The sequence below is a fragment of the Protopterus annectens genome, chromosome 1.part1, assembly GCF_019279795.1.
Source record: "Protopterus annectens isolate FY-2018-M chromosome 1.part1, PAN1.0, whole genome shotgun sequence".
Lineage (NCBI taxonomy): Eukaryota > Metazoa > Chordata > Ceratodontiformes > Protopteridae > Protopterus > Protopterus annectens.
The window spans coordinates 1,404,307,517-1,404,379,605 of NC_056726.1; the positions used below are offsets into that span (position 1 = coordinate 1,404,307,517).

Sequence of the window (72,089 nt, forward strand, 5' to 3'; positions counted from 1 at the left end):
ACTGTGAGGTCTATGTGTTGCAGGTGTTGTGTTCTGAGGTGGTGGTTGTTTGGGTGTCTGCTTTGGTGGCCTCTGCTGTTTTGGTAGATTTTTGATCAGAGCCTCCGAGTATGTCTTTGTGTGTTTATGTGTATGATTTGAGGTTGTAATGGTAATATGTGAGACTGGGTCTATAGTGTGTGTGGTAACCTTCTCCTCCTGACTGGTCTTGCCAGTCCTATGTTGAGAGAGCTCAGCCTCCAGTTTGACCGTATAGTTGCATCTCTCGCATGTATTTGTGTTTTGTGGGAGGAGGAGAGGGTTGTCTGTGTACATGAGGCAATTGAAAATATACCCCTTAAAATAACATCTAGGGAACCAAAATTAGTTCAATATATTTGGCATCTGTGGTTAGGCTTGTAAAGGCCCTTGTGCTTGTTAGTCTAGTATACAGCTATGAACCTATAAAACTAAGATGCACTTTTGCTGCTTATAGTGACTTTTTTCTGATTCCAAGAACAACTAATACAAACTGCAAAAGAACAACTCACCAGGCAGTGGAAACTTGTAAGACGTTATTTTAGTAGGCCACAAAATAAAAGATAACCTGTTTCATTCAAACGATATAGACTTCATCAGATAAATTTATTCAACTGTCATGTAATTTTATATAAACTTCCTACTAGATCACCTGATTGGCAATTTTAAAATTTTAAAGAGACAGTCCATCATGTTGTTTCTATAATATAAAGTATGTAAGTATTTAAAATAGCACAGCAAGTACAAAACAAAAGAATATGAAAACATATGTAAAAATAATAAATAAAGAGTAATTTTCCTTTCTGATCTGAATATATGAAACATCAGTTTCTGTGGATTTCTTTGCAGTGTTTCCTTTATTTTGTGTTGATTTTGGAATCAGTAATATAACTAAACTAAACAATGTGATTTTCATTGTTCTGCTCATTACCAACTAAGGTAGTGAGATGCTGACCTTAGGATTTAAAGAAATGCTCACTGATCATGTCACTTGACCAGTGCGGGTTGGCCAATTAATGTGACAGCAAGAAAATCTGATTCAGAAACAGGTATGGCTGCAATGAGAAATACATCACTGCAAGACTGATTACCATGTCTCTGAAAGAAACATTGCTAGACCTGACTGTGCATCAACAAACAAGTTCCCCATCGCTCAATCACACTTCAATGAAGCATTCAGGCATGCATTCACACACAATAATCCAATACACACATGCACACACACACACACACACACACACACACACACACACACACACACACACACACATCCAGACTTTCAGTGCCGTACCCAACCCCGGTAGTGTTACCTGCCAGGCACACACACACACACACACACACACACACACACACACACACACACACACACACACACACACACACACACACACACAGACTTTCAGTGCCGTACCCAACCCCGGTAGTGTTACCTGCCAGGCACACACACACACACATACACACACATCCAGACTTTCAGTGCCGTACCCAACCCCAGTAGTGCAACCTGCCAGACACACACACACACACACACACACACACACACACACACACACACACACACACACACACAAACACATATTCGTACACCTTCATTCATTGTCTGACAGACACACTTCCACCTACAATACACACAGAAACACACACATCAACCCCCACATCTTCCTTGAACATTCCTGCACTACAACTACTCCAATTGGAGTGAATGTATGACCACCGTGATTTTATGTTGATCACTTTTCCCCCTAAAGTAAAATTTACTCATTAAATTATCTGCATTTACATTTAAAAAAATAAACACACTACTGATCAAAAATTGATTTATGTAATGTAATAAACTGTGTGCATGTAATATTATAGTATATGCATAGCCAGCCTTAGGCATAGGCCAACTAGGTGGCTGCCTAGGGTGCCGCTCTAGCAGGGGAACTTTTCCAGTAATCTGGATGGTGTAAATAGACTGGGATGGAGGAACCAGGTGGTGTAGGGGGTCACTGTGGAGCCCTTTTGCCTAGGGCACCACTTGACTTAAGGCCGACCCTGAGTATATATAAATATTCATCCAGAGTTATCTCTTTTTTGAAAACAATTTCGCTTTAACTATGAATGTGTCCACTGCCTCAGCAGAACATGATCTCAGGATGTAAAATTGTGGTGCACTGTCAGCTAAGAACTAGCTTTTCTACCATTACATTCTGCTTTACTCTTCTTCTTCTGGCTTATCCTGGTTAGGGGTCACCACAGCATATCACCTGTCTGCTCATGATTGACAGTGAAGTTTTACAGTGTTGAGTTGCCATCCTGGTGCCCAACCTTCCACAGAAGGTACACACATGCACGCACTCACACCTAGGGCCAATTTAGAGTGTCCAATCCACCTACAGCATGTCTTTGGGATGTGGGAGGAAACCGGAGCACCTGGAGGAAACCCACATGACCACAGGAAGGACATGCAGACTCCACATAGAAGGAACCCCAGCCGAGGATTGAACTGGAGAACCTCTTGCTGTGAGGCGACAATGCTAACTGCTGCACCACCGCGGCCGCCCATTACATTCTACTTTACTCTAATAACACTAATATGTCTTCATGCTTCCTCTGTTTTTTCGAGTTACTGTTCACTACATTTTTCTTCCTTATTATAAAATGTATTTAACATCTGATTTGTTATTGTTATTGTAATCTTTTTGTGTATTCTTATTGAAAAGTTCATAGTCTTCTTTTGAAAATTGCTTTTATTGTTTTTTTCTGAGCTGAGCATGAAACATGAAATAGGTCCATTGGATAAGTGCCCCAGTTAACTAATCTAAGTTAAGTCATTTAAGTAAATAATAAATAAATAAAATATACAGTGAGTACTATGTCTAGCCTAGATCACACAGGTGGAGATAAATACTTTCCTGAAGCAATGTAAGATCTGAAGAGTTAAAAAGTAGTAGGACCTTCATTTTTTTTTCTCTTTGTTTTTCTTGTCTGCATGCCTGATGAACATCAAGTTTCCTGCAGTCTGACATTCACATTCATTCTGCTACCTGAGAGCATCACTCAGGCTAAAGGGCAGAGGGGGGCTATCACCCAAGCAACCAGGCGTGTACTTTGTGCCTTCACTTACTCCTGTTTTCTTCCAGCATTGTGATTGAGGCAGATGTCCATCACCACAGCTGGATATATCTGGCTTAATCCCCAGACTAAGGACATATAGAAGGCTGATCCTTCTACCCTATCCAGCAGATGGGAGAGTCTGGTTTATCCCCCAGACTGGTTTCCCAAATGGAGACACATCATTCTAACCCCAGCTGGCAGGTAATTCCTTCATTCAGCAGATTACATCATTCTGGTACAGACTGTGGAGGTATTTTCTCCTTCCCTAACCCACCCTAACCACACCCTTTGGTAATGATATAGGCCAATCAATATTAAAATCACCTGGAAATACAGTTTCATCAGAAATGTTTTTGTTACTCAGTGTAATATGTGCTCAGCATTTCTCTTTAATGATATAAATAAGGTATAGATTGAGCCAACAATGATATGTCTGCAGAGCCAGATCATGATCAAATGGGGCCGTAGGCAGGGTAATGGACTGCACACACACCCCTACCAATATCCCATTACTGTCTATCCTCAGTTACCATAAAAAACTGTTCAAACATATTATTTTTGTTTTTATGTTTTTTTTTTTTACTTCTACAATGATGCCAGAGATTCAGATTTAATTAAAACTATTTCAAAATTTACAGCAAAAACACTGTCAGCCATTTGCTAAGCAAAACAAAACAGCCTCATACTGAAAACAGCATGAACAATAGTAAACAACTCTTCGCTAGTAACTCACATTTATTGAAAATGCACCTAGCAATCCATTAAACTTCAAGATGTGTTGGGACTCAAACAACATATAGTGAAGCACTAATTAGTGTCTATGTGAGGGATGCAAGAGTTCCAAAGGCAAATGTGCAGTTCATTTGCTAACAGTATGGGACAGCTTGGGACAGCTCACTGGATGCAAGCATCCCTTTTCAGTATCAGCCTAGGAGCACTGCGGTGAAGTGATTTGTTCAGAGTCACATAGTAGACAAATGAAAGCTGAGGGAGTCAAACATTTCACTTCAAAAGCAGCTCATAGGCTTTCTCATTAAGGAACCCAGACAGCTGTAGCCCAACATAAGTTCATAGGTTCATAGGTTGATACTAGGCTATTGGCCCTAGGGCCTATACAAGCCTAGCCATAACAATTCCTTGGTGATTTATTCCCACAATATTTACTTCCCTGGACCCCTATATAGCAGGGCAACTGACGTAATCTCTGGTGTAAATTTCCTATCTCCCATCCAGTCGTCAAGGTTCCTTTTGAAGAGGGCCAAGGAGGCACTCTGCTTGGCATATATGGGCAGTCTATTCCAGAGTATGGGGAGTCTCTGGGTCAGGAAACTATCCCTCCAGCATGTTTTGTTCATTGTGATGACAAGGTTTAGGTCCCTGGAGCTTGTGGCTCTGATGGATTGGGATTTCTTTAAGTGTAGCATGTCCAACAGCTCTGGATTTGACATGGCCTTGTATGTTAAGCAGAGATTCCCTCTGAGTAGACGATATGCAACAGAGCATAGCTGGAGTTTTTTTAGTCGGTCAGCATAGGGCATCTGCTTTAGGCCTGTGATTCTTTCAGTGAGGTGTTTCTGTGGCCTTTCCAGTTGTTGCAGATGTCTTGAGAGTTACATACCAAATGGGGTATTGTTCTCTATGATGGGTCTAATGAGAGATGAGTAAGTGGGACAATGACCTCCTTTTTTTATGGATGAAAAGCCCTTAGTGATGAGGTGTACCACATAGAAGGATTTCCTGACTGTTGTGGCAATGTGGTTATCGAAGGTGAGACCACTGTCCACCTGTGTTCCTAAGTCTCTTATCACACTTTCGGTATTTAGTGTACTGCAATCTATGTGATAATTCATGGGTACATGTTTTTTTCCCAAAGGGGATAACTATACACTTCTTGGCACTTAGCTTGAGCCCATGGCTCTGGCACCAAGCAACTGTGGAAGGCCCTTTTGTAGAATGTCCACATCATTTGGGAATTCAATAATGGCTCCCAGTTTGCAGTTATCTGCAAAATTTGTTAGAGAAGTAGATGCCAAACAAGAGCGGTCCCGGATTGAACCCTGAGGTACTCCACTTGTCACTTGTCTGGAGCTGGATTTGGAGTCGGCTACTTTTACAGTGTGGGTTCTGTCAGTAAGCCAGTTGGCAACCCATTGAGTGATGTAGGGATTTATGCCCAGCTTAGTAAGTTTATCTATGATTCCAGAGTGAGGGATGCTGTTGAAGGCCTTGGAGAGGTCCAGATAGGCTGTGTGGACCGCCTTACCCTCATCCACAGCTCTGGAGACTGATTCGAAGAAGTCAATCAGGTTCAGGAGACACAATCAGCCCTTCATAAACCCAAACTGGGTGGGGGTCTAGTGTTTGAAGGTTGCCAATGTCTTTGTTTATAAGTTCCATGATAATACGTTCCATGGCCTTGCAGATCAGGCTCGTCAGACTGATGGGACAGTAGCTCCAGGATCCAAGGTGGATCTCCCCTTGTGTAGTGGGATAACTGTAGCTGTGCACCACTCAGTGAGCATGAAGCCTGAGGTGAGGCTATGATTAAACATGACACTTAGGTGAGGTGCCAATTCATTTTGTAGTTCATGTAATACACAGCCCGGGATGTCGACTGGTCCCATGGATGCTGTATTCTTAGCTTTGGAGGGTGCGGTTTTTACCTGTGTGGCCATGATTACTGGAATTTGGCAATCTTTTGGTATTGATATGTGCCCTTTAGGGGGTGAGAGGGGGGTGAAGTTGGCACTGAATCAATCTGCCAGGATATTGGCAATGTCCTTGGGATCAGTATATTTAATGCCATTCTGTTGTAACTCAGAGCAGATCTGAGCATTGCCATTTAGATTTTTGACATAGCTATAGAATGCCTTGTAGTTCAACATAGTGCATTTCACACTGTGTATCTGCAAAAAAGGTAATTAAAATGTATTCACAGTTAAAATACTAACATTAAACTTGTTGAATTCTTGCTCTCTGGTTTATTCACACCCAAATAATAAACTCACTCAAAAGTCAACACAACAAGCTAACCAAGGATTGTACCCAAAGAACATGGCTCCTATTATGATGTTCCTGCTTATTACAATCAGTTCCTTTCTTTACCCCATATGTACTGTAGGTTGCAGAAACTAAGCATTTATTACAGACACACACACCAATATCAATTACAGCCACTTGCATGCATGTACACCTCAGATATCTGCTTGAGAACAAGTAAGTGAATACATTCATAAATAATGGGCCATAAATGTATCTCAGTTCACTGTTGTCAAAACCATGCAGTGGAGCCCACTTCTATCCTCTCAGCTTCATAGCTCAAATCAAAGACCCAAAAACCAGGAAAGGATTCTAAATGTTTCTTATGTATAGTTAGAAAGTTGTTTGAATTTAACAATTTTTCTGAAGGATGCAAAGTCCGAAATTCATAACTGTCTTCATTTAATGACTGCAGTCCACAACAACTTGACAGAAAGACATAAATTTTACAAGGAATACAAAAAATAACTTTCAACCTCTTTGTTCAAGAATTGTGGACAAAGTTAAAAATAACGAAGGGACAAAGGCAGACATTTTAAGTACCATTTTCTTTTATCAGTTTTGTAACCAGGTAAACTCAATGTACATATAAAGGGCCCTTTTTCATGGAGCACCTAAGAGCACTATCTGAGTGACTTGCTAAAAGGACACAGTAGGCAAATGAAGGTAGAAGGTCTCAAACCCTGTACTTTTGAGCAGTTTGTTAATAGTTTAGAGCAGTGCTTCCCAACCTATGTGCCGCGGCACACAACTGTGCCACAGCTACAGTAGAAGTGTGCTGTGGCAAAAAAGTCAAAAAATTGTAAAATTATAACGGTGTTGCATTAAAATTAATTATAAGTTAAAATACTATAACCTTATATTCCTAATGAAATAAAACATGGAATGACGGAGAAATATCATTAGTTTCTAAACAAAAAGATCCCACTTCATCAGTTCTGCATGGCGGCGGCGCTCCATGACAATTTCAATAATTGAGTGGAGCTACATTTCTTCTGTGGCTGTGAGGCTTTACCTTCTGTGGAGTGACGTCACTCAATTTGTGGATGTAGTAGTCCACATGTACTGCTAAAACGTGACTTTATTGTTGTTTAAGCATAGTTTTCATAGAATTTAAAGTTAATCTGAATTGTATTTTTTATTCTTTGTAACTATAAATGGCAAACGCAAACGAAAGTCATAAAAGAAAAAGCACGGTTGCTAACAGTGAAATATGCCTAGATGAAGATACGCATAACAGAGGCACTGTTGGTAAAAGCAAAGTCACTCGACGTTACCAAGACAGTTACTTAACTTATGGATTTACATGTGTTGAGAAGCAGGGCATTCTACAACCATTATGTGTAATATGCAGTGACATTCTTGCAAATGAAGCGATGGTACCAAGCAAGATGCAACGCCATCTAAACACAAAGCACAAGCCTTACATAGGGAAAAATTAGACATATTTTAAACGTTTATTAGATGGGCAGCAGAAGCAAGCGCATTTTTTTACTAAGCATCTTTCGGTTACAGACAAAGTGCAGCTAGCTAGCTTTCAGGTTGCAGAGCTAGTTGCCCAAAGAATGAAACCACACAACATTGTGGAGTCTTTGATTATGCCTGCATGCAGAGTTATGGTGAAAACAATGCTTGGAGAAGATGCAGAAAAAGTTATATGTAAGATGCCATCATCAAATAACACGGTTGCCAGGTGGATCGAAATGATGTCAGAGGATATCAGCAGCAGTGTGTGCAATTTGCTTCAGATGTGCAAACGATTTGCTCTACAGATTGATGAATCTACTGATGTAAGCGGAAAAGCGCAGTTAATGGCCTTCGTGAGGTTTTCAAATGGAACAAAAATGTTAGAGCAATTCTTGTTTTGTAGAGCACTGATAGAAACAAAAGGAGAGGATATTTTCAAATGTGTGTCACAGTTCTTTGTCCAGAATAGTTTGCTGTGGGAATGGTGCATGGCTGTGTGCACGGATGGAGCTCCATCAATGACAGGAAATGTGCGTGGTTTCGCAAGTATGGCAAAACGCAAAAATCCAAACATTGTCACAACTCATTGCTTCATTCACAGGGAGGCACTTGTAAGTAAGACAATGGGTACCGACCTTCAGTCAATCTTAGATGATGTGATTAAAATGGTTAACTTCATCAAAGTTCGACCAGTCAAGTTCAGAGTTTTTGAGATGTTATGCACAGACATGGGAGCAGACCATTATACACTTTTGATGCACACAGATGTAAGATGGCCATCCAAAGGAAAAGATCTGTCGAGGGTGTACGAGCTGAGAGATGAACTACGCGTGTTCTTCCTAAATCAACAAGTCAAACAGGACTTTGTTCAATTGTTGAGTGATTCCACCTGGTGCAGCAAATTAGCATACCTAGTTGACATTTTTGATGTGTTAAATGCACTGAATTTGAGTATGCAGGGCAACGAATCAAATATACTATCTGTTACTGACAAACTGTGCGCTTTTCGTCAGAAACTTCGAATGTGGTTACATGAAATAGAATCAACTAATTCAGTAGCTATGTTTTGTCATGCTGTTGAAGTTGATCCTGGTGCAATTGTGTTACATGACATAGTTATTGAACATTTATCACAGTTGGATGACAAGTTGCAATACTACTTTCCAAGTCTAAATCTTTCTGACAAAGATTGGATAAGAAACCCATTTCATATCCAAGTTGATATGTCTGGCTTACAATTACAAGAAAAGGAACAGCTTATTGATGTTGCAGCTGACAGTACAGTGCGATTGAAGTTCCTGGAAATGAATTTAGTAGAGTTCTGGATTATGGTTGAAACGGAATACACGTTGATAGGTAGTAAGGCTGTCGGAATACTGCTTCCCTTCAGCACTACTTACCTGTGTGAGAAGGCATTCTCAGCAATGACACATATCAAAATAAAACACAGAGGGTGTTTACAGGCACTTGAAAACAACTTACGAGTATGTTTGTCAACTACCGTTCTCGCTCGAATTGAAACACTTTCACAGTCCTTGCAAAGTCAGCCATCAAATTAATACAGTATTGGTCACATGACTAGTAACTATTAACTGAATTAGTAAAATAGATCATAGCTTCGTTCCTCTTTATTGACTGTTTAGTTTTTGTAACTTTAATTTCATTTAGAGATGATTTTAATCACTTTCTTTAAGTTATGGATTTACAGTTTTACATGAACAACAGGCACTTCTTGCACATCAATAGTGGTGTCAAAATAAAGAATTTCTTTATCATAAGATTCAGTGCTACTGTAGTCCTGTATACATGTAGTTAACTTGTATTAACAGAGAACAGTACTATAGACGGGTGAATGATTAGATTTGTTATTAATGTTACAGGCTGCCATGAAAACCTGTATCTTTGTAGAACTGTAGTAGTGTAGTTAGTACAGTACTAGTTGAGCACAATACATCATTTTAAAAAGAAATGGGAGCATTTCAGCTCCAGTGTGCCATTTACTCTTTGGTATTTGGCTAATGTGCCTTGGCCAGAAAAAGATTGGGAAGCACTGGTTTAGAGACTGAATTGCCAAGCAACTCCAATTAACTTGAAATGCATTTTCTGAACAGTAATTATGAAACTGAAAAGGCTAGCATTATTGACTGATTGTTAGCCTCAGTAATTTATGAGAAAATATAGTTAAGGAAAGTCCGTCAGTGCAGTGGATCAAGGCTCTAAGCTCTTAATACGCTAATTCCTGTAGTCAAGAGTAAAGGGTTGCTTTCAAAACCACAAAACATCCCCATGAACTCCTGCTTGTAAATACGCTGATGCTTTTTGCTTGGAAGGAGGCTGAATAGGGCTAAAAAAATCGAAAGTGTAAGTCAAGGAGTGCTAACATAATTCAGATCTCCAACTAACACTTGAAAAAATCATCCCACCTACATATGTTGCTTCTAGGTCTGACGTTAGGTGGAAGACTTGTGCAGCAGATAATTGGAAGACTGAAGCTTGTATTCTTTGGAAGGAGTGTTTTTTTTATTTATTTATTTATTTATTTTTTATGGCCAGGCTGAGTCCCCCAAACAAGCAAACTAGGCAGCTGTTTAAGTCACCTGGTGCTGGATGTGGAACTGTACATCTGACATTATTTAAACTGACAATTGAGTCAGATGGGTTTATGTAGACCTAAATTTTGGTGGCTGTCCCCTGAGAGTAGCAGGAGTTGATCAAGAGTAATATATTTTGTGGTATTTGTGTTATACTCGCTAATGGATGTTTGGCCCAGGTATTCATTAGTAGTCCCAGCATGGGTCTTACGGCCCACACTAAAAATATCCTGCTTACATGATGTCGTATTTTGTGATTCATTCCCTGCTGGATGGTATTCCTCCTGCCACTAGATCCCTGCACTCTTATAATGCATTTAAGGCATGAGAGTTAAGAGTAATCCTTGGTGGCTATTGGGTACTTTTCCGTTATCGGGCAACACTTCTAATGCACTACCATACGCACGCAGTGATGCGTCCTATGTATACAGAACAAAATTATGGCTTAGTGGCAAATCAAGTGAGTGTTGAAGTAAGAAAATATTGACAGACATTCTGGTTTTCTACCTTTCTAACAGCAATATTTACAATCTGACCCTAGGAAATCTGGACAGCCTGCTTAAGAGAGTGAATGAGAAACATTTACTAAATCATGTATTTGTAAGTTTGTACCAGAAATATTTCAAATGTGTCCCTAACTGAGATGTTTGTCCCCCACCCTCGCTCTTTTGGGCTTTGTCCACCTCTACCTTTGAGATGTCTGTCATTTGGCAGAATTGCAGAAACTGTCCATTTTTGCATCTTTTTTTTCCCGGTTATAGTAAAATGTATGAAATTGTACTGAACCAGTGAGGATCCTGAGCAGCAGCTGTCAAACCAGTGCAAGTGGGTCCTAAGCGGCCATGGAGAGAGTTCTACCCGTGAGATGTCTGTCATTTGGCAAAATTGCAGAAATTGTCCGTTTTTGCATCTGTTTTTTTCCGGTTATAGTAAAATGTATGAAATTGTACTGACCCAGCGAGGATCATCAGCATTAGCTGTCAAATCACTGCAGCGGGTGCTAAGCGTCCATTACAAGTGTTGCCCTGATAACAGAAAGTACTGGCTATTGTTTAACTCCACCCACTTTTGTAGACTCTGCTTGTTAGAGGGGGCATGGAGGTATGACAGCAAACCCAACCCACACATACTTACACACACACACACACACACACACACACACACACACACACACACACACACACACACACACACACACATGCACGCACGCATGCACGCACACACACACAGCCCTCTACCCACCAGAACATAATCACAAACTCATCCATTAACATACATACACAGACACAGACACAGACCCCCACCCTAACTCCTCTATCTCTACCTCCCAGGCAGACACATACTCACACGTACTTTCACACATGCAGCTCCCTCACATAGACACATATATACATCTCCTAACCCTACAATATCACTAAACTCCCCAGTAATTACCTCTAGTGAGATGGCTGAACCTGCTCTTTTGGCTGAGTTTACTACTGCAACATGGTAGGAGCCACCATGCTATTCTATATGGCCGAGTAATTCTATGAATTGCTTAGTGTGTAGATACTTTCCTGGAAGTGGTTCAACGGGAAAGAGATAGACAGCACATGGCTAATTAGTATATGCCTCTCCACTGAACTGTCTTATTACCATATAGCATGGCCGTGGAGACAGCCCACAAACTGCCTCATTACCATATAGCATGGCTGTGGAGACAGCCCACAAACTGCCTCATTACCATATAGCATGTCTGTGGAGACAGCCCACAAACTGCCCTCATTACCATATAGCATGGCTGTGGACACAGCCCAAAGTGGTGTTGCTCATCTTTGTGCAAAAGCACAGCATTAGAGCCGTCTTTGAATTTGAAAAGGTTACCTTAAGGTGTTCACATTACGTATACCTCGTGGTAATCTTTATGACTTTAGCCATGATTATTGGAAGAATATCCATTTTATACATGGCAAGGAGATAATGTGTGTTTGGTGTGGTTTTAGTGTGATTGTTTTGCAGAGGATGTGTAATTTGGGTGTTGAATAAAAGCAAGGATTTATGTGAGTTTTGTAGACAAATATTCTATATTTATTATTTGTTGAAAATGAGTAAATAAAACTGGGTCTATGTAGAGCTATTAGGATTTTATATATTTGAGTTCATAGGCAAAATATCAGGCAATCAGGCAACAGACCATTATAAGCCTAACAAATAAATTATATTCAAAACTTTCCTCCAGCCTCAAGAAGGAAAAATTAAGATAGATGAAAGAAGAATTTGAGGCTGCCGATCTAATTATTCAGGCTACATTGAAAGTGGCAAGGGTGCTTTCTATTTGATATATAATGGAAGCAGGTCTACTTCATAACATCACATTACCATAACAGTAAATGTTAGAACATCAAGACCACAATCAGGAATCCCCGTTGTTGAAAGTGCAGAAGGTCGAGTGTAGAATGTTGAAATGTACTTAACTTTTCATAGGGTGAGTGATTTAGTGGTGCAGTGTTACTTTAAGGGTTTTTAGTACATATGTTAAAAATATGGAGGAGTTTGCATCACTTGATTCTGTTGTCTTTGGAGTAGTTTGGGTATGTGTGAGTTTTAAAACAAAAGAAATTGTTTAATTGTAGCTGTATTTGTTAATTAAGATAAGTGGCTCCCTTCTTCTCTCAGTGTTTTCCCCTCTTGTGGGTGCTTCACCAACAGCCAACAAGCCTGAAAATATGCAAAACCCATGAGCCAACTAGGTTTTAAGAGAGGAAGATGAAGGAGTTTTGGAAATGAACCCTACTGGTCAATAAAACTACAGTTTCAGGTCAGTAACCACTCCCACAAGGGCCAGGAGCTGCTCAATGTTTTCACTGCCACTGATCAACAGAGAGACATTCCTAGCCCAAGCAAAAATGGCCTCACAGAAACTAACAAACAGTTCAGGAACAGCAAGCCTGTAACTGAACTTTTTTAAATCTCAGAAAAGTGGGAAAAAAGCAAGATTTTTTTTTTGTTTTTTTTTCAGAAAAAGCAGAGGTTCACAAGTAATATCAAGTTATAACAGTGCAGTAAATGACCCCACACAAGAGTGCTAGGTCAAAGACAGAAAATATACAAGTTTTGAGAAAAAACGATTTTAAAATTAAGTGCAAACAGGAAATTCAGTAAACAGCTTTTGGTTGTGCTCTACATACAGCTACTAATGCAGAAATCAAGTTTAACAAGCCAGAAAATGCTCAAACTAGGCAATTATGCAGAAAAACTTAGCAAATAAACAGAGAAAAAATACTTAAAATCTGAAAGTGGCTCCCTTTTCTCTCAGCATTTTCTCCTCTTGGTGGGTGCTTCACCAACAGCCAACAAGCCTGAAAAGATGCCAAACCCATGAGGCAACTAGGTTTTAAGAGAGGAAGATGAAGGAGTTTTGGAAATGACCCCTACTGGTCAATAAAACTAAAGTTTCAAGTCAGTAACCACTCCCACGGGGGGCAGGGGAGCTGCTCAATGTTTTTCACTGCCACTGATCAACAGAGAGACTTTCCTTTAGCCCAAGCAAAAATGGCCCCACAGAAACTTACAAACAGTTCAGGAACAGCAAGCCTGTAACTGAACTTTTTTAAATCTCAGAAAAGTGGGAAAAAAGCAAGATTTTTTTTTTGTTTTTCAGAGATAGCAGAGGTTCACAAGTAAAATCAAGTTATAACAGTGCAGTAAATGACCCCACACAAGAGTGTTAGGTCAAAGACAGAAAATATGCAAGTTTTGAGAAAAAAAAAATTTAAAATTAAGTGCAAACAGGTAATTCAGTAAACAGCTTTTGGTTGTGCTCTAAATACAGCTACTAATGCAGAAATCAAGTTTAACAAGCCAGAAAATGCTCAAACTAGGCAACTATGCAGAAAAACTTAGCAAATAAACAGAGAAAAAATACTTAAAATCTCAAAAGTGGCAGAGAATGTGTAATTTGGTGTTGAATAAAAGCAAGGATTTATGTGAGTTTTGTAGACAAATATTCCCATATTTATTATTTGTTGAAAAATGAGTAAATAAAACTGGGTCTGTGTAGAGCTATTAGGATTTTATATATTTGAGTTCATAGGCAAGTATTAGGCAATCAGGCAACAGACCATTATAAGCCTAACAAATAAATTATATTCAAAACTTTCCTCCAGCCTCAAGAAGGAAAAAATTAAGATAGATGAAAGAAGAATTTGAGGCTGCCGATCTAATTATTCAGGCTTACATTGAAAGTGGCAAGGGTGCTTTCTATTTGATATATAATAGAAGCAGGTCTACTTCATAACATCACATTACCATAACAGTAAATGTTAGAACATCAAGACCACAATCAGGAATCCCCGTTGTTGAAAGTGCAGAAGGTAAGTAGTGTAGAATGTTGAAATGTATTTAACTTTTCAGAGGGTGAGTGATTTAGTGGTGCAGTGTTACTTTAAGGGTTTTTAGTACATACGTTAAAAAATTTGGAGGAGTTTGCATCACTTGATTCTGTTGTCTTTGGAGTAGTTTGGGTATGTGTGAGTTTTAAAACAAAAAGAAATTGTTTAATTGTAGCTGTATTTGTTAATTTAGTTTGGAGCTTTACAGGTAAGGTATTCCAGTTTTGAAATTAGCATGATTGTTGCTGTTTTGGTTGTTGTTTATCATGTTGTAGATTGACTATGAAGTGGTGATTAATCCTGTTTATGGTAATTTGGATATGTAGGTCAAACATATTGTCCCAAGGAATCAGCTGTGATTCTATAATATCCTCGACAAATTTCCATTTGGCCTAATGGACACTGAACCTATGAAGACAGAGTGTACTTTCCATACTTTGAAACCATGTTTGTGTAATTAGACATATGTGAAAGTGTTAAAGTTGCAGGAGAGCTTCAGATTTGGTCTTTTTTGTTAAGACGTCTGGCACTAAGTTAAAACATTTTAATATATTAAAGATTAGACTTCACTGGGATGGAATGAGCAGCAGACGGACTCTGTCAGAAAGGTATTGTAGCTGCAGCAAAGGCTTTATCCAGAATGCAAAACTGTCCCTGGCAAAGCAGGAAGACTTGAAGGCCATTTCATTCCTAGCTGACACACGCTGGATCCTTCTTGAATGAAGGCCTCTACATAGCTGCCTATTAAAGTAAATTATCTTTTCTCTGAATCTGGGTATCAAAATACCACTCAAGAACAGAGTCTTGCTCACGTTAAACAAATGGATAAGCAAGCTCAATGATATCCCTGTATGTCCTTCTGGTTATAACAATTAAAGTCATTCATACTCTTGTGGACTAATACTTGGTCATAATTGTATTTACCAGGCTGGAGGGATCTCAGAGTTCTTGCTACATCCCTGATCCTGGTTCCACAAAGATATCTATTACGCTGTTCTAATCCAGCCTGATGAGGCTGATGACAGAGTCATAAATACTGAAATATTACAATGGATGGATGCACTCTTGGTGAGCCTTTAGGACTTGGAGTCTGCACCTTTGTGACTCTTAGATATATGTGTGCTGGCTATGTGTGTATGTGGTAAAGGTAGGTGTATTGCCCTGTGAACTTATGGCTGTGCTTTTTAGTCCTTAGTCTGGGAGGTTTAGGCACTGCTCTGTTAACACTCAGTCTAGGAGGCACCCTTCTCTTAACAACCTCAGTATAAGCTGGTATAGTGAAGGTAGTCTGTGTTCTAATGGTGTGTATTTTCTGGTTACTAAATGTGTTTTGAGATGATAAAGTAGCCCCTTAGTTCAATAAATATGCCTCTCATGTAATGAATCATTCTGAGGCAGCCTTAAACAGGTTTTCATAAGCAAGAATCAGTTTTTACTCTGCCTAAAAATACATAGTGCTATCAGGCTTGCTAGAGAAGAGAAAAAGAGCTCACAGGTTCATACTAGGCTAACTGCCCTTCTGGACCATTTTAAGCTTGACCTATTACCACATGGAAGAATCAAACCCTTCATCTTATAACTGTAAGGTAAACACCTTAACCATTATGCCACCTTCACATCTAAGCTGATTAAGAGGCCATAATGGCAAGTGTAGATGAATGGGATATATCACATAAAACAGCCTAATGACCTATTGTATAAGCAAAAGTGGATAATGGAAATGTAGGAAATGGTGATGATATAGAATGTGGCTAAAGGATACAGGAATATGAAATATGACTACTGTAATATTGAGATGTGCAAAAAATATATAAAAATTGATGGCAGTTCATAAGAACAGCAAGCCAATGCACAACAACTGACAAATATAAATCATATTGTCTTATCCAATAGTTTCAAATGCAGTAACCAAGAGCAGTAACTTTGAAAAATCAGTATCAGCAATGATCAAAAATGAGATCAAGTACAATCAATAACTGGAATTATAGGCCAATCTGAAATGTACCTAATTAGTATAGTTCTAAAATTATTGCCCAAGGGCCATGGCTATATATACAGACCATTGTTTCCATTTTACCATCTTGGAGAAAGTGGAGCGTAATCCAAGGGGTGGCCCTTGGGCAATAAGTTTAGAGCAAATACAACTGTAGTGGCAATTTTTTCTCAGTGCTATGGCCCTACCAGGTTTAATCAATATCATTAGCATCACTAGCTTACTCAAAATGAAAGCTTATGCCAAATGAATAATGACCCCCTTTTTATGTCATATAATATCTTCTCAAAATGCAAGTTCATAGGTTCATAGGTTCATACTAGGCTATCTGCCCGAGGGCATTTACAAGCCTAGCCCATCGTTTTGTGGCTTACGCCACCCCTTTAGTATGGGGAACTATACCCATTATTTTGCTGTGCCTCTGTCGAGCAGTGACACTGAGGTAATCCCTGGGGTATATCTGCGATCTCCCATCCATTGGTCAAGATTTCTCTTGAACAAGGCCAGCAGGTGCTCTGCCTCACATGTACCGGGATTTTGTTCCACAGCATAGGGAGTCTTTGGGTGATGAATCTATCCCTCCAGCACGTCCTATTAATAGCCGTGTCAAGGTTTAAGTCTCCGCCCTTGTGGCTCTGATGGATCTAGATTTTTGAGGTGAAGCATATTCATCAAATCTGGGTTTGACATGGCCTTGTATGTTAGGCAAAGGTCACCTCTGAGCAAGCGGTGGCGACTGAATAGAGCTGGAGTTCTTTCAGTCGGGCAGCATAGGACAGATTTTGAGACCCTTTATCCTTTTGGTGAGGAACTTTGTGGCCTCTCCAGCTGCTGCAAGTGTCGGGTCAGATACATTCCGAATGGGGCATTGTACTCAATCATTGGTCTGATGAGTGATGAGTAAAGGGAGACTATGACCTCCCTTGATCTAGATGAGAATCCCTTCATGATAAGGTGGGCAATGTAGAAGGTCTTCCTAACTACTTTAGCTACATGGGTGTCGAATGACAGACTACTATCAACCTGGGTCCCCAGGTCCCTGATAACTTCTTCTGTGCTCAGTGGATTGCCACCTATTTGGTAGCTAGGGTAACCTTGTTTTTCGAAGGGTATGACTATGCATTTTGGCATTTAACTTTAGGCCGTGGCTCTGGCACCAGTTATCCGTTTCTGTGAGACCCTTCTGAAGGATATCTGTGTCAGATGTGTTTTCTACTATGGCGCCCAGTTTGCAGTCATCTGCAAACTTTGTCAGCCATAACCCTCCTGTGTTTGCTTGTACTTCGGAAAAGTAGATGCCAAACAAGAGTGGGCCCAGGACTGAGCCCTGTGGGACACCACTTGTGACAGGCTTTGAGTCTGACATGGCGCCAGCAGCTCTGACCCTGTGGGTTCTGTCACTCAGCCAGTTTGCAACCCATCTTGTGATGTATGGGTTGACATTTAAGCTGATGAGTTTTTCAATGATACCCGAATGGGGTATTGTATCGAAGGCCTTAGCCAGATCGAGGTAGGCTGTATGGACTGCCTTTCCCTCATCAATGGCTTTGGTGACTGTTTGAAAAAGTCAACCAAGTTTAAAAGGCATGATCTGCCTTTGACAAAGCCAAACTGGGTTGGATCCAAAGTCTGCAAATTCCTATGTCTTTATTTATGAGGTCCATTATGATCCTCTCCATGGCTTTGCAGATAAGGCTTGTCAAGCTAATGGGCTGGTAATTTCCAGGGTCAGTGGAGGCACCGCCTTTGTGAAGTGGTACCACAGTTCCAGTGCGCCACTCCATGGGTACGTATCCAGAGGTAAGACTTTGATTAAACAGCTGTCCTAGCTGTGGGTTTAATTCCTCATTGAGTTCATGGAGCACACAGCCGGGGACACCATCAGGTCCCATGGATGCTGTGTTTTTTGCTTTGGAGAGAGCAGTTCTCACTTGGGCGCTGGAGATGTTTGGGGGGCTGCAATCGTTTGGTATAGATATCTCTCCATTTGGGGAGGGGAGAAGTTTGCACTGAACCTGTCAGCCAGTATGTTGGCAATGTCTGTAGGATCAGTAATCTTCACATCATTTTGAACTAGCTCTGAGCATATCTGGGAGTTTCCTCCCAGGTTTCTAACATAGCTAAAGAAGGCCTTATGATTGTCTTTTGAGTCTTTAGCTATTTTTCTCTCGAAATTTGCTTTGGATGATTTTATGAGAGCTCTAAGTTTTTTACTTATAGTGATCAAGGGTGTCTTACCTTTTAAGGATTTTGCTCTATCTTGTAGTAGCTTCCTCCTTTTGTTGTAGAGTTTGTTTATGGCTGGGGTCCACCAGACTGGACGCTTGCCTTTGGTACAAAGAGTCTTTGTTTTGCTTGGGATTGCCTTATCCATGCAGTCCTGCAGGTGCTGGTAGAAGGCATTTGTAAGTGATTCAGCGGCTTGAGTACTGTTTTCCTATGGCTCGGGGCCTTAAAGGAGACCACACTAGTCTTTAGAAGTGTGAAGTCGGCTTTGAGAAGTTCTTTACTGTGGTCTTTTTATTTCAGGTGGGGTGGGATGAGGACCTCCAGCGAGATTAGTTTGTGGTCTGATCTCACCAGTGAGGGGTACACCTCCGGTGTTGAACATTGTGCTCCCATGTTCGTGATGATGAGATCAAGTATGTTATCTCCTCTTGTGGGATGGTGACTAGTTGTTCCATGGCATTTGAGTTTATGAATTCCAGGAACTTTTGGGCTAGGGTGTTTGGGCTTGAGTAGTGTTCCCAGTCTATATTAGGGTAATTGAAGTCACCTAGTATGATGGTGTTTGGTGATACATTTATCCCTCTAGTGTTTTCAGGAAGGCCATGTGAGGTTCCTGAGTTTGTGAGGGTGGCCTGTAACATGCTACAATTTGCAGAGCAGTCTTGCCTATGGTTAATTGCACCTGGATGGTCTCCGATGCATCGTGCGTTGCCACCAGTCTTGAGGTGTGGGTGTCCTTGATGAATATGGATACCCCCTCCTTTCTTGGTATTGTCCAGATTTTGGGGCGGAACGCATGATATGAGGTAAAACCTGATAGCGCTGGGGTGCTCTCAGGAGCCTTGAACCAGGTTTCTGTCACAGCACAGACATCGATGTTCTCCATACTGAGAAGGGCCTAGTGCGTGCATTTTGAGATTTAGACTTCTGGCATTGAGCAGCATTACCCTTAGTTTTTTTCCTTTTTTGTGTTCTAGGGTGGTAGGTTTAGAATTTGAGCCTTGCCTAAAAGGCACTATGGGGTGGCAAGAGCCTTTGCCAATATCCGGAATCCCAGGGGTGACAGGTGCAAGCCGTCCCTTGCGAAGCAGCGTGGCTTGTCCAGCATGTCATCCCAGGCAGACAGACACTGGATCCCCTTTGAATGACACCAGTGTTTAAGCCAATTGTTAAAGCTGATCATCTTATCTCTGTATTGTGGCATCATTCTTGGTGAAGGTAGGATACTGCTCAAGGTCAGGGTCATACCTGTCTGGGCTACATAATCAGAGAGCTCCTCAATGTCTCTTTTCATGTAGTCCAAGGAGGTACGTCTCAGGTCGTTTACACCAGCGTGGACAATGACTGAATCATATTTGTACCTGCTGTTGAGAGACCTGAGTGCTTGCTATGTGGCGGATTCTAGCGCCCGACAGGCAGCTTACTGTGACCTTCTCCTTACTCAGTCTGGTGAGCGGACGCCAGTGTGTCTGACTATGGAGTCACCAATGACTAGTGTGTCTGGCATTGTGTTTGGCCTTAAGGGCTGTGACTGTTTGACACTCTGACTGTGAGGTCTATGTGTTGCAGGTGTTGTGTTCTGAGGTGGTGGTTGTTTGGGTGTCTGCTTTGGTGGCCTCTGCTGTTTTGGTAGATTTTTGATCAGAGCCTCGAGTATGTCTTTGTGTGTTTATGTGTATGATTTGAGGTTGTAATGGTAATATGTGAGACTGGGTCTATAGTGTGTGTGGTAACCTTCTCCTCCTGACTGGTCTTGCCAGTCCTATGTTGAGAGAGCTCAGCCTCCAGTTTGACCGTATAGTTGCATCTCTCGCATGTATTTGTGTTTTGTGGGAGGAGGAGAGGGTTGTCTGTGTACATGAGGCAATTGAAAATATACCCCTTAAAATAACATCTAGGGAACCAAAATTAGTTCAATATATTTGGCATCTGTGGTTAGGCTTGTAAAGGCCCTTGTGCTTGTTAGTCTAGTATACAGCTATGAACCTATAAAACTAAGATGCACTTTTGCTGCTTATAGTGACTTTTTTCTGATTCCAAGAACAACTAATACAAACTGCAAAAGAACAACTCACCAGGCAGTGGAAACTTGTAAGACGTTATTTTAGTAGGCCACAAAATAAAAGATAACCTGTTTCATTCAAACGATATAGACTTCATCAGATAAATTTATTCAACTGTCATGTAATTTTATATAAACTTCCTACTAGATCACCTGATTGGCAATTTTAAAATTTTAAAGAGACAGTCCATCATGTTGTTTCTATAATATAAAGTATGTAAGTATTTAAAATAGCACAGCAAGTACAAAACAAAAGAATATGAAAACATATGTAAAAATAATAAATAAAGAGTAATTTTCCTTTCTGATCTGAATATATGAAACATCAGTTTCTGTGGATTTCTTTGCAGTGTTTCCTTTATTTTGTGTTGATTTTTGGAATCAGTAATATAACTAAACTAAACAATGTGATTTTCATTGTTCTGCTCATTACCAACTAAGGTAGTGAGATGCTGACCTTAGGATTTAAAGAAATGCTCACTGATCATGTCACTTGACCAGTGCGGGTTGGCCAATTAATGTGACAGCAAGAAAATCTGATTCAGAAACAGGTATGGCTGCAATGAGAAATACATCACTGCAAGACTGATTACCATGTCTCTGAAAGAAACATTGCTAGACCTGACTGTGCATCAACAAACAAGTTCCCCATCGCTCAATCACACTTCAATGAAGCATTCAGGCATGCATTCACACACAATAATCCAATACACACATGCACACACACACACACACACACACACACACACACACACACACACACACACATCCAGACTTTCAGTGCACTCCAACCCGGTAGTGTTACCTGCCAAGCACACACACACACACACACACACACACACACACACACACACACACACACACACACACACACACACACACACACACACCCAGACTTTCAGTGCCGTACCCAACCCCGGTAGTGTGACCTGCCAGGCACACACACACACACATACACACACATCCAGACTTTCAGTGCCGTACCCAACCCCAGTAGTGCAACCTGCCAGACACACACACACACACACACACACACACACACACACACACACACACACACACACAAACACATATTCGTACACCTTCATTCATTGTCTGACAGACACACTTCCACCTACAATACACACAGAAACACACACATCAACCCCCACATCTTCCTTGAACATTCCTGCACTACAACTACTCCAATTGGAGTGAATGTATGACCACCGTGATTTTATGTTGATCACTTTTCCCCCTAAAGTAAAATTTACTCATTAAATTATCTGCATTTACATTTAAAAAATAAACACACTACTGATCAAAAATTGATTTATGTAATGTAATAAACTGTGTGCATGTAATATTATAGTATATGCATAGCCAGCCTTAGGCATAGGCCAACTAGGTGGCTGCCTAGGGTGCCGCTCTAGCAGGGGAACTTTTCCAGTAATCTGGATGGTGTAAATAGACTGGGATGGAGGAACCAGGTGGTGTAGGGGGTCACTGTGGAGCCCTTTTGCCTAGGGCACCACTTGACTTAAGGCCGACCCTGAGTATATATAAATATTCATCCAGAGTTATCTCTTTTTTGAAAACAATTTCGCTTTAACTATGAATGTGTCCACTGCCTCAGCAGAACATGATCTCAGGATGTAAAATTGTGGTGCACTGTCAGCTAAGAACTAGCTTTTCTACCATTACATTCTGCTTTACTCTTCTTCTTCTGGCTTATCCTGGTTAGGGGTCACCACAGCATATCACCTGTCTGCTCATGATTGACAGTGAAGTTTTACAGTGTTGAGTTGCCATCCTGGTGCCCAACCTTCCACAGAAGGTACACACATGCACGCACTCACACCTAGGGCCAATTTAGAGTGTCCAATCCACCTACAGCATGTCTTTGGGATGTGGGAGGAAACCGGAGCACCTGGAGGAAACCCACATGACCACAGGAAGGACATGCAGACTCCACATAGAAGGAACCCCAGCCGAGGATTGAACTGGAGAACCTCTTGCTGTGAGGCGACAATGCTAACTGCTGCACCACCGCTGCCATTACATTCTACTTTACTCTAATAACACTAATATGTCTTCATGCTTCCTCTGTTTTTTCGAGTTACTGTTCACTACATTTTTCTTCCTTATTATAAAATGTATTTAACATCTGATTTGTTATTGTTATTGTAATCTTTTTGTGTATTCTTATTGAAAAGTTCATAGTCTTCTTTTGAAAATTGCTTTTATTGTTTTTTTCTGAGCTGAGCATGAAACATGAAATAGGTCCATTGGATAAGTGCCCCAGTTAACTAATCTAAGTTAAGTCATTTAAGTAAATAATAAATAAATAAAATATACAGTGAGTACTATGTCTAGCCTAGATCACACAGGTGGAGATAAATACTTTCCTGAAGCAATGTAAGATCTGAAGAGTTAAAAAGTAGTAGGACCTTCATTTTTTTTTCTCTTTGTTTTTCTTGTCTGCATGCCTGATGAACATCAAGTTTCCTGCAGTCTGACATTCACATTCATTCTGCTACCTGAGAGCATCACTCAGGCTAAAGGGCAGAGGGGGGCTATCACCCAAGCAACCAGGCGTGTACTTTGTGCCTTCACTTACTCCTGTTTTCTTCCAGCATTGTGATTGAGGCAGATGTCCATCACCACAGCTGGATATATCTGGCTTAATCCCCAGACTAAGGACATATAGAAGGCTGATCCTTCTACCCTATCCAGCAGATGGGAGAGTCTGGTTTATCCCCCAGACTGGTTTCCCAAATGGAGACACATCATTCTAACCCCAGCTGGCAGGTAATTCCTTCATTCAGCAGATTACATCATTCTGGTACAGACTGTGGAGGTATTTTCTCCTTCCCTAACCCACCCTAACCACACCCTTTGGTAATGATATAGGCCAATCAATATTAAAATCACCTGGAAATACAGTTTCATCAGAAATGTTTTTGTTACTCAGTGTAATATGTGCTCAGCATTTCTCTTTAATGATATAAATAAGGTATAGATTGAGCCAACAATGATATGTCTGCAGAGCCAGATCATGATCAAATGGGGCCGTAGGCAGGGTAATGGACTGCACACACACCCCTACCAATATCCCATTACTGTCTATCCTCAGTTACCATAAAAAACTGTTCAAACATATTATTTTTGTTTTTATGTTTTTTTTTTTTACTTCTACAATGATGCCAGAGATTCAGATTTAATTAAAACTATTTCAAAATTTACAGCAAAAACACTGTCAGCCATTTGCTAAGCAAAACAAAACAGCCTCATACTGAAAACAGCATGAACAATAGTAAACAACTCTTCCCTAGTAACTCACATTTATTGAAAATGCACCTAGCAATCCATTAAACTTCAAGATGTGTTGGGACTCAAACAACATATAGTGAAGCACTAATTAGTGTCTATGTGAGGGATGCAAGAGTTCCAAAGGCAAATGTGCAGTTCATTTGCTAACAGTATGGGACAGCTTGGGACAGCTCACTGGATGCAAGCATCCCTTTTCAGTATCAGCCTAGGAGCACTGCGGTGAAGTGATTTGTTCAGAGTCACATAGTAGACAAATGAAAGCTGAGGGAGTCAAACATTTCACTTCAAAAGCAGCTCATAGGCTTTCTCATTAAGGAACCCAGACAGCTGTAGCCCAACATAAGTTCATAGGTTCATAGGTTGATACTAGGCTATTGGCCCTAGGGCCTATACAAGCCTAGCCATAACAATTCCTTGGTGATTTATTCCCACAATATTTACTTCCCTGGACCCCTATATAGCAGGGCAACTGACGTAATCTCTGGTGTAAATTTCCTATCTCCCATCCAGTCGTCAAGGTTCCTTTTGAAGAGGGCCAAGGAGGCACTCTGCTTGGCATATATGGGCAGTCTATTCCAGAGTATGGGGAGTCTCTGGGTCAGGAAACTATCCCTCCAGCATGTTTTGTTCATTGTGATGACAAGGTTTAGGTCCCTGGAGCTTGTGGCTCTGATGGATTGGGATTTCTTTAAGTGTAGCATGTCCAACAGCTCTGGATTTGACATGGCCTTGTATGTTAAGCAGAGATTCCCTCTGAGTAGACGATATGCAACAGAGCATAGCTGGAGTTTTTAGTCGGTCAGCATAGGGCATCTGCTTTAGGCCTGTGATTCTTTCAGTGAGGTGTTTCTGTGGCCTTTCCAGTTGTTGCAGATGTCTTGAGAGTTACATACCAAATGGGGTATTGTTCTCTATGATGGGTCTAATGAGAGATGAGTAAGTGGGACAATGACCTCCTTTTTTTATGGATGAAAAGCCCTTAGTGATGAGGTGTACCACATAGAAGGATTTCCTGACTGTTGTGGCAATGTGGTTATCGAAGGTGAGACCACTGTCCACCTGTGTTCCTAAGTCTCTTATCACACTTTCGGTATTTAGTGTACTGCAATCTATGTGATAATTCATGGGTACATGTTTTTTTCCCAAAGGGGATAACTATACACTTCTTGGCACTTAGCTTGAGCCCATGGCTCTGGCACCAAGCAACTGTGGAAGGCCCTTTTGTAGAATGTCCACATCATTTGGGAATTCAATAATGGCTCCCAGTTTGCAGTTATCTGCAAAATTTGTTAGAGAAGTAGATGCCAAACAAGAGCGGTCCCGGGATTGAACCCTGAGGTACTCCACTTGTCACTTGTCTGGAGCTGGATTTGGAGTCGGCTACTTTTACAGTGTGGGTTCTGTCAGTAAGCCAGTTGGCAACCCATTGAGTGATGTAGGGATTTATGCCCAGCTTAGTAAGTTTATCTATGATTCCAGAGTGAGGGATGCTGTTGAAGGCCTTGGAGAGGTCCAGATAGGCTGTGTGGACCGCCTTACCCTCATCCACAGCTCTGGAGACTGATTCGAAGAAGTCAATCAGGTTCAGGAGACACAATCAGCCCTTCATAAACCCAAACTGGGTGGGGGTCTAGTGTTTGAAGGTTGCCAATGTCTTTGTTTATAAGTTCCATGATAATACGTTCCATGGCCTTGCAGATCAGGCTCGTCAGACTGATGGGACAGTAGCTCCAGGATCCAAGGTGGATCTCCCCTTGTGTAGTGGGATAACTGTAGCTGTGCACCACTCAGTGAGCATGAAGCCTGAGGTGAGGCTATGATTAAACATGACACTTAGGTGAGGTGCCAATTCATTTTGTAGTTCATGTAATACACAGCCCGGGATGTCGACTGGTCCCATGGATGCTGTATTCTTAGCTTTGGAGGGTGCGGTTTTTACCTGTGTGGCCATGATTACTGGAATTTGGCAATCTTTTGGTATTGATATGTGCCCTTTAGGGGGTGAGAGGGGTGAAGTTGGCACTGAATCAATCTGCCAGGATATTGGCAATGTCCTTGGGATCAGTATATTTAATGCCATTCTGTTGTAACTCAGAGCAGATCTGAGCATTGCCATTTAGATTTTGACATAGCTATAGAATGCCTTGTAGTTCAACATAGTGCATTTCACACTGTGTATCTGCAAAAAAGGTAATTAAAATGTATTCACAGTTAAAATACTAACATTAAACTTGTTGAATTCTTGCTCTCTGGTTTATTCACACCCAAATAATAAACTCACTCAAAAGTCAACACAACAAGCTAACCAAGGATTGTACCCAAAGAACATGGCTCCTATTATGATGTTCCTGCTTATTACAATCAGTTCCTTTCTTTACCCCATATGTACTGTAGGTTGCAGAAACTAAGCATTTATTACAGACACACACACCAATATCAATTACAGCCACTTGCATGCATGTACACCTCAGATATCTGCTTGAGAACAAGTAAGTGAATACATTCATAAATAATGGGCCATAAATGTATCTCAGTTCACTGTTGTCAAAACCATGCAGTGGAGCCCACTTCTATCCTCTCAGCTTCATAGCTCAAATCAAAGACCCAAAACCAGGAAAGGATTCTAAATGTTTCTTATGTATAGTTAGAAAGTTGTTTGAATTTAACAATTTTTCTGAAGGATGCAAAGTCCGAAATTCATAACTGTCTTCATTTAATGACTGCAGTCCACAACAACTTGACAGAAAGACATAAATTTTACAAGGAATACAAAAAATAACTTTCAACCTCTTTGTTCAAGAATTGTGGACAAAGTTAAAAATAACGAAGGGACAAAAGCAGACATTTTAAGTACCATTTTCTTTTATCAGTTTTGTAACCAGGTAAACTCAATGTACATATAAAGGGCCCTTTTTCATGGAGCACCTAAGAGCACTATCTGAGTGACTTGCTAAAAGGACACAGTAGGCAAATGAAGGTAGAAGGTCTCAAACCCTGTACTTTTGAGCAGTTTGTTAATAGTTTAGAGCAGTGCTTCCCAACCTATGTGCCGCGGCACACAACTGTGCCACAGCTACAGTAGAAGTGTGCCGTGGCAAAAAGTAAAAAAATTGTAAAATTATAACGGTTTTGCATTAAAATTAATTATAAGTTAAAATACTATAACCTTATATTCCTAATGAAATAAAACATGGAATGACGGAGAAATATCATTAGTTTCTAAACAAAAAGATCCCACTTCATCAGTTCTGCATGGCGGCGGCGCTCCATGACAATTTCAATAATTGAGTGGAGCTACATTTCTTCTGTGGCTGTGAGGCTTTACCTTCTGTGGAGTGACGTCACTCAATTTGTGGATGTAGTAGTCCACATGTACTGCTAAAACGTGACTTTATTGTTGTTTAAGCATAGTTTTCATAGAATTTAAAGTTAATCTGAATTGTATTTTTATTCTTTGTAACTATAAATGGCAAGCATAACGAAAGTCATAAAAGAAAAAGCACGGTTGCTAACAGTGAAATATGCCTAGATGAAGATCGCATAACAGAGGCACTGTTGGTAAAAGCAAAGTCACTCGGCGTTACCAAGACAGTTACTTAACTTATGGATTTACATGTGTTGAGAAGCAGGGCATTCTACAACCATTATGTGTAATATGCAGTGACATTCTTGCAAATGAAGCGATGGTACCAAGCAAGATGCAACGCCATCTAAACACAAAGCACAAGCCTTACATAGGGAAAAATTAGACATATTTTAAACGTTTATTAGATGGGCAGCAGAAGCAAGCGCATTTTTTTACTAAGCATCTTTCGGTTACAGACAAAGTGCAGCTAGCTAGCTTTCAGGTTGCAGAGCTAGTTGCCCAAAGAATGAAACCACACAACATTGTGGAGTCTTTGATTATGCCTGCATGCAGAGTTATGGTGAAAACAATGCTTGGAGAAGATGCAGAAAAAGTTATATGTAAGATGCCATCATCAAATAACACGGTTGCCAGGTGGATCGAAATGATGTCAGAGGATATCAGCAGCAGTGTGTGCAATTTGCTTCAGATGTGCAAACGATTTGCTCTACAGATTGATGAATCTACTGATGTAAGCGGAAAAGCGCAGTTAATGGCCTTCGTGAGGTTTTCAAATGGAACAAAAATGTTAGAGCAATTCTTGTTTTGTAGAGCACTGATAGAAACAAAAGGAGAGGATATTTTCAAATGTGTGTCACAGTTCTTTGTCCAGAATAGTTTGCTGTGGGAATGGTGCATGGCTGTGTGCACGGATGGAGCTCCATCAATGACAGGAAATGTGCGTGGTTTCGCAAGTATGGCAAAACGCAAAAAATCCAAACATTGTCACAACTCATTGCTTCATTCACAGGAGGCACTTGTAAGTAAGACAATGGGTACCGACCTTCAGTCAATCTTAGATGATGTGATTAAAATGGTTAACTTCATCAAAGTTCGACCAGTCAAGTTCAGAGTTTTTGAGATGTTATGCACAGACATGGGAGCAGACCATTATACACTTTTGATGCACACAGATGTAAGATGGCCATCCAAAGGAAAAGATCTGTCGAGGGTGTACGAGCTGAGAGATGAACTACGCGTGTTCTTCCTAAATCAACAAGTCAAACAGGACTTTGTTCAATTGTTGAGTGATTCCACCTGGTGCAGCAAATTAGCATACCTAGTTGACATTTTTGACGTGTTAAATGCACTGAATTTGAGTATGCAGGGCAACAAATCAAATATACTATCTGTTACTGACAAACTGTGCGCTTTTTGCCAGAAACTTCGAATGTGGTCCCATGAAATAGAATCAGCTAATTCAGTAGCTATGTTCCGTCATGCTGTTGAAGTTGATCCTGGTGCAATTGTGTTACATGACATAGTTATTGAACATTTATCACAGTTGGATGACAAGTTGCAATACTACTTTCCAAGTCTAAATCTTTCTGACAAAGATTGGATAAGAAACCCATTTCATATCCAAGTTGATATGTCTGGCTTACAATTACAAGAAAAGGAACAGCTTATTGATGTTGCAGCTGACAGTACAGTGCGATTGAAGTTCCTGGAAATGAATTTAGTAGAGTTCTGGATTATGGTTGAAAAGGAATACACATTGATAGATAGTAAGGCTGTCGGAATACTGCTTCCCTTCAGCACTACTTACCTGTGTGAGAAGGCATTCTCAGCAATGACACATATCAAAATAAAACACAGAGGGTGTTTACAGGCACTTGAAAACAACTTACGAGTATGTTTGTCAACTACCGTTCTCGCTCGAATTGAAACACTTTCACAGTCCTTGCAAAGTCAGCCATCAAATTAATACAGTATTGGTCACATGACTAGTAACTATTAACTGAATTAGTAAAATAGATCATAGCTTCCGTTCCTCTTTATTGACTGTTTAGTTTTTGTAACTTTAATTTCATTTAGAGATGATTTTAATCACTTTCTTTAAGTTATGGATTTACAGTTTTACATGAACAACAGGCACTTCTTGCACATCAATAGTGGTGTCAAAATAAAGAATTTCTTTATCATAAGATTCAGTGCTACTGTAGTCCTGTATACATGTAGTTAACTTGTATTAACAGAGAACAGTACTATAGACGGGTGAATGATTAGATTTGTTATTAATGTTACAGGCTGCCATGAAAACCTGTATCTTTGTAGAACTGTAGTAGTGTAGTTAGTACAGTACTAGTTGAGCACAATACATCATTTTAAAAAGAAATGGGAGCATTTCAGCTCCAGTGTGCCATTTACTCTTTGGTATTTGGCTAATGTGCCTTGGCCAGAAAAAGATTGGGAAGCACTGGTTTAGAGACTGAATTGCCAAGCAACTCCAATTAACTTGAAATGCATTTTCTGAACAGTAAGTATGAAACTGAAAAGGCTAGCATTATTGACTGATTGTTAGCCTCAGTAATTTATGAGAAAATATAGTTAAGGAAAGTCCGTCAGTGCAGTGGATCAAGGCTCTAAGCTCTTAATACGCTAATTCCTGTAGTCAAGAGTAAAGGGTTGCTTTCAAAACCACAAAACATCCCCATGAACTCCTGCTTGTAAATACGCTGATGCTTTTTGCTTGGAAGGAGGCTGAATAGGGCTAAAAAAATCAAAAGTGTAAGTCAAGGAGTGCTAACATAATTCAGATCTCCAACTAACACTTGAAAAAATCATCCCACCTACATATGTTGCTTCTAGGTCTGACGTTAGGTGGAAGACTTGTGCAGCAGATAATTGGAAGACTGAAGCTTGTATTCTTTGGAAGGAGTGTTTTTTTTATTTATTTATTTATTTATTTTTTATGGCCAGGCTGAGTCCCCCAAACAAGCAAACTAGGCAGCTGTTTAAGTCACCTGGTGCTGGATGTGGAACTGTACATCTGACATTATTTAAACTGACAATTGAGTCAGATGGGTTTATGTAGACCTAAATTTTGGTGGCTGTCCCCTGAGAGTAGCAGGAGTTGATCAAGAGTAATATATTTTGTGGTATTTGTGTTATACTCGCTAATGGATGTTTGGCCCAGGTATTCATTAGTAGTCCCAGCATGGGTCTTACGGCCCACACTAAAAATATCCTGCTTACATGATGTCGTATTTTGTGATTCATTCCCTGCTGGATGGTATTCCTCCTGCCACTAGATCCCTGCACTCTTATAATGCATTTAAGGCATGAGAGTTAAGAGTAATCCTTGGTGGCTATTGGGTACTTTTCCGTTATCGGGGCAACACTTCTAATGCACTACCATACGCACGCAGTGATCGTCCTATGTATACAGAACAAAATTATGGCTTAGTGGCAAATCAAGTGAGTGTTGAAGTAAGAAAATATTGACAGACATTCTGGTTTTCTACCTTTCTAACAGCAATATTTACAATCTGACCCTAGGAAATCTGGACAGCCTGCTTAAGAGAGTGAATGAGAAACATTTACTAAATCATGTATTTGTAAGTTTGTACCAGAAATATTTCAAATGTGTCCCTAACTGAGATGTTTGTCCCCCACCCCTCGTTCTTTTGGGCTTTGTCCACCTCTACCTTTGAGATGTCTGTCATTTGGCAGAATTGCAGAAACTGTCCATTTTTGCATCTTTTTTTTCCCGGTTATAGTAAAATGTATGAAATTGTACTGAACCAGTGAGGATCGTCAGCAGCAGCTGTCAAATCATTGCAAGTGGGTGCTAAGCGTCCATGGAGACAGGTCTACCTGTGAGATGTCTGTCATTTGGCAAAATTGCAGAAATTGTCCGTTTTTGCATCTGTTTTTTTCCGGTTATAGTAAAATGTATGAAATTGTACTGACCCAGCGAGGATCATCAGCATTAGCTGTCAAATCACTGCGAGCGGGTGCTAAGCGTCCATTACAAGTGTTGCCCTGATAACAGAAAAGTACTGGCTATTGTTTAACTCCACCCACTTTTGTAGACTCTGCTTGTTAGAGGGGGGCATGGAGGTATGACAGCAAACCCAACCCACACATACTTACACACACACACACACACACACACACACACACACACACACACACACACACACACACACACACACACACACATGCACGCACGCATGCACGCACACACACACAGCCCTCTACCCACCAGAACATAATCACAAACTCATCCATTAACATACATACACAGACACAGACACAGACCCCCTCCCTAACTCCCCTATCTCTACCTCCCAGGCAGACACATACTCACACGTACTTTCACACATGCAGCTCCCTCACATAGACACATATATACATCTCCTAACCCTACAATATCACTAAACTCCCCAGTAATTACCTCTAGTGAGATGGCTGAACCTGCTCTTTTGGCTGAGTTTACTACTGCAACATGGTAGGAGCCACCATGCTATTCTATATGGCCGAGTAATTCTATGAATTGCTTAGTGTGTAGATACTTTCCTGGAAGTGGTTCAACGGGAAAGAGATAGACAGCACATGGCTAATTAGTATATGCCTCTCCACTGAACTGTCTTATTACCATATAGCATGGCCGTGGAGACAGCCCACAAACTGCCTCATTACCATATAGCATGGCTGTGGAGACAGCCCACAAACTGCCTCATTACCATATAGCATGGCTGTGGAGACAGCCCACAAACTGCCTCATTACCATATAGCATGGCTGTGGACACAGCCCAAAGTGGTGTTGCTCATCTTTGTGCAAAAGCACAGCATTAGAGCCGTCTTTGAATTTGAAAAGGTTACCTTAAGGTGTTCACATTACGTATACCTCGTGGTAATCTTTATGACTTTAGCCATGATTATTGGAAGAATATCCATTTTATACATGGCAAGGAGATAATGTGTGTTTGGTGTGGTTTTAGTGTGATTGTTTTGCAGAGGATGTGTAATTTGGGTGTTGAATAAAAGCAAGGATTTATGTGAGTTTTGTAGACAAATATTCCCATATTTATTATTTGTTGAAAAATGAGTAAATAAAACTGGGTCTATGTAGAGCTATTAGGATTTTATATATTTGAGTTCATAGGCAAAATATCAGGCAATCAGGCAACAGACCATTATAAGCCTAACAAATAAATTATATTCAAAACTTTCCTCCAGCCTCAAGAAGGAAAAAATTAAGATAGATGAAAGAAGAATTTGAGGCTGCCGATCTAATTATTCAGGCTTACATTGAAAGTGGCAAGGGTGCTTTCTATTTGATATATAATGGAAGCAGGTCTACTTCATAACATCACATTACCATAACAGTAAATGTTAGAACATCAAGACCACAATCAGGAATCCCCGTTGTTGAAAGTGCAGAAGGTCGTAGTGTAGAATGTTGAAATGTACTTAACTTTTCATAGGGTGAGTGATTTAGTGGTGCAGTGTTACTTTAAGGGTTTTTAGTACATATGTTAAAAAATATGGAGGAGTTTGCATCACTTGATTCTGTTGTCTTTGGAGTAGTTTGGGTATGTGTGAGTTTTAAAACAAAAAGAAATTGTTTAATTGTAGCTGTATTTGTTAATTTAGTTTGGAGCTTTACAGGTAAGGTATTCCAGTTTTGAAATTAGTATGATTGTTGCTGTTTTGGTTGTTGTTTATCATGTTGTAGATTGACTATGAAGTGGTGATTAATCCTGTTTATGGTAATTTGGATATGTAGGTCAAACATATTGTCCCAAGGAATCAGCTGTGATTCTATAATATCCTCGACAAATTTCCATTTGGCCTAATGGGCACTGAACCTATGAAGACAGAGTGTACTTTCCGTGCTTTGAAACCATGTTTGTGTAACTAGACATATGTGAAAGTGTTAAAGTTGCAGGAGAGCTTCAGATTTGGTCTTTTTTTTTGTTAAGACGTCTGGCACTAAGTTAAAACATTTTAATATATTAAAGATTAGACTTCACTGGGATGGAATGAGCAGCAGATGGACTCTGTCAGAAAAAGGTATTGTAGCTGCAGCAAAGGCTTTATCCAGAATGCAAAAACTGTCCCTGGCAAAGCAGGAAGACTTGAAGGCCATTTCATTCCTAGCTGACACACGCTGGATCCTTCTTGAATGAAGGCCTCTACATAGCTGCCTATTAAAGTAAATTATCTTTTCTCTGAATCTGGGTATCAAAATACCACTCAAGAACAGAGTCTTGCTCACGTTAAACAAATGGATAAGCAAGCTCAATGATATCCCCTGTATGTCCCTCTGGTTATAACAATTAAAGTCATTCATACTCTTGTGGACTAATACTTGGTCATAATTGTATTTACCAGGCTGGAGGGATCTCAGAGTTCTTGCTGCATCCCTAATCCTGGTTCCACAAAGATATCCATCACGCTGTTCTAATCCAGCCTGATGAGGCTGATGATAGAGTCATAAATACTGAAATATTACAATGGATGGATGCACTCTTGGTGAGCCTTTAGGACATGGAGTCTGCACCTTTGTGACTCTTAGATATATGTGTGCTGGCTATGTGTGTGTGTGGTAAAGGTAGGTGTATTGCCCTGTGAACTTATGGCTGTTATTTTTTCGTCCTTAGTCTGGGAGGTTTAGGCACTGCTCTGTTAACACTCGGTCTAAGAGGCACCCTTCTCTTAACAACCTCAGTATAAGCTGATATAGTGAAGGTAGTCTGTGTTCTAATGGTGTGTATTTTCTGGTTACTAAATGTGTTTTGAGATGATAAAGTAGCCCCTTAGTTCAATAAATACGTCTCTCATGTAATTAATCATTCTGAGGCAGCCTTAAACAGGTTTTCATAAGCAAGAATCCGTTTTTACTCTGCCTAAAAATACATAGTGCTATCAGGCTTGCTAGAGAAGAGAAAAAGAGCTCACAGGTTCATACTAGGCTAACTGCCCTTCTGGGCCATTTTAAGCTTCACCTATTATCACATGGAAGAATCAAACCCTTCATCTTATAACTGTAAGGTAAACACCTTAACCATTATGCCATCCTCACATCTAAGCTGATTAAGAGGCCATAATGGCAAGTGTAGATGAATGGGATATAATACGCAAAACAGCCTAATGACCTATTGTATAAGCAAAAGTGGATAATGGAAATGTAGGAAGTGGTGATGATATAGAATGTGGCTAAAGGATACAGGAATATGAAATATGACTACTGTAATATTGAGATGTGCAAAAAATATATAAAAATTGATGGCAGTACATAAGAACAGCAAGCCAATGCATAGCAACTGACAAATATAAATCATATTGTCTTATCCAATAGTTTCAAATGCAGTAACCAAGAGCAGTAACTTTGAAAAATCAGTATCAGCAATGATCAAAAATGAGATCAAGTACAATCAATAACTGGAATTATAGGCCAATCTGAACTGTACCTAATTAGTATAGCTCTAAAATTATTGCCCAAGGGCCATGACTATACATACAGACCATTGTTTCCATTTTACCATATTGGAGAAAGTGGAGCGTAATCCAAGGGGTGGCCCTTGGGCAATAAGTTTAGAGCAAATACAACTGTAGTGGCAATTTTTTCTCAATGCTATGGCCCTACCAGGTTTAATCAATATCATTAGCATCACTAGCTTACTCAAAATGAAAGCTTATGCCAAGTGAATAATGACCCCCCTTTTTATGTCATATAATATCTTCTCAAAATGCAAGTTACTCTTTATTTATTATTTTTACATATGTTTTCATATTCTTTTGTTTTGTACTTGCTGTGCTATTTTAAATACTTACATACTTTATATTATAGAAACAACATGATGGACTGTCTCTTTAAAATTTTAAAATTGCCAATCAGGTGATCTAGTAGGAAGTTTATATAAAATTACATGACAGTTGAATAAATTTATCTGATGAAGTCTATATCGTTTGAATGAAACAGGTTATCTTTTATTTTGTGGCCTACTAAAATAACGTCTTACAAGTTTCCACTGCCTGGTGAGTTGTTCTTTTGCAGTTTGTATTAGTTGTTCTTGGAATCAGAAAAAAGTCACCATAAGCAGCAAAAGTGCATCTTAGTTTTATAGGTTCATAGTTGTATACTAGACTAACAAGCACAAGGGCCTTTACAAGCCTAACCACAGATGCCAAATATATTGAACTAATTTTGGTTCCCTAGATGTTATTTTAAGGGGTATATGTAAGCTAAGCCAAGGGTTGTCATGCAATTACAGGCTGCCTCTGTACATTATAGATATAGGCGTCAGACTAGTGGTGAATTTCTGATTTTCCATCCACTGGTCAAAGTTATGCTTGAATAGGGTCAGGAAAAAAACTTTACTTCACACGGATGGGAAACCTGTTCCAGAGAAGGGCTATTTTCTGAAAGATATACCTGTCCCTCCAACATGTCCTATTTATGTCGCAAGCAAGGTAGCTCTGATGCTATTTGTTTTGTGGATATGCAAGTGGTCCACCAGAGTGGATCGAGGGATGTCTTGTGTGCCAGACATAGATCACCCCTCAACAGTCTGTAGGAGACAGAGTATAGGTATAGGGCTTTGAGGCAGTCCACATAGGACATGTTGTTAACATCCTAAACTCTATTTGTGAGGAACCTCTGTGAACATTCCAGTTGTTGCATGTTCCTGGTCAGATACGTACAAAGGGTGCATTGCACTCAATGATGGGCCAAATGAGGGATGAATACAGTAGAATAATGACTTCCTTGAGCAACATAGAATGCTTTCTTTACTGCCTTAGACACATGTTGGTTGAAAGCCAATTTACTGTCTGCATACCTCCTCAAATCCTTGCCTCCTGTGTCTATTCTTAGGGATATGTTATCAAAGAGAGTTTTCTGGGGTAAATGACTTCCAAAAGGACACTGTTATGCATTTCCTGGTACTGAGTTTTAAACCATGGCTCTGGCACCAGTCATTTGTCTATGTTAGCCCTTCTTGGAGGATATTAGTGTCTTGTGGTGTGTCAATGACAGCTCATAGTTTGCAGTCATCTGCAAACTTGGTCAGTGGCCTTGACTTCCAAGAAGTAGATGTCAGAAAAGGAGTGGACCCAGCACAGATCCCTGTGGGACTCCACTTGTGACTGGCCTCTTTGAAGAGAAGGATTCCCCTATCCTAACTTAAGGAGTCTTATCAGTAAGCCAGCTGGCTATCCAGTGGGTAATATAGAGGCTTATACCTAATTTAGTGAGTTTGTCTACAATGCCCGAGTGAGGTATTGTGTCAAATACCTTGGCCAGGTCACGATAGACAATATGCACCTTTTGCCCTCATGCATTACTTTGGTAACCCTTTCAAAGAAGACCAACAGGTTGAGTGGGCAAGACCTGCCCTTGATGAAACCAAACTGAGTTGGATCCAGTGAATGAAGGTTTCCTTTGTAGGCATTTATCAAATCCATGATTATTCTTTCCATTTTTCATACGAGACTAGTAAGGCTTATGGGCTGATAGTTATCCTGGCCCATTGATGGCCCACCCTTGTACAGAGGAACAACAACTCAGCATGAAGCCTTTTTACTATGGTTAAACAGTGATTCTGATGGGCCTGATAGGTCATGCTTCATGCTATTAAGGAGGCATCCTGGGATATCATTAGGTCCCAACAATGCATTTTTTTGGCATTGGAGAGTGCTTTAAAGACATGTTGTCTAGTGAAAATTGGGGGAGTAATGGTTGGGGGGGTATTTCTTGAGTGGTGTCTAGGGGGGGGTGAGAGTTGGGAAAACTGGAGGTGAATTTATTTGCCAGTAGATTTGCTATATCATCTGGCTCAGTATAAGTTGCTCCATTTACAGTTAGTTCATCACATTATTGTGTATTGTCTTTGAGGTTGTGGACATAGCTGAAGAATGCCTTATGATTGTCCTTAGCCTGGGAGGCTAGTTTTACTTCAAACTTAGCTTTTGTCAACTTAAGTAGTCCCAAGAGCTGCTTATTTATTTTGATGGGGGTGTTTTACCTTGTTAGGTATTGCACTTCCTATTTTTGGACATGATTTGCTGCCTTCTGTTGTACAATCTACTAATGCTAGGATTCCACCAGAGTGGCATGTTTATTGAGTTTGTCCTGCGCTTACTTCAGGTAGGTACTGCTGCCTCTATAGAGATGTATACATGATTCTAAAAGTTTTTTGTGAACAATTCTTCACAGGCAGCAGTGTTCCCTGGGTTGGGGGTGTTAGATTTTCCCAGGGTGTCACTTAAAAGTATGAAGTTTGCCTTGGAATAATTCCTAAAAATTCCAGGGTTAGCTGGTGTCACAGGCTTTATTTTTATTTTAAAGGAGACAGCTTTATGGTCCGATCTTAACAGTGAGGACATTATTATATTATTATATGGGGGAGGGGTGTAACATTCCCCCATATTGCTGAGGACTAGGTTAAGTATGTTTGCACCCCTAGTGGGTATTTAGACTAGCATTCATGTTGACAAAATGCATGAACCTTTGAACCTGCATGTTTGAGGTTTTCTATGATTCCCAGTTTATAGTGGGGTAGTTGAAGTCGGTTTTAATAGGGAGTGCCTCCAGTTCATTTAAGTAAGTGATGTGGGTTTTCTAGGTCATAGAAGGGAACCTATAGCATGCAAAGATATTGTACGATATGGCAAGTTTTACTTGGGGAAGATAAAGTGCGTCATATTGCTTGACCATCCTTGAGGTGTATTTATTTTTGATGTAAATTGACACCCCCCCCACCTTTTTTCACTTTCTGAGCAGTAGCTTATCTAAAAGTGTGAAAGACATTATAGCCCTGCACTACCTTGCTGCCCCCTATGGTTTTAAACCACATCTCAGTAACTGCTCAGACATCTGTGTTCATCAGGGTGAGGAGAGCTTGCCGGGAGTGGAGGTTTTTTTGTTTTGTTGTTGTTTATCTCCTGGCATTGAGCAGTATCACCTTTAGATTATCTTGGGTTGGTTTAGTTATACTGGATCGCTTATCAAGTTGGCAGTTCTAAAAAAGCACTGTCAGGGTAGACAAGATTTTAGCCATCATTCAAAAGCCTAAAGGGGACAGGTGCAGACCATTCCTGGTGAAGCAGCATGGGCTGCCAATCAAATCCTCACAGGCTGACAAATATAGCACCCCCCCCCCCATTTGAATAACACCAAAAGCTAAGCTAATTATTAAAGTCAATTATCTTTTGCTCATATTATGACATTATCCTTGAAGAAGGTAGAATGCCGCTCAATGCTAGACAGATACCAGCTTGGGAAACTTACTCTGAAAACTCTCTCATGTCTGAAAGGTTATTTGAATACTCTCTGGTGCAGTACTATGGAGCAGTAGCTTTAAATACTACAACAGCAAAAAGCAGTAAGCTGAAATGTAACAACAGTGATAAAAAAATAGTTTCCATCTAGCTTGTATCATTAACTGACAACATTGCAAAATTACCTGGCATAGTATGAGCAAAACTGCAGTATTATAGGTTCATAGGTTCATACTAGGCTATCTGCCCTTGGGCATTTATAAGCCTAGCCAGAGTGTGTTTGGCTATCGCCACCCATTTTAAATGAATTGGGTTGGGTTAGTTATACTGGATCACTTATCAAGTTGGCAGTTCTAAAAAAGCACTGTCGGGTTGGGGGATATTATGATATTGCAAGTAGTGAACACCAATACAATTTGGTTCCATTGTGTAATGGTTAGCACTCTGGGTTTGGAATCCACTGGCCGGAGTTCAAATCTCAGTGAAACCTTTTACATTTTTGTTTGTCTGGCAGTTTGTGCAGCAATTACAGTTGCAAGCTGGAGTTCCTGTAGTACAGGGTTTGATGCCCTCAGCACTCATTTGCCTAGCAAATCATTTAATCAAGCATTATTCCCAGATTGCCCTGAAAAGGGATTTTGTGGCCAGTGGCAGAGCCAGATCATGGTCGAGTTAGGACCTAAGCGGAGTAATGGATCCGGCATCCTCTCCTGCCATTCCACTATCCCATTCCTTAGCTATTTCTCCTCAGTTACCATAAAAACTGTTCAAACCTGTCAGTGTGCCTACTGTTTTCTTTTTACTTTTACAATGATTAGAGATATTTAAATCTTTTATTTCAAATTTTATAGCACAAACACTGATAGCCATTTGCTAAACAAAACAAGATGATCTCACAGTGAGAGCAGACTAACATGAACAGTAAGCTTCTCTCCCCCCTTGAAACTCATATTCATTGAATTAGCATTTAAACCCACATTCAAAGAAAATGCATCTGGCCACCGGTGGATTAAGTTTACCTTTGGCCTGTTTTAAACCATAGGCTCCTTGCACACATTTTTGGACCATGCATTCATATGCACATGTTCTTTGATGCATCATCCTAATTGGATTAAATTATATTCCTTGCATAATACAGCACCACTTGTTAGAGTTCATAGGGTCATAGGTGATTACTAGGCTAATGGCACAACAGCCTTTACAGGCCTAGCCAATGATGCCCAAAATAAGACAATATTGTATCATAATTCCCCATATATGAGATGGGGTAGTTCCAGGGCTGTGAATCTTTAGGTAATGGTGCCCTAAGTCATTTTTCAGACTGCCTCTGTCCATGAGGGACATGGGCAGTACCCCATGGGTGAATTTACAGGTCCCCATTCAATTCTTTTTGAAGAGGATGAGGGATGGGCTATATTTTACGAAGATGGGAAGTTTATTTCATAGATGAGGCAGCCTTTGGTATACAAATCTGTCTGTCCAGATTGTTCTGTTAGAATCAAAAATAAGATTCAGGTCCATGGAACATGTAACCCTTGTATGATTTTTTCTTGTGAATATGTAACATTTTCATCAGGGCTGGATCAAAGAATGCCTTGTAGGTCAAACATAAGTCCCCTCTCAAACGATATGAGATGGAGTAAAGAGATAGGGACTTTAGTCAGTATGCATAAGGCATGTGTCTTAGACTTGGTATTTTTTAATGAGAAACCTCTAGGGCTGCTCCAATTAGTATAAGTGCCTGGTTAGGTACAAGGAGAAGGGAGCATTGTACTCGATTATGGGCCTGATGAAGGCCAAGTACAATGGTACTATGACTTCCTTTGATCTTGATGCCATGGGCCTTTACTTATAAGTTGAGCCACACAGAAGGATTTCATCACTACCATAGCTACATGATTGCCAAAGTTTAGGTTACTCTCTCTATCTGTGTTCCTAGGTCTCTCACCACTGGGTTTACTTTTAGGGGTGTGCTATCAAAATTAAAATTTGCAGGAATATGTGATTTACTGAAGAGTTTGATGATGCATATTTTTAGCATTTGGTCTCAGACCATGGTTTTGGCACCAGTTATTTGTAAATTTTAGTTCTGTTTGTAGGATGTTGACATCATTTGGAGATTCAGTGATTGCTCCCAGCTTACAGTCATCAGTGAACTTGGTGAGCCAGAGGCCCCCATTGGCTTCATTTCAGACAAGTATATACCAAGCAGGAGGGATCCCAACACTGAGCCCTGTGGGACATCGCTAGTAACAGGTTTCTTATCAGAAGTGGATTCACTTATCCAGACAACATGTGTCTTGTCAGTGGCCAGTTGGCTATCTATCTAACAATGTAGGGGTTTATGCCTAACTTAGTAAGTTTATCCATGATCCTCAAGTGGGGTATTGTGTCAAAGGCTTTGGCCAGGTCTAAATAAGTGGTGTACCGTCTACCCTAATCCATGGCCCTGGTGACTTTCTTGAAGAAGTCCACCAGATTCAGCAGGCAAGACCTCCATTTGACAAAGCTAGATTGGGTCTGCTCCAGTGTTTGGTGAGTTCCTATGTCATTATTGATCAGATCCATGATAATTCTCTCCATGGCCTTGCAGATAAGACTGATCAAGCTTATGGGTCTGTAGTTCCCTGAGTGAGCTGATCTCCCCCCTTGGGTAGAGGGATAATTGTTGCAGTCCTACATTCCTCTGGGACAAAGCCCATCTGGAAGCTGTGATTAAAAAGGGTTTCTGTTTTAAGTTATCTAAGAAGCCTCATGGAATGTTGTCAGGACCCATGGAGGCTGTTTTTTTGGCTAGCGAGCACAGTAAGGACCTGTTCCCTTGTAATGACTGGTAGGGGGAAGGTTGCTGGTATTTCTTTGGGTGTGGTAGAAGGTTATGGGGGGAATTTGAACTAAACTTGTCAGCCATCAGGTTTGCTATAGTTTCAGGCTAGGTGTAAGTGTTGCCTTTCATGATTAATTGAACACATTGCTGACCATTTCCCCTGAGGTTATGAACATAATTAAAAAAAAGCCTTACAGTTATCTTTCACCTGGGAGGTTATCTTTGTCTCTGAACATTTTTCTAGTGAGTAATGAAACAAAACATATGAACCAATAAGGGCAAAACTACCCATTACAGAACATTTCAACCACAAAAGGCCACACAGACTTCTGTCATTACATTCCCCCAATATCAGTCAACATACACAATCTTTGAAGATGTAAAAGTTATCTGAATAATTCCACATTAAAAGATCTATAAATAATGAAGATGTTGCTGCTGGCACACAACTTTACATTTTGGTGTTTCATGTACAAATTCAGCGTCTGCTGCCCTTAAAGAATAAACTGTCCATATTACATTTAAAAAAAAATGGTAAGCTGGTAACATTGCAGTAGGAATACCTGCCAGACCAGCAGCAGGTTCATAGTTACTAGGCATCTCATCCAAAGGAGGACACACTCATGAGTACAGCACCCCCTTCCCCCCTTAAACAAGTTACTGCAATTTCAGCACTCCATATACATGGTGTGGAAATAGAATCCACAGCCATCTGCACCAAAGGAAAGTATGCTACCTGTTGTGCTACTAACTGCTTTTAAAATTTATTGCACAAAACTAAACAAAACAGTTACACGTTGAAAACAAACAAACAGCAACTGTAAGTTTCTCTTGTCTTGAAACTCAACATTCCTTGAAAATGCATGGAAACTCATCATTCCTTGAAAATGCACAGAAGCTCAACATTCCTTGAAAATGCACAGAAGCCCAACAGTCTTTGAAAATGCACAGAAGCTGAACATTGTTTTTAAATGAACAGAAACTCAACATTCTTTAAAAACCCACTGAAACTCAACAGTCCTTACTGATGACAGTTTGGCAGTTGGTGTAGATTATTCAGGCGCTAGTATCCTATATTGAAGGTACAGGGTTTGAGCTTGAATGGGCTAATCAACTTGCCATTCCTACCTGGGGATTACACACACACACACACACACACACACACACACACACACACACACACACACACACACACACACACACACACACTCTTGTTTCAGGAACGATCTATTTGGAACACACACTGCTCTCTACTAACGTATTTCAGGATCAGGTCATTCTCCATATTAATCCAAAACAATATCCACGCTTGTTTCTTGAATTGCACTCTCCATTTCAGTTTGAATGTGTGTGTGTTATACCACAGATGCTACTAAGGACGCACTCTGCAAGCATCATTAAAAAAGTGTAACACACACACACACACACACACACACACACACACACACACACACACTGCATTCTTAAAGAAACAAAAGTTTTGTGGCAGCCCCAGCCAGTGGACACCCCCTTCCCCAGCTGGTGGACCTCCCCAAGTCAGTGGGCCCTAAGTCACTACCTTCGTCACCTAGTGCTGGATCTGGCTTTGTCCAGAGAGCCTATCTGATAAACAAATTGGTATTATTATTATTATTATTATTATTATTATTATTATTATTATTATTATTATCATTATTACAACAGCAATAAAGTACAACACTGAAATATTACTTAATTGCAATAGTAAAACAGTTAGAAGAACCACAGTACTAAATTCAGGTCTATATTATAGGTTCATAGGTTGGTACTAGGTGATTGGCCCTAGGGCCTATACAAGCCTAGCCATAACAATTCCCTGGATATTTCTTCCCACAATATTTACTTCTCTGGACCCCTGTCTAGCAATGCGACTGACATGATCCCGGGGTGAATTTCCTATCTCCCATCCAATCATCAAGGTTCCTTTTGAAGAGGGCCAATGAGGCACTCTGCTTGACATGTATGGGCAGTCTATTCCGGAGTATGGGGAGTCTCTGGGTCAGGAACCTATCCCTCCAGCATGTTTTGTTCATTGTGATGACAAGGTTCAGATCCCTGGAGCATGTGGCTCTGAGGGATTGGGATTTCTTTAAGTGGAGCATGCCCAACAGCTCAGGGTTTGACATAGCCTTGTATGTTAAGCAGAGATCACCTCTGAGTAGACGATATGCCACAGAGTATAGCTGGAGTTTTTTTAGACGGTCAGCATATGGCATCTGCTTTAGGCCTGTGATTTTTTTAGTGAGGTATTTCCCTGGCCTTTCCAGCTGTTGCAGATGTCTTGTGAGGTACATACCAAATGGGGCATTATACTCTATAATGGGTCTAATGAGAGATGAGTACAGTGGGACAATGACCTCCTTTTTTCTGGATGAAAAGCCCTTAGTGATGAGGTGTGCCACATAGAAGGATTTCCAGACTGTTGTGGTGATGTGGTTATTGAAAGTGAGACCACTGTCCACTGTTATATTCTCGAAAGCCAACAATGTTGAATCTGACATTGTCGACACAAAAATATTGAATGCTCAGAATCTCGAGCGTGTTAACAGAAATTTCCGTAAGGGGAGATTTCCATTTACTGCAATGTAGTGCTGTCTTGGAGTTGGTATATTTAAGTAGCGAGGGTGTGGGGGGTGCAGAGGGGCAAGACCCCCTGCTTCAACCTGTTAGGGTAGTTTTTTTTTTTTTTGTCTTTTTATAAGGTCAGTGTTTGAAGACATCGACCATATGGTGTCGACCATATATTGTTCGATGTTTTCAAACGTCGATCTTATAATCTAGACCCCTAAATTCAATGATTCAACCAAAATGCGGTTGGCAAGATAATAAGTTAAAAAAGAGACAATGATTTCACTATATGTAATAAACCAGCAGTAAAACTGATCACAATCATGCAGCTAAGCTAAAGCATAAGGCAGTCAAATTTATCTGATCTATCCATAGATGAAAAGGTTGCCTTACCTATTTTAGACTAGGCTCTTGCATTGGTTATCCAACAGTATTAAAACTGCTGCACTGAACAAGCCCCCCATAGAAACCGGTCATTCAAAAATAGACACACCAAAAGGTTTTTGGGTAGCTCCTTAGCATGTGGTCCAGGAGACCACTGAAGAGCCTGGTCCCATTTTTCCAGACCACTGTCTGGATAAGTTATTGTTCAGATTTGCATAGCTGGCAAATATAATCAAACTCTAGACTACAGAAAACAGTTTTCTGACAGTTCATAGCTTTAATTCTCTGTACCAACTGCTAATATTTCACTAGAACCCTACCTCAGGCCCTAGAACCCTACTTCAGGCATCTGTTATGTAGAAGCTTCAACTCTCACCAGAAACTGGAACACTGCAGAACCAGTCCTAGGAAGCAGGTGAAGTCCTTGCAATATATTGAATAAAGTAGGAACCCAAATGAAAAAAGGGCTTTGTAGTTTTTTGTAGTCTTTGTTATTTTTGGAGCAGCCTAGCAGTGAACATCCTTATGCTAATTTGTTTGGTTGTTGATGACTGTACACATCACTACTTTTAGGCATCAGAAAACCCTGCAGTCAACAGGGTTTGGTCCCTAAGACCAATTAAAGGTTGCTCATCGTATTCTGATACTTTCTGAGACTATCTGCAAATATACAGAGCTGAGTATATATTTTTTGGTTATAAAGTTTGTTAATTGTTGCTTAGATCTTAGTTGAAACTGTTGTCTCACTGTTCTGAGAGACTGATCAGCAAATATACAGAGCTGAGTATATTTTTTTTGGTTTTAAAGTTTGTACTGTTAGTTGTTGCTTAGATCTCTGTTGAAACTGTTTTGTCCCACCCACCCACTCCAGAGAGCACCCCTGCACTACCAGGCTATAACTCATACCACACTTTTCGGCCATGTAACCTGGACCGAAACACCAAAGGCGGAGATGTGTCCATATTCATTAAGGATATCCACACCTCCAGGCTAGCTGCTCAGCATAATATATCTGAGGTTATCCAAGTGCAGCTAACTCTGGGCAAAACTGCAATCCAGATTGCTACAGATCCCCCACCATGCCCCAGGATTCCCAGTCCTCTTTTCTTGATGTACTGGAAAATATTAGGGTTCAACCAAACACCCTAATAATGGGCAACTTCAACTACCCCACCATTAACTGGGAAAACTACTCATGTACCAACTACTTAGCGCAACGCTTTCTGGAATTCATAAACTAAAATTCCCTAGATCAACTTATCCGCACCCCCACCAGGGGCAACAATATCCTAGACCTAGTCATTACCAACATGAGTGACCGGTGTTCCACACCTGAAGTCAACTCCTCATTGGTCCGATCCGACCATAAGCTTATCACCCTTGATATCCACATCCCTCCCCCACCACCCCATTAAGGAAACCGCAGTAAAAAAATTCTCTAAAGCCAACTTCATGCTTCTTAAGACAGAAGTGGTGAACTTCATGACACCCATGCAGATGGACAATACAGTTACAACTGCTGATTCCTACACAAATGCACTCTATAAGCACTTACACGAGTGCATGGATCGTGCTATCCCAAACAGAACCAAGACGCTATCTTCCAAAAAAAGGAAGCCAATCTGGTGGTCCCCTGCCATAAACAAACTGAACAACAGAAGGAAGAAACTGTTGCAAATGAGAGTAAAATCCCATGAGTGGAGGAGCTCCCTAGTCAGCTTCAGTAAGAAGCTGAGATCCCTTATAAGATCCTCCAAAGCTAGCTACGAAAACAAAATCACCACCAAATCCAAGAACAAACACAAAGCATTCTATAGCTATGTCAAGAATCTAGATGGCAACACTCAGATCTGCTCTGAGTTACAGCACAAAGACACGAAAATTACAGAACCAACTGATATTGCCAACATCCTGGCAGATAGGTTCAGTGCTAACTTTACCCCCCTCTCACCCCCTAAAGGGCCCATATTTATACAGGAAGAATGCAGAGTCCCTGTAATCACAACTACACAGGTAAAAGCTGCACTCTCTGAAGCCAAGAGATTTATTTGACTTTTAAACAGAGAAAATAATGCTTGTTCTTGTGTTTCTTCATCCCATTAGTGATACTGACTAAGTAGCCATTCAGGGATTTCAAATAATCAACGTCCATTCTTTATAGGTTCATAGGTTCATAAGTAGGTACTAGGCTACCAGCCCAAGGGCCTATGTAAGCCTAGCCAGCAAGGTTCCATAGCTTACGTCACTTGTTGTACTACAAAACAAATTCAGACTGTCAATGGACAGGACAACATTAAGTGGGTATCTGTCAAGAAGCCAGCTTCATGATTTCAGTAGATTTGCTGTGAGCTCCCTAACTCTGTTAAACTCAGTGTGACCACCTGAGTGAGTTAGTCCTGTTGGCAAGATATTGTTTCCAATAAAAAACAGATGATATATTCCTGAATCGTTTTATGTTGATGGGAAACCCCATTGATTTTCTAAAATCCTGCAAGGACTTTCTGATTTTGTTTCTCTTAATGGACCATTTGATTTTGTTAATGCTTCAAGGGCCTTCTGTCTTCTTTTTTCCTGCTTTGTGTCCCCTGCATCAGTTATTTGGGAAGTCGACCTTATTAATGTGGTTGGGTCCCATAATTTTAATTCAATGTACTAAAGATCTGACTTTAGTAATCCTGCTCTGGACTTGTCCTCTTTATTGTGTTGAGCCTTTTGGACTACCTGCCTCTGTTATTTTTGTTGCAATATCCTTAATCAACCAGGAACAACAAACAAGAGGCAAACGTTAATACAGCCTGGATTCCACAAGAACACAGTCAGGCAATAAGTATGTAATGTAGATTTAATCCGCAAAAACTAAAAACACTAAAAACAATAACAATTCATAAATGTATATAATGTGCTACAAGTTAAGCGCTTTCATCCACTTCCACTGTGGACTTCATCAGAACATGTAGCACTACATTATAACTGTTTAAATACAACATTTTTTGTGCCAATAGGTTTATTCAAAAAATTAAAGCTATATGCTTCCAAAATACTTTTGCGTACTGCTGCATAACTAAACTCGTACATTAATTCTGACAAATCATCACAAAGATTTCAAATATACTCACACATAATAATATACATCAATCAACAGAATAAAAAGTGGATATTAAACTGAGGTGCACCCTATGACTAAATTACTAAATCCAGATTCTCGTGCCCTAGCTACTAATATGGGCTTGACTGGAATATTGTGATTTAATCCTGGGGGCGGTCATAGCATCAGGCAGCAGTTGCCACTTTACTTCCTTCTGTCCCAATATAGTCTTTATATCACCACCTCTGGGATTCTCCTTAACTTGTTCTAAAATACCAAATTTAAAATTATGGTTATTCCCCCACTTCTCAATATGCCTATATAAGGCATTATTTTTGTACTGTTTCCTGATCCTATATAAATGATCATAGATCCCATTCTTGAGGCACCAGTCAGTTTTTCCCACATAATATCCAGAACATACTGTACATTTAGCTAAATATATTACGTGTTTGGTGTTACAATTCCCTATTTTAAATGTAACCATAGTATTGTTAACGTTTCCCAAAACTATCTTGTCATCTTCTAATATAGCATGGCATTGTCCACATGCCCCACACTTCCTAGTATGACTGTTCCTATTGTTCATCCTGGTTATCTCCCCTCATTGTTCCAGTCTACTCTTTATATTCTGTCCAGTCTTATAAACAAAAAAACTGGTGTCTCCCCCCACAAGTTGTGTGATATTCTCATCGGCCATAAGAATGTTCCAGTTGTGTGTAATAACTTTTTTAACCTGATTTACATAAGGGCCATACTCTAATATACAAGCACAATTAAAATGTACTTCACTGTCAACAGATGTTGTACTAAGGGGCGGGTTCTGTAATGTTCCCGTGCCTAATAAAGGTTTATATTTACCTCCCCATTCACTTATAACATATCTAGTGATGTCATATATTAATCCTTTAGGGTATCCCCTTTCACTGAACATACTTCTTATAAAATTAATTTCTTGCACCATATCCTCATATTGAGACGTCATTCTGGCAGCTCTAATACACTGCCCTTTTAATATGTTCTTCACTAAGCCTCTTGGATGGTTACTTGAATATTCCAAGTAGGTATTACTAAATGTATCCTTCTTATGGATACGATACTTAAAACCAGTAGGTGTGTGGCTAACAAGAGTATCCAGATAAGCTATACTATCAGTGTTGTAATTGTAGGTGAATTTTAAATATGTACTGGTATTATTTAAATATTCAATAAATTGCTTAAATCTATCCAGGGAATCATCCCATGGGATGAAAATATCATCCAAAAAGTGAGTGTAGTATCTAATACTACCAAAAAACTCACTCATGAATACATGTTTATCCTCCCAGTCAAGCATAGCCAGGTTGGCAAAGATGGGAGCACAAGCGGCTCCCATCGCTACCCCTCTGGTCTGCCTATAATGTTCTCCTTCATAGAAGATGTAATTATGGTCCAGTACAATAGACATACATTCTACAATGAGGCTGACACTGTCCCATTCCATACCACCATATTTTCTAATACTATTACAATTCATTAATTCAATGTACTAAAGATCTGATGTTAGTAATCCTTCTCTGGACTTCTTGAGCCTTTTGGACTACCTACCTCTGTTATTTTTGTCACAATATCCTTAGTCAGTTAAATGTATTTGGTCCAATTATGCTCCAAGACCATAGGGAGCCCCACAGTACATCTGCCTTGCTAGTGTCCAGTTTGTTCTCCATTTTGTCTGCCTACAGTATGGTCCAGTTGTTGATCTACTTATTTATTTTATCATTGCCTGCTGGACAAATTAACCACAAATCTGTACTCTTTGTCTTTTATCTCCCCCTACTGACACTGTGGCTGAGAGTCTCTGATCCTGATCAGCTCTGTTCATTCACAGTCTCACAAAGATGTTTTTGTTCTATTTTAGACAATCTGGTCCTATCATTTACCACTGTTTCTCAAAGGTTTAGTTTACTGCTTCTCTCCAGACTAACTATGTTTTACATTCAGCAGCGAATGCAGATGAACTGCAGCCTGGGGACAGAGTACTATGTGTGATCAGTGAGTATTTAGGTAGGCAAATTATATAATAATACTAATATAAAACACAAACAAGCTGTTTGACCCTTGTGAAATTGTTTTTCAGATGTGTTAATGTCCATTATACCATGACTCCCCATTAATATTCCAAAACGTGCACGCTGATTGGCCAGCGCATTGTAAATCGACTTATACTAATGGAAAAAGGTCCGGTCGCCCGAACTTTTTCCATTAGTATAAGTCTTTTTTAAAACACTGTCTCGCTATGTTAAAAGAGTTTAACATAGCGACACAGGTTTAAAAAAAGCAACGGAGATCTCAGTTGCTTTTTTTAAAGCTGTCTCGCTATGTTAAACTCCTTTAACATAGCAACACAGTGTGTAAAAAGCAACGGAGATTTTGCTTTCTCCGTTGCTTTTTTTTTAAACCTGTCTCGCTATGTTAAATGGGTTTAACATAGCCAGATAGCTTTAAAATAAGCAACGGAGATCTCCGTTGCTTATTTTAAAGCTGTCTCGCTATGTTAAACCCATTTAACATAGTGAGACAGGTTTAAAAAAAAAAAAGCAACGGAGAAAGCAAGATCTCCATTGCTTTTTACTGTTTCGCTATGTTAAACGGGTTTAACATGGCGAGACAGCTTTAAAATAAGCAACGGACCCGTTACTTATTTTAAAGCTGTCTCGCTATGTTAAACCCATTTAACATAGCGAAACAGCAAAAAGCAATGGAGATCTTGCTTTTTCCGTTGCTTTTGGCCACAGCTCTGATGTACTGCGTAGGCATGCGCAGTACATCAGAACTGCCGCGGATACCAGACAGCTGCGGAAGGGCAGCAAAGAGGCATTATACAATGCCATTATTTAAGAAAAGTAATTATTTCTTTTCTTAAATAATGTCATAGTATAATAGCAATAACTCACTTCTGGGTGTAATGCGATTTACCCACGGTTGTCTTTGTTTGGTCCCTTCGGGCTTCGCCCTCAGGACCAAACCATGCCAACAGTGGGTAAATCCCGCATTACCCACACCCAGGCGTGGGTTATTGCTATATTCCTGACTGATAAGACAGATGAAAGTAATTAAGTTAATGAGATACATGGCATTAAGTAATGCTGCTTTTTAAATGTAACCTCTTTGCATGATTTTGGTTATTAGTACATTTAGTATCTCTAATACATTAATATTCATGCATTGTGTCACTTTAGAGTTCAGTGAGTGTTTGACCAAACATTCCTGACTATTTGGACTGATCACTGTTTAAATGACTAGACACAAAGTCATACTTACTTTCCTCATTAATGTACTCAGTCCAACTCTTAACCAATAAATTTTTATCACTATAACATATACTTATTTTTTGACAATGTGCTTTCACGTTTGTTAAAAATCTAAATACATTTTTAGCACCATTCTTCCAAACGTCTGCAGTCTTGTTTGAAGGGACAAAGAAGCAGCAAATCTTGTAGCAGTAAAAATGCAATTTTCATTGTTCCCTTGTTTATGTATGTATGTATGTATGTATGTATGTATGTATGTATGTATTTATTTATTTATTTATTTATTTATTTAGCTTTTAATGAATTGTTTATTTGATTTGTTTACCAGAAAAGACTGACTGGCAATACCCCTTTTCAGCAGGCATCTGGGGAGAAAAATTCCACATTAAACTTATTTGAAGAAGCATTCAACTGGAGTTAATGGTATATATATGTATGTGTATATATATATATATATATATATATATATATATATATATATATATATATATATATATCTTCAATGAATACATACAGTTTACTGCTAAATGCATACATACCATACGTATATACATAAATTAAAAACATTTAGCAATTAGAATGCCTGTAGAGTGTACCACTTCCTGAGTTCTGCAACCGGAACAAAACTAATATACTTCACCTTATATGGATTTGTTCACACAAATCTGCTCTGTAATCTCTTTAAAAAAAGAAGCTTTTCCCATAAAAAATCTACATTTAGAATCAACCTAAAAAACAGAGAGTACCATTGCATCTCACATTGCATCACCCTGAAGTATCTACTCTGGCAAAAATAAATAATTAAAAAATTACAAATTTAAATTAATCTAGCATGCGTTTGCCCATAAAACTACTGCATTATCCATCATGAGATCAATTCCAGGAAGAGGCATAAAATCCAAAGACATAAACATGCTGGAAATAGCAGAAGTTAACAACAACTACAGGTGGAGAGTCATCTCCCACCATTTCTTTATACAGTGTAACAAATTACATTATAATAAAAATTCTCAGAATATTTTCAAAATGAAACTCAAACTGCACATAACCACTTAGAGAGCCTGTGGATGCAGTCCCACTTATCTAAATTCATACCGACTCCAAAAACAACTGTAATGTCCAGATGCTGTTATGTGCTTATGGACACAGACTGTACCTATACAGTATGTTATGATATTGCCCTTATTGGTGTTGCCCAATGCTCTTGCACAGCTACTGATACAAAAATCACTGTCAATATATTGAAACGGGAATGTCCTAATACTGTGGTAATACCCTACTACACATACTTACAGCAGGAGCATTTTTATCTCTCTGTATTTTCAGAAATTACTGTTGCATACCACTGTGGTAACCTGGTGAAATGATAAAGCAATGCTGCCATAATTTGTATTTAAAGATGACAGTTGGAGTAATGTTTATTCTGTGTTGTTACACTATGGATGCAAACATAGAAAATATTTTTCATACTTTTTCTAGTCTTATCATAAATCAGTTTTATTGAATACTGTATATGTACACACACACACACACACACACACACACACACACACACACACACACACACACACACACTGGCACCTACCGCATAGTATAATGCTGCCATAACATGAATGCAAACCTAAAATGCATATTCCTTTTTCTTAATGCCTAGTGGTTTGTATATATAATTATTGCATTACATCTTTTCTCCCAGAGGGTATACTGAAAATGGACATTGTCTAGTGTCCGGTGGATAAGTAAATAAAACATAAGTAAATAATAAATTCCATAGCACACCAAGTTTTTTATTCATTTATTGGTGTCACTAAAATAGATAAATCAGCATTTCATTTCATACGCTGAATGTTCCAATGCAAAATGTTCATATGCAAAAGCATATGAGTGCTGTCAGACAAGTTTTATGTTTGATAAGTAAATATTTGCATGTCACAAAAGTCAGTTCTGTACTCACAATTCCTGCTTGATGACATTTAGAGAATTGTGTTTCTGAATGCAAGAATGTTTGTGAATACACAAAATGTAGGAAATGGGATTTAGAATAGCCAGAGTGCACAGTAACATTGTTATGGCCAGGGTTGAGTCACTGTGTTTTGGTAGCTACACTGAAAGTATGTGCAAAGAAGGAAAAGGGCCATCATGGTGCACAATATATGAGAATATATAAAAGCAAACTTCATATGTATAGGGAACAAAAAGTTGACACGAAAACTATAGCTCAGCACAAAAACCAAGAACAGCATCACTTTGTACAGTGCTGGTATTTACAGATCTTCAGCAGAGGAGGAAAAGAAATTTAGCAAAGCACTGTTGAAAGCATTTGGTAAGATGATAGAAAAACTTCATGTTTTCTAATTGGGGGACTGCTGTGTGCTAAATGTAGCCTGCAGTCTCCCATCTGTGGTGCCATTTAGGGGCAGGAATCTTCAGTACTCTGCCCTGGTGTACTTCTGGCAGCACTCGCTAACAAGGTTAGTATTGCAGATATTAATGGAGAGGCTTAACAAATGTGAAACTGGTATCCTGCGTTGTTCAGTGGAAAGATGGATTTAGATTCTATCTCTAGCAGTGCAAGTACCTTACACACCAAGAAGGCAATGAATACATGACTTAAATTAAATTAGATGAATGAGCAGTGGGTGGAGCTAAGACTTACCATAATGCAAAGGATCGTTGCCTGAAAGAAAGAGCAGACCACTGCAATTCTTAAAAGAGATCAGTCATAAAACTAAAAGACACTACAGCACTCCAAAGTTATAGGGCAAAGCTTTTTGTCAAATCTCTGTTTATTACATTTTTCAGTGTGCATAACAAAAGCAAGCCAAAAAACAAGCAACCATTTGCTGAGCTTTTTAAAATATAGAAAAACGAAGCATTCCACAGAAAACACAATATAACAATACAACAATGCAAATGTGTAGACTGAGAAGATAAACAGTGGAGATTACAATAAAAGAAGAACATATACTTAGGATGGAATGGAATGAAGAAAACAATCATGGGAACTGGTGAGATAAACAATCATAGGAACTGTTAGACAAACAAAGTAAGACCGGGACTATATAGATTAGTTAGAAATATGCAGGCATCATGAATCAGCTGTTCTCTGGAAACAATGGGAGGTGAATGACAGTCAAAATTAAAATCAGAGGAAGCTTTGAGATGGTGTGTTACATTCATATATTCATCTATTTTCCATACATGTTTTATCCAGGTCATGCCTGCAAGGAGCCAGAGCCTTTCCAGGAAGTAACATGTACAAAAGAGGGACCAATCCCTGGACTGGATATAGGTCCATCAGAAGGCACATGCACTGCCACACATCCACACTTACAGACTTAGAGGTAATTTAATGTTGCCAGGGCATAAAGTAGCATTTATTTATTTATTTACTTACTAATTTTTCTTATACAGGTTAGTTCCATTAGTCACATACCTATTGATAAGGAAGGCCTGATGTGGCATTTATACAGATGGGAAAAATTTGGCTGTAACACTGGGGAAATTCTCCTACTTTGTCAGTAAGTGGTGATGAAGAGCACTTCCTGATGGAGATGGAACAGGCTGTACCCAACATGATGGAGGCTGCTGTGTCTGAAAAAGTTTCTGCTGCTTTGGTTTGTGGTGTTTCTTAAAACTGTTGCTTCTTTTAGATTATCTGACGAACAGCTGGTGCAAATGTTTGATGAAGAAGAACCTGCCACTACAGTCGCAACTGACTGGGGCAGTATTGTAGAGCAAAAATATCAATTTTCTGCTATTGATTCTTTTACTTTAGGGAGTTTTTCTAAGGAGAATATGAACGAATAAGGAAATGCTGACATGAATCATAAATCTGCTAAAAAAAATTTGCGATTTTGCCTCCACTTCTAACTTCAGAAGGATGAGCAAAAAAGAAAAAACTCTTACATATGCTTATGTGACTGTTCAAATGGTTTCTCCAGCACCAGTGTTCTGTAGAGGACCCATATGGCCTATGGTTCATTTATCTATACTTCTGGACATTAAACTGGACATTTATGTTTTATGGAATGATATAAAGCTGTTAAGCTTTCAAGTTGCTGATATTCATTCTAGTATTAATTTAAGGACAGAGACACTGCTAACTACTTTTTAGAGTCATGCCTTAGCCTGTATGTTTGTGGATTTATTTAATGCAGCTAAAATGCCCTGCCATGAAAAAATCAAATATTATGTCTGAAATATATTTCCAAGTTAAGAAAGAAAATCCATTGCACTTTAGAATTGATGACGTTTGCAAACAAGAACTTGAAACATATTTAAGTTGATATTGTGTTTCTTTACTAATGCTGTTAAATGCTAGCTGCAAGGACCATTTGGACTGGAGGGCAGGAAACAGTTATTTTACCCTACAAAAATACAAAAATATATTCTTGCCCAGTGTTTGCTATAAGGGGGCTATAAAGGTATCCTTGAATATGGTGACAGCCTAATTTTTTTGTGGGGTCATCTGGGCAAGTTAATTAGTACCTGTCCACTGAAACATTATACTCAGTGTAGTGAGAAAGAGCTCAGTATACTGGAGCACGTATTGATATTTTTGATCTAAATGTAATATGAGGGCCACATTTGGTTTGATTTTATTTCTTTGCCATCTTCCTTTCCTGCACAGTCAAATAATCCTCCTGCAGATTCAGGTTCTCCTGTTATATCTCTGGTTCTACAGCTTTTATAACTACATTTTTACAGTATCTGAGGAACGTATAAACATGCAGAATTTAGACAACATTCAGTGCCTGGCAACTTAGCTGATAGGGAGAAACCTGGTAGAGTGCTGCTTGTTGCAGAACAAGTTTCCACTAACGACATATACGATACGATAAGGATAGTGAGGCAAGGCGATAACAGTTTAGAGTCATGTGAAGTGGATACAGTAAAAATGGAGGTCACCATTATTTAAAGTGCACATAATGTAACAAGGCTGAATAATGCAAAATCAACCCAAAACAAGGACCCGAGTTAAAATGTAAAAAACACCTTGCCACCAGCTATGACAGACTTCAGAAGGAGAAATAAAGGCAATGTATCAATCATTAAAATTTAACGCTTTCATTCCACTTTATTAAACAGCAAAGCAACTTCTTCAGAAATAATACAGAGCATAATGAGTAGATTTAAATATCCCTCCATAACTGCTAATAACCAATCATTAAACACCATGAACAAATTTCCTGTGATGTCACTGGTTAAAAACCAGGAAATATACATCCTTTAAAAGGAAATAAGAAATGCTGTGATTTAAAAAAAATAGTATAAAAGTATTATAAGAAACATATTGTAATCACCTTTTACAACTTAATAAAAACAAAGAGCACTGTTATTGTATTGTTCAATCCTTTGCTGGATTTTTAACACTCTTGATGTTAATGTGTTCATTAAGCCCTGGAAACTTATCTGACCTTAGTGAAATCTGCTGTTTCATTTCCCTGGTCTCCAATACCTTGTTGCAGCCATTCATAGAGTTTAATTTATTAATTCCCTCAAGCGCCGAAAAATGAAATTTCCTAAACCCATTGCAAACTAAACTGTTTGCTTAATGCATTTGTGTTATCTTTATCTTTTATGGCTTTCACGTGTTCCCTTATTCTAACCTTCAGCTTACAACACTCTTACCAATATGAAACTGTCTACATGTGCTACATTCAGCAACATATACTATATTATTGCTGTTACAATTAAAAAAAAACTTTTGCTTCAAAAAACCTATTAAGATGAGTAAATGTATTATTTTGGTGTATCTAATAAACCTACACTGCCTACATAATCTGCACACAAAGGTACCATTCTTTTTAAACTCTAATACATTGTTGTACTGAGGATAAACCTTTACGAGTATCTTAACTCATTACATCCAAGTGATGCCTCCAGGTCCATCTGCAGTTAACTCCTACTGACGCCTCTAGGTGTCAAATATTACCTGTTCATATTTGCATCAATACTTCCAAAAACATGCTATGTACAAGGTTTTAAAAGATTTTATCTTAAAGCTTACACAATAGCAAATTCAATTGCATTAATATTTCACCTCTGCCTAGTGCAGGTAAAGAGACATTCATTGTTATTTTTATGATATTAATTTATATAGATATAATTTTCACATTTTTCTAAATATCTCAACAACCAAGTAACAAAGACATAACTCCTTACCCTCATATGAAAACTCTCAGTTAGATGAATAAAATGCTGCAAACAGTATGTATGTAACTTGAGTGGTTGCTGAGATATTGTGTGTTGTTTACAAAATATTACAAATGTAAAAGTTACTGTGTTTATTGTGACTTATTTTATTTTATTTATTTTATTTTACATTTGTTAACCAGGAAAGTCCGACTGGACACATACCCATTTTCAGCGGAGGCCCGGGGAGAAAAGCTCCAATAGCATGTCATAAAGAAATTACACAAGAATATCATACAGAGATATAGGTGCCATAGAAACATACGTTATGTATAGATTAACAATTCCTTTAGTAAAGTCAGCATACAGCATTCTAGTAGTAGGGTTTATATAGAATATAAAATATAAACACAAGAAAGAATTTTTTTGTCTTTCTAAATTATGAGAACTCTCAAAATGTTGTTACAGAAATAACCAGTGGCTTTACAGTGAAAGGAATTAGGGGACCTTTAGTAGAATCCTTGAACATGGTACTGGTGCAAATTAACCTGGGGAGTAGCATGAACAAAGCCAATTGTTTGAGAAGTGGGTTCTCAGGAGTTTCTTAAACTGAATAGTGAAGGTAGTGGAGGTTATTTGACTTGGTAGTGAGTTCCAGATTTTGGCAAAAGTGCAGGCAAAGAGAGATTTCCCAGCATCATTTCTGTGTCTGATAATTATTAGGTTCTGAAAACTAGATCGTAAGGCTCTGGTAGGGATGTGGGGGTTAATTATATTTTGAATTGCAGGTTTTTTTTCTGGAAGGTCGAAGAGATTATGTGCTATTGTGAGTTGATTAAACAGAAGTAGTTGAGATTGCTTGAACCAGTTGAGTTGGTTAAGAGCGAGACAGTAGTGGGATTTGTATGAGGTTTCAGTAGCAAACTTGGCTATTTTGTTATAACAAGATTCCATTTTGTTCAGATCACTCTGGCAGAGATTAGTAAGGATGGGAGAGGCATAGAAAAGGATGGATAAGAGATGAGTTCTTGCAATAGTAGCTTTGGTTTGTTTAGTTATAAAGTGTTTGTTCCTACAGAGAAGCCCTAGTTTTTTATTAACTTTCTTAATGGTTTGTGCTATATGGATGTCAAATTTGAGGTTATTGTCTATTTCTACACCTAAGAGTTTAGTTTGTGCAGTTGGAGTGATTTGAATGTTATCTTTGGAGTGAATGGTGAAAGTGTTGTTGGGGGTGGCATGACCTGGGTTGAAAAGAATTAATTTCGTTTTTTTAGGGTTAAGAATAAGTTTGATGTTTGTGAACCATGTTTTGGCTAGAGTAAAAGTGTTTTGGGTGAGGATTTGCAGTTCCTTTAAGGTGGGGGCGGCACTTATAAGGGTGGTGTCATCTGCGTATTGTACTACTGATGCTGTGAGTGAGGAGGAATTGATTTGGTTGGCGAATAGTGTGAACAATAGTGGGCCAAGGATGGATCCTTGAGGGAAACCTATGGATACTGGTAGCAGGGGGGACAGGTGGTCATGCCATAGAACTGCTTGCTTTCAACCAGATAAGTAGCTAGTAAACCATGATATAGTGGAGGGGCTGAGGCTTAGGGTAGACAAAGTTTGGAGAAGAATTTTATGGTCTACCCTGTCAAAGGCTTTAGATAAGTCTAAGAAAATGGGAGATACAAATAGTCCGTTGTTTCTATTGTGGTTAACTATATCTGTAAATGATAGTAATGCTGTGGTGGTGCTGTGGAATGGTCTAAAGCCATGCTGAGTTTTGGAGATTAAGTTGTTTTGTAAGAGGTACCAAAGTAGTTGGGAATGTACAACTCTCTCTAATATCTTGGATAGAGGTGAGAGTATTGTGATTGGGCGGTAGTTAGTGAGTTCTAAGGAGTTGCCCCTTTTGCGCAATGGAATAATGTGTGGTGTTTTCCACAGGGTGGGACTTTGAATTCTGCAAGTGACCTGTATATGAGGACGGACATGGGATAGGCTATGGCGTCTGCTGCTATCTGAAGGAATTCAGCTGGTAGGGTGTCAGCAGCTAGTGTGGTTGGTTTGAGTTTCTTAAGGAGCTTTGAAATAATTTTAGTGGGTACAGGGTGTAGGGAAAGTTTGTGGTATTGTTTTGAGTAGTAGGGTGGGTTTTGCTAGCACCTGGTATAGGGCTGCTAGTGGTATTGAGGCATTGGTAAGGGTTTGGACTGTTTCGGTAAAGAACTTGTTAAATTGTGTGGGAATGTTGTCATGGTTGTTTGGTAGTACTGAGTTTGGGGTGGTGGCTTTACCTAGGTAGATTATGCCATTTATTGTAGCCCAAAATTTCTTAGGGTTGTTGGCATATTTTTCCTGCATGTTTTTGTACTAGTAACTTTTGTCTAGTTTGATTTGTTTTTTAGCTTTGTTTCAAAGTTCTTGGTAGGTTTGCCTCAGATTACTGGTTTTGTTCTTTTAATATTGACTCCAGGCCAGATCCCTCTCTTTCATTGTAGTCTTAGTATCTTTAGTTAGCCATGGAGCATAGTTAGCTTTTAGTCTTATAGTTCTGGAGGGGGCATGACAGTTTATGATTTGCAGGAAAGTGGAGTTAAAGTACTGTACGGCATAATCTAGAGATAATTTTAGGGGTGTCCAATTACAGCTTTGTAGTGAATTGATGAAGTCAGTTGTTTTAAAGGTCTTTTTGTTACGTATTACTCTGAGGTTGTGTTGGCTTATGTAATGGGGTCTGTTCCGAATTAGGTAGGTTGGTTGATGATCACTTAGACTGTCAGGTAGACAGCCAGAGTGCCATGCTAGAGTGGGTCAGATAACAGAATCCAGTCTAAGATGGATTTGTGTTTTGAAATTTTGTCCGTTCTGGTTGTGGTGGATATAACTTGGGTAAATCTATGGAGGTTAATGTGGGTAGTTGGAGTGTGGCTAGAGCAGTTCAGTCAGTCAGTATTAAAGTCACCTAATAGTACAGTTTCTTGTGGCATGAAGTAGCATTGCCTCAATGTCCATTGGTGTTAGTGTTGTTAAAATACCAAAGATTATTAATAATAAAAGCTTGATTCTGAGAGCAGGCATTTGTGTTTCTATTAAATTTTTAACTTTGATAGCTACTAAAGTAGCTACATGCCCATTAATTCTAATTGTAATGTTATCATAAACAATTTTACTGGACTAAAATTATTATGCTTGACTATAGTGTCATTAAGTTGTTCAATTTCATTTTTAAGAGCTAGCATTATAGTTGCATTGTGTCTTTTATTCAACATTTCTAGTCCAGTTTTATTGTAAAGTTTAACCAACTGCTTATTTAAAGGGTCTTGATAGGAAATTCCATTGGGGAACTTATACACATGAAGACCCACTGGACCAATATGCAGTTCAAGACATTTATCCAAATAAAGATTATCATATTGCAAATATTTGAATTTAGTTAATAACTTCTCAAGTTTTAATATAAGAGAATTACACTCGAACACTTCTTCCCTGTTCAAATCACTTCGTCCAATGGCTTCAGTTCCTTCTGTACTCCCACCAGTAGAAAAAGGATTGAGTACAGTTGGGAGGGTGGCCTAATGGTTAAGGTGTTTGCCTTACAAACACAAGGTGCTGGGTTTGAGTCTCACAAGGGATAATTGGCTAGGCTTAAAATGGCTTGTAAAGGCAGTTAGCCTAGTACTAATCTATGAACCTATGAACCTACAGTGTTCTCGACAAATTTAAGAACAAACCCAGGTTCCAGAGGACTTCTTTCAACCAGAAGATTGGAACTACTGAAATCGCTTTCATCACTGGGAATACAGTTTAAATGTTCATGTTGTCCGCAGTAATTTCTCAAATTACTGCCTCCAATTTGACCACACAATCCATTCAGAGCTGTGTGGATTTGTTGGAACTCACTTTGAAAAGTTTGTGAAAGTATTTGTAAGTCTCTGGGTACAGGATACACTCCAACATTCACCTAATAAGATAAAGATAACGCAAATGCGTTAAGCAAACATAGTTTAGTATTGGATTTAGGAAATTTAATTTTTCGGTCCTTGAGGGAATTAATGAATTAAACTTTGTGAATGGTTGCAATAAGGTATTGGAGACCAGGGAAATGAAATGGCAGATTTCACTAAGGTCAGATAAGTTTCCAGGGCTTACCAAGCATGTTAACATCAAAAGTATGTTAAACTTAAAAATCCTATAAAGGAATGAATAGTGCAATAACAGTGTTCTTTGTTTTCATTAAGTTATAAAATGTGATTGACAATATGTTTCTTATAAAATCTTTATAATATCTTTTTAAAATCACAGCATTTCTTATTTCCTTTCAAAGGATGTATATTTCCTGGGTTTTAACCAATGACATCACAGGAAGTTTGTTCATGGTGTTTAATGATTGGTTATTAAGGGGCAAAGAGAGATATTTAAATCTACTCATTATGCTCTGTATTATTTCTGAAGAAGCTCCTCTGGTGTTTAATAAAGTAGAATGAAAGCGCTAAATTTTAGTGGTTGGTGCATTGCCTTTATTTCTCCTTCTGAAGTCTGTCATAGTTGCCTATGAGATGTTTTTTACATAATGTAAAAAGAAATTAAGACAAATGCAGAAAAAACGTTAAAAGCAAATGAAATGGCTAGCATTTCTTTATTCTCTGCTAATGTTAACAGGATGATTAGTGACATTTGCCATCTCTTCATTTATAAGGGGTGCAGAAGTCTGTTTCATGATGTAAAATTGGTATAGTGTGCTGTGGTGGGTGAATAAGATTTTGTGTTTTTTGGTCTAGAGAAGTGTTTTGGTATTGCTGTTTTATTTAATAACACCATTCTTAAGTTATTAGATATCTGAATCTTCAGGCCTGGGAGAGCAGTATTCATACACATTCAAACATGTTTTGCCTTTTTACTTTACACACCCCTACTATAGTAGAATATTCACAGCAAGTTAGCTTTTTTGAAAATGTACAACCCTTTTTATTTGTCAGAATGAATATCATTCTTGTTGTTGACTTTAATTGTGATTTTAGATGATTGGGATAGAAAATGTCACAAGATGTTAAGTTGTGTAGAGACTGGATGAATCTAAGTGCCTTAAGTATTAGACAAGGAAGGCCACATACTTATACTATGGGATGCTTGTGGACTATAACTGACTTTTCTTATTTTCCAGCTTGATAGAATGTAATGACTGGCATTATGTTTTGGGTTTTACTTACCATTATGCCACTTGAGATTTTCATGGGTGGTATATCCTACTGCGATCTAGGTAGAGAATGGTATTTTGTAACTGACAGTGCACTGGGTTCAAGATACCTATTGAGATAAAGGGCCAGAGTCAATAGAGCCTACACTAAGTGTACATGATATGTATTCAATAACATTTTTATCACATTTTTTGTGATTTCTAGAGACTCAGAAAGATTACACTATGTGTACATGTAGTCTACACTTTGTGGTAACCTTTATGAATCCCTGTCAATATTTAAAGCTGCAAAAAAATCAGTAGGAAAACTGAAACAAGGAGGAAGAAGGTGTGAGTTATGTCTGCGTTGTCTGTTCACTCAGAACAGTGTACACAATGTAGATGTTATTGAATCCTGGAGAAGAGTATAAAACACTGTTATCAGAAAACTGGTATCAGAACATTGTTCTTTGGATGCTATTATCAAAACACTGTTATAAGAACAGTGTTCTATAAGAGAGTTCATGGACTACCTAGTGAATTTGTTTCAAATATAAATGTCAGCTGGCTTATGTAAGAGAACACAGTAGACCAAGACATATGGAGAGTCAACAATATTTCCAGCACCAGACAAGATATGGTAATCTAGTAGAATCTAAGGATATGCTATGTCATCAGGTGGGCTGGGCTATGTAGGGGCAGAATGTAATAAATATGCAAGATTTATTTGTGACAAAAGGAGGTATTACCAGCACAGCTAGCTGTAACTTTGTAAATAATTATATGTCATTTGTGAATATCAAACTAATTTATATAAGATGCTTGTGTTCATGTGTATATCAAACTGCTCTGTACAGATGTTTGTGTTGAAAAGTTATAAAATGTATCCACAGTGTGCCTACTGGAAGAGAATAGGAATGTACATGCACTATTATAACTGTTTAAATGTATATATTTTAATAGTGGAAACTGGAATACAGAAGGTTAGCCTCAGTCCAGCAAACTTTAGAAAAATATTTGAAACTATACTGCTTTATAGACTAGGCCATAAAAGATGCTATCTCTCAGGTTTCAATGCAGCTAGAGACACAATGTCTGTACTTGGAAGCTATCTGTATTGTCTTTAGCATGAACTAATTGCTACTTTGGAAACATGAAGAAATATCATTGTTTTATGACTTCCAGCAGCTGCCACAGATCTTAGCAAAAGTCCTTGTATGAGAATTTTACAGGACGATGCTAAATGCTACCAGCTATCAGCAATTGGGGGTTTGGCCTGGGAAACAGAAGTCAGATGACCAGAAATGATATAAGTCTGCAAGCTATCCCAGGAGTAATATTTTAGATATTATTTTGAGAAGTCTCTTAGTGAGACAGGACATTCTGCATTATGTCTTGGACCAGACAACAACAAGAAGCACTATTCACCACATCTGCCTTGCTCTAATAGTAAGTTTCTAGGGAACAGCATAATTTTCTTAGATTCAGTCAGGAATATAGTAAAGCGTAGTTTAGATGTTTTTCTTTATTTACAAGTACCAAACAAAAACCAACTAGTAAAAGAGAAAGAAACGCCACAGCAACCTTATTCCAATAGTTTGAAGAGCCTGAACGCAAGTTTATTAATCCAAAAGTCAAGCGTTTTCGCCACAAGCCCCTTGTGGCTTCATCAGAGACAATACACTAAAGTATTAAGAACACATATCTTAAATACTTAAAAACAGGAAGTGACATACCACAATTGACCATTTTAAAAATTTCTAAAAGTACAATTTAAAATAACCAGCGCACCATTATGGAAATAAATAAATACTTTCCTCAAATGGCACAGACAACATCACCATGCAAGCACACTTCAAAACAAACCAAGAAGATTATACATAAATACAAGAAATATAATGAAAAATAGTGGAAATAAATATATGGTGGACATCTGCATAAGGGGATCTATATGGGAAAAAACCTCTAAGGTTTTTACTTTCCTTTTAATACAGGGGTTGTTATTTAAAAAAATCAATTAAAAGTAAATTATTTTATCTGTTCTTCATCTATTGTTTGTTGATATTATTCTTTATTGATAAACAACTTCATTAAGTATTACTAAGCTAAAATAGATGTTTTAAATATTGGAAAAGCAAATCAGCAAGAATAAAAACTATAGAAGAACCACTCAAAGTGAATAAGTATGTAAACATGTATATAGACTAGGAGCAAACCTATCAAGGTAAAGTGTACTTATTTTTCTCTCATATAGCTTCTTAATTTGAGAACAGCAGATATATTGCAGTTTTCATTGAGTCCTGGGACCCTAAAAGCATCTAATTTTAGTTGCCATTCTAGTTCTCAATTCTTGAGTAACAGGGAATAAGGCCCACCTCTGATGGAAGTTGGAATATGGTCGATGACCATAAATTCGAAACTATGACCAGTGTAGGAATGGACATGTTTTACCAAAGCATTTTGGCAATTAACTTTTCTTATTGCATAGTCATGTTCATAAATACCGCAGGGTCCGTGATCGTATTTATGAACATGACTATGCAATAAGAAAAGTTAATTGCCAAAATGCTTTGGCAAAACATGTCCATTCCCACACTGGTCATAGTTTCGAATTTATGGTCATCGACCATATTCCAACTTCCATCAGAGGTGGGCCTTATTCCCTGTTACTCGAGAATCGAGAACTAGAATGGCAACTAAAATTAGATGCTTTTAGGGTCCCAGGACTCAATGAAAACTGCAATATATCTGCTGTTCTCAAATTAAGAAGCTATATGAGATAAATAAGTACACTTTACCTTGATAGGTTTGCTCCTAGTCTATATACATGTTTACATACTTATTCACTTTGAGTGGTTCTTCTATAGTTCTTATTCTTGCTGATTTGCTTTTCCAATATTTAAAACATCTATTTTAGCTTAGTAATACTTAATGAAGTTGTTTATCAATAAAGAATAATATCAACAAACAATAGATGAACAACAGATAAAATAATTTACTTTTAATTGATTTTTTTAAATAACAACCCCTGTATTAAAAGGAAAGTAAAAACCTTAGAGGTTTTTTCCCATATAGATCCCCTTATGAAGATGTCCACCGTATATTTATTTCCACTATTTTTCATTATATTTCTTGTATTTATGTATAATCTTCTTGGTTTGTTTTGAAGTGTGCTTGCATGGTGATGTTGTCTGTGCCATTTGAGGAAAGTATTTATTTATTTCCATAATGGTGCGCTGGTTATTTTAAATTGTACTTTTAGAAATTTTTAAAATGGTCAGTTGTGGTATGTCACTTCCTGTTTTTAAGTATTTAAGATATGTGTTCTTAATACTTTAGTGTATTGTCTCTGATGAAGCCACAAGGGGCTTGTGGCGAAAACGCTTGACTTTTGTTTTTCTTTATTTGTGTGAGCTTCTACTGCAGTGTTACTTTAAATATTTCCTGTGGTTCTGAACTCTGATGTCACTGTGAATATATATTTAGTATTGTCTTGTTCTTTTATTATTTATTATTAAGTATATTTAAACCTTTCATTGTGGCTGATCTGTTTAGAAATATTTAAGTTTTGAAAGTATTGCATATTTATTTGGTGATACTGTGGGGGCCACTATTAATAGCCTTGCTCTTGGTCAAACTACCATTTGTGTTAATACTAATATGACATAGTAAGATTGGACAACCTTTGTTAAGGGCCTTAAGGTAGCTCTCAGGAGTGACTGGTGGCAGTGAAAACTACCTTATAGTCTGGGCAGAAGGGGGCATAGCCAGTAAACCTGTGCCAGCCATTCCCAGGTGTGTGTGTGTGTGTGTGTGTGTGTGTGTGTGTGTGTGTGTGTGTGTGTGTGTAAATCAAACCTCAAAGAGTGTGTGTGTCAGCTACTTGGGCAGGGACAGAAAGCACTGGTTGGACAAAGAGGGTGCTGGAGGTCTTGGCTTGGTCACTCAGCTGAGATCTCAACTGTATGGGTGTGCCAGTGGGGAGTCTTATTGGGGATCTGGAGAAAGTGGAACCAGCCCCGGACTGACTGTGGTCTCTGTGTGCTCTTAAGGGAAATTGCACTTGATGCAGAGAGCTACATCTGGAATACTGTGTGTGTACCTGTTATCCTCTTAGTGAATGTCCCCCCAATGGTGCTCGACCTGTATAGACAATAAGTGGGTTGCAATTCTTCCTTCTGAGCAACGTTCTTCCCTAACTGTTGACCAGTGTCAGGACTTGGAATGGACATTACTACTGTTGAACTGGATAGGTCATTAAGCTTTATGATTAAATATAGTATCCCTGGTGTAAATGGTATTATATACTTTTATGTATATACGGATCTCGACCAAAAGCAGTTATTTTTCAGTACCTTAAATGAATGCTTAAAGCTAGTGTTACAGATGAAAAGTTGCAATCTGTTATAAAATGTATTTTTAAGAAAGATGAGAAGACAAGTATTCAAACTGGCATTCTATTGTTTTATGTAATTCCAGCTACAAAATCTTTGCTAATATGTTGTAGCTGCAGTTACATTTGCCTCTCACAGTTAATAGGCAATGGGGTCTATCACCTTCCAGGATGAAGGGTTTACAGGATGTTACTTATCATCAAAGAGGGTTGTTCATGTCATTAACCAGGGGTGTGGTACTGTTAATTGGTGACCTTTGACATGCATAAAGCTTTTGACAGTTTACTTTATTCTCATACATGGGATATTATGCTGGCTTATCATTTGGTGGAATTTTTTTGATGTTTTCAGATGATATAAGCCATCTTGTGAGTGTACATGGAGGCCATTCGTTGGTTTTCAGTTAAGAGGAGGATGGGAAGGGGAGTCAAACAGGGCTGTTGCCTTGAGTAGTTATATTTTTGTTTAGTTATAAATGGAGTGAAGTTTATATGTGAGACAGAATTACAACACACTCATTGCTGCATTATTCATGATATTCCTTGTTCTCTCTTTTTTGGTTTATGCAGATAATGTTGTTCTGACAGCTAGAAATCATTCCAGCATGGTGCAGTTACTTCACATTGTAGAGTTGCATTTACAGCATGTGGGGCTCTAGCTTAATAAAGATATGTGTTAAGGATTAGGGAAGACCAAGAGAATACGAGAGTTATCTTTTACTAACTAGAAGCTAAAAATCTTTGCTGCTGTTTTTGGACAAGTCTTTCTGAACAATAGTTAGAATTGGAGCAGTGAGTACAAAATGTAGTTTACCATGTGGAAAACATTCAGGTTATCTTTGTGAAAGTAGGTTTATCTCATAAATGAGACCTTAATGTGTATTGTGGGTTATTTTGCTGGGTTATATATGCTAATGACTTAAAAGGAAAGACAAGTGCTAAACACCATTTTTTTTCCTTTTCTGGGAGCTCACGTTTGAACCCTGTGATAAGGTATGTTCTCTGTAATGATATTCATAAAGGTGGCCTCCAATTAGTTCATCCAGGTCTTTTTCTTGCTGGTATTGTTTGCCATTCACAATAGGCAAGGTCATTTTTATGGCTTAACCTGTGCCTGCAATATCAGTTTTTTTGGGATAGAATTTTTATAAATAGAAGTTGTCACTTAACAGGTGTGTTGAAAGATTACCAATGTAGATATGTCTCATGGAAGACAAACATTGCAGGCTTAGAGAAACACAGAAAGCTTTGGTACAAAATAATAATGGCAGATTTTTATTTGCAAGATGGTTATGCTTTCTTAACTGACAGGCAGTTAGTTGGCATCAGATGTAGACATTGACTTTATGCCAACATCCCTGAATGGGATGATTTTCTTTGGCAACTTTCCTTGAATAAGCTGTCTGTTAAATGGAATATGCATTATTACAACATTCAGGCTAAAAGGAAATGCCATGCTTGCGATGATGAGGAAGATGCCATGCAGATTTTTGACATGTCAACGTATAACAGGGTTTAGGGATGAAGTATACAAATGCTTCCCATTATATGAACTTAAATGTTCACATTCACCTAACAATTTGTATGGAGATTATGACACTCTCTGGCATAGCTGTACAGAAGCTATGCACAGAGTTGTGATAGAACTTTGATTATATGGCTTGCTTCCTAGGTGCAAAGCTATTTTATACAACAAAACGTGGATTGTGAATTACCTCATTTCACACCTTCTGTTTTGGTTATGGCAGAAAGGTTGGAGGGATGAATTGTTGCTATATATTTCTTTAGATGTGCCACATGGTATGATTAATTTTGCTTCCTTTTGGTATGCTAATCTACTCTTCTGCATTTGTTTTTATGTTCATCTACAATTCTGTATGTGTGCATATGTAGTTGTAAAGTTATACACACACACACACACACACACATATATATATATATATATATATATATATATATATATATATATATGTTCATAGGTTCATACTAGGCTATCTGCCCTAGGGCATTTATAAGCCTAGCCAGAGTGTGTTTGGCTTTTGCCACCCCTTGGAATGAGTATACTGTGCCCATTTTAAGGTTTAGTTTACTGTACCTCTGTCTAACAGTGACACAGAAGTGACCCCCGGGGTAAACCTACTATCCCCCATCCACTCGTCAAGATTTCTCTTGAAGATAGTCAGTGAGGGGCTCTGCCTAAATGGACTGGGATTTTATTCCAGAGTGAAGGGAGCCTCTGGGTTATGAATCTGTCCCTCCAGAATGTCCTATTTATTTCTGTGCTGAGGTTCAAATCTCTCGCTCACGTAGCTCTGGTGGATTTGGATTTTCTGAGGTGGAGCATGTCCATTAATTCTGGGTTGGACATGGCCTTGTATGTCAGGCATAGATTGCCTCTGAGTAGGCGGTATGCTACTGAGTAGATCTGGAGTTTCTTTACCCGGGCAGCATATGGCATATGTTTGAGTCCCTTGATCCTCTTGGTGAGGCACTTTTTGGGTCTTTCCAATTGCTGCAGGTGTCGGGTAAGGTGCATCCCAAATGGGGCATTATACTCAGTTATGGGCCTGATGAGGGAAGAGTAAAGGGGTACAATGACCTCCCCTAATCTAGATGTGAATCCCTTCATGATTAGGTGGGCAATGTACAAGGTCTTTCTAACCACTTTGGCAATGTGAGTGTCAAACGAGAGTTTACTGTCAACTTGGGTCCCTAGGTCCCTAATTACTTCTTCCGTACTTAATGGATTACCACCTATGTGGTAATTTGTGGGCACTTTGTTTTTCCCAAAGGGTATGACTATACACTTTTTGGCATTTAGTTTAAGGCCATGGCTCTGGCACCAATTTTCCATTTCTATGAGACCCTTTTGAATATATATATTGTATATATACTTTTTTGTGACATTAACCTTTTGTTACAGTGCTTGGCAAATAAAGTTTTTAACAGCCCCTACTCTTTTTGATAAATGCTGAGGATCTTTTTCACTAAAGGCATCTTCAGCTCAGGCAGATGGGACCTTGGTTTAATGTCTCAGCCAAATATGTGCAGCACTCCTTTAATTCTTTGGGTCTGAATGAAGATATGGTGAAATCAGCAAGAAAAGGAGAGTAGTATTGCTGGAACTGCATTTATCTTCAAGTCTTGGTGAGTCCCTCCACGAGGTGCACCCTGTTTTCACAAAGACATCAGTGATATACAGACTATATTTTATACAGCATATATCATAGACAGATGTAGGTTAAGAAAAAAAAAAGAACAGCTGGGTGCACAAGTCCCAGGATATAAAAAAGTGCTCAATCCTGATATGCGCACTGGTGCCAGGACTGGAAAAAATTACAGTGTAGAATGCTCAAGACACGGAAACATTCCTACAATGTGGTTAGACCAGGCTCAGGAGGAGGATCCCTATTGCAGAAGAAAGTAGTAGTCCACAAAAACACAAAAACTAATAGGCCAAAAAGAGCCATAAAGATAACAGAGTGGACTATTGAGGATAAAGAAGAAATTGTGTATTTTTACTATTATGCAAGAAGCTCAGAATTTTCAGATAAAAGATATTCAAAAAGACTGAAAGAAATTAAAGAGAAGAAAAATACTTGCACAAGAAAAAACGCCAAAATCTACAAATGCAAATTTGTATTAATTGATACAACAGAGCCATGAAAAGCATTACAGAGACAAAGAAACTTTGGTACACTTGGAAAAATATGTGACAGAGGAAGTGTGAAAATATAAAGACAAACCTAGAGATTTTTGAAAGTTATAGAAAGACACATAGACATGGAAAAGAAAAAAAAAAAGATCTGATACGGTACAACATTTATGCAAAGGATAGAAACCAAACTAAGCAAAACAAAAGAAGCAGTTCCAAAGATATTTGAAGAGAAACTCAGGCAAAGTCACCCAGATATGGAAAATTACGCAATACAAAAAAATAAGATCACAAAGGGACAATGTAGAACAGAAGATTAGTAAAGAAGAAGTTATAATAAATAGATGAAGTTATGGAATACGATTTAGTCTAGAAAGTCCAACATAGCTTATGTCACAGCATGATGGAACAATGAGTCTCCAAATTAAGGAGACATCTGAAGAAGAAATATTGAAATACACGCACACACATATACATACGAATATTTCAAGCATGGGCATTAATGCCCTTCTAGCTTCCAATATACCAAAACACTTGTATCCATAAGTGTGCAGGCTGTTCTTAAAAATATCCAAACTCATACTTGCATTAATATGATTTGGTAGTCTGTTCCATGCTTCAGTTGCTCTCGTGGAGAACCAATAAGTGCACTTCTCATTCTTATAGAATCTTCTGTTTTTAAATTCTCCAATTCTTTTGGGTGTCTAATATCATGATGGGAATGGACTCCATTCCTAAGTCAAAGTATGATTAAATTTCATGAAATTAGTATTGTTTCATTCTTTGATGTTAGCCAAAAGGGCTCTTCACAGCACCCGCAATATGGCCAATAATGCAATTTGCACAGTGTTACATGAATTGGTAACATATCTAAATACGATTGTAAATTCTTTTTTAAAAGACCAGTTGCTCCTACTACTATTAGAACTGTCTGGGTATCTTTCTTCCATATGGCTCTCATTTCTGTCTGCAGATCAAAGTATTTTATGACTTTGTGTCTCTCTGTACACAAGACACTGTAGTCACTTGGTGTGACGATTTCAATGATCAATGCTACTTTTGTCTTTTTTTCTTGGACCACTATATCCAGTTTTCTAGCATCTACCTTTTGAACTGTTGGTATTGGGTGATCCCATGTGATATAACCTTCATCATTTTCTATGATTCTTTGTGGCTCATGTTTCCAGTGTTTTTCAGCCACTTCAATACCATAATGTTTGCACAATCTCCAGTGTAACAGTCTCGCCACATTATTATGCCTTTCAGTATACAGTCCCTCTGCCACTAATGCGTCACAACCAGCAACAAGGTGTGTGACTATTTCCAATTCACTTTTACAAAACTTACATATGTCTGTTTCTCACACATGTTCAATGGACTTTGTAAACCAGCATGTACATAGCCCACTATCTTGGGCTGCCAATATTAACCTTTCATTTCTTGGTGTGAATTCACCTCTCCTTAACCATTCCTACGTCTGTTCTTGATCAACATTAGGCTCTTCCAGAAGTCTTCTATACTTGCAACTATATTTATGTTTTTTCCACATTTCTTGCTTTCTCATCTGGTCCTTCACCTTATATTCTTTTGTTTTTTAGCACATTCAGTTGCTGCCTGGTTTTTATCCACTTCTGGTTTGATTTCCATTCTTGCTTGACGTCGATATGCTTATGCTAAATTAAGCAGAGATGTCATCTTAGATTTATTCTCCTCATGTTTCAAAACTTTTACTACATTTGGATCCTG

At 38.8% G+C, this 72,089-nt stretch overlaps 2 protein-coding genes across 2 annotated transcripts; both read left to right on the plus strand.

The window, feature by feature from the left end:
* The first annotated feature begins 7,721 nt into the window (after nt 1–7,721).
* LOC122816297 (zinc finger BED domain-containing protein 5-like) lies at nt 7,722–9,182 on the plus strand. Its single transcript, XM_044089032.1, has one exon. It carries the CDS (start codon nt 7,722–7,724, stop codon nt 9,180–9,182), a length of 1,461 nt encoding a protein of 486 aa, XP_043944967.1.
* An 18,870-nt stretch (nt 9,183–28,052) lies between these two features.
* LOC122816307 (zinc finger BED domain-containing protein 5-like) lies at nt 28,053–29,513 on the plus strand. Its single transcript, XM_044089043.1, has one exon. It carries the CDS (start codon nt 28,053–28,055, stop codon nt 29,511–29,513), a length of 1,461 nt encoding a protein of 486 aa, XP_043944978.1.
* Nucleotides 29,514–72,089: the final 42,576 nt, after the last annotated feature.

Coding starts and splice junctions, on each gene's coding strand:
- LOC122816297 (XM_044089032.1), top strand. CDS start 7,722: ATGAAACCACACAACATTGTGGAGTCTTTGATTATGCCTGCATGCAGA.
- LOC122816307 (XM_044089043.1), top strand. CDS start 28,053: ATGAAACCACACAACATTGTGGAGTCTTTGATTATGCCTGCATGCAGA.